This window comes from Setaria italica, chromosome II (assembly GCF_000263155.2).
Source record: "Setaria italica strain Yugu1 chromosome II, Setaria_italica_v2.0, whole genome shotgun sequence".
Taxonomy (NCBI): domain Eukaryota; kingdom Viridiplantae; phylum Streptophyta; class Magnoliopsida; order Poales; family Poaceae; genus Setaria; species Setaria italica.
Window position 1 is genome coordinate 21,670,668 of NC_028451.1, and position 72,089 is coordinate 21,742,756.

The following is a 72,089-nucleotide window of genomic DNA, read 5'->3' on the forward strand; positions in this document are numbered from 1 at the left end:
TTCGAGCCACAAGAAGGATGGTGGCCCTCGAGGATGAAGAGGCCTCGATCCTTGATGGAATTCCCATTGCCCAGGGATCCGGCAAGCGGAAGAGCCCGGATGCCACCCCAGCACCACCGCCTTCGGAAAGAGGCTCTGAGGTGGCTGATGGAGAAGCGTCGGAACCCCCTCCAGTGGGTGGGACTCTAAAGGATGAGGTGTTGTCCCTCCTCATTCCACAAGAGGACCACTCCATCCAAGAAGAAGACTCGCCTCACGAGTAGTGTGCCCAGCCCAGAGTTGCCCAAGGGAATGAAGCCGTCACGGTCCGCAGTTTAGAGTTGTACCCCTTTAGTTGTATTGTTGTACTTGGTCGTGTAGTTCGTGTTTTGGCCTTACCCCAGAAGTGTTGTACCCCCCCCCCCCCGTGGCAAAAGGAATAAAACCGTTTGTGCTTGTTGTTTGTTAGTCTATGTGCTTGTCGACAGGAGGTGGATTCTGTCTCTTCGAAAACACGAAATAATTACCTGAAAGATCACTAAAATCCAAATCCTACTCTCATAAAGTCTTGCTCAATCTATAGATGCTGCCCAAGCGTACCACCAGGACCTCCACGAGTCAGGCCCATGCCACCCCCAGTGCTGAGAGGCAGCCAGAAAGGCAAGAACCGCCTCCGGTAGTGCTTCCTGAGGAGTAGGAAGTAAGCCAGCCCGAAGGAAGGGGAGAAAGCCAAGTGGGAGCACAGCAACCACCGCCCCCATCGGTTATTGATTTGGTTCAAGTGATGAACAACCAGTCCCTTCTGCTGGAAGCTCTGGCCAACGCCATCACTCGCCAGAGGCCTCGCGAGCAGAGCATGAATGAGAAGTTGACAGACTTCCTCCGGACCAAGCCACCCACTTTTGGCGGGTCCATCAACCCTCTGGACACAGATGACTGGCTGTTAGTCATTCAGAGGAAGCTGGAGCCATTTGGTTGTGAGGGCAGGGATAAAGTCTTCTTGGCCACCCACCAGCTCACTGGGACTGCTCTAGCTTGGTGGCAAAACCACTGCTCTGCCGCCCAGGATGCCTCCACTATCACCTAGGATGAGTTCGTGATGGAGTTCCATCGCTATCACATCCCCGCAGCCACCATGAAGCACAAGGTGGATGAGTTTCGTGAACTCCGCCAAGGCAACAGGTCTGTTGAAGAGTACACCTTTCAGTTCATGGAGCTAGCCCGTTACGCTCCAGAGGAGGTGGACAAGGATGAGAAGAAGTAGGACATGTTCAAGAAGAGCTTGAATGCAGAATTGAGGACCCTGCTCACTCCTCAGATCTATCCCGACTTCAACACCCTGATGAATATGGCCATCCTGACTGAGAGGGCCAAGGCAGAAGAGCGGAGGGACAACAAGCGCTGGTTCCTGGAGAGCAAGACTCACCAGCAGGACCGATTCCATAAGTCGAGAAGCTTCGGTCACCCATTGCCCAGATCTCAAGCTCCCATGCAGTACCGGACCCAGTCCCAAGCACCCGGTTCCCATCAGATGGCTGCCCCATTCAGGAGCCAGAATCCTACCAAGGCCCCACAGAGCAACGCCAGCCATGTCACCGACAACAGCAGGGCATGCTTTAACTGCCGTGAGCCAGGGCATTTCATCGCCAACTGCCCATATGCCAACAAGCCAGCAGCATCGGCCTTCTCCAACTCAATAGCTGGACCAAGGGCAGCATTGTCGGGAGCCAACCGTGTGCCAGTCCGTAGCAACAACAACCCCAGCAACAACAACCAGTAGATGAGGCCGCCCCAGTAGTCATTTGGACGAGCCCGCGTTAACCACATCAGCGCACAAGAGGCTCGCGAAGCTCAGGGCATGGTACTCGGTGAGTTTCTAGTCAGCTCAGTCTTGGCAACAATACTTTTTGATTCTGGGGCATCACATTCTTTCATATCCTCAAGCTTTGTGGAAGAGCACAATATACCTACAGTACTACTAAAGTTACCCCTATTAACCCGAACTCCTGGAGCTGACATTCAGTGTCAACTAGGTTGTTCCCGGGTAAGGATCAATTTAAGTGAGGTAGAATTCTTAGCGGATCTAGTAGTACTTAAGTCTAAGGGGATAGATGTGATTCTCGGAATGGATTGGTTAAGCCTGCATGATGGTCATATAGGGCGTGCTATAAGGTAGTACACTTGACCAATCGGGACGGTGTGCAAGTGACCTGTCACACTTGAGGAAGTGGCCCAGACCCCATAATTTTTAGCATGGAAACCAATGCCATAGAAGAAGTCCCGGTAGTGAGTGAATACCCTGATGTCTTTCCTGAAGAACTACCTGGAATGCCCCTAGACAGGGATATAGAGTTCGTAATCGACCTTATTCCTGGAACCTCCCCTATAGCCAAGAGACCCTATAGAATGGCAGCATCGGAGTTGGAAGAACTAAAAAATAGTTGGGGCAATTGCAGCAGAGTGGTTTTATCAGGCCTAGCTCATCCTCGTAGGGAGCCCTAGTGCTCTTCGTTAAGAAGAAAGATGGGAGCATGAGGATGTGCGTGGATTATCGCGCACTGAATGAGGTGACTATCAAGAATAAATATCCTCTCCCTAGAATAGATGACCTGTTTGATCAGCTGAAGGGAGCCAAATATTTCTCCAAGATAGATTTGAGGTCAGGGTACCATCAGCTCAAGATTAAGGAAAGCGACATCCTGAAGACGGCCTTTGTCACCCGTTACGGTCAATTTGAGTTCACTGTGATGTCTTTTGGATTGACCAATGCACCTGCTTACTTCATGAATCTCATGAACAAGGTGTTTATGGACGAGTTGGATAAGTTTGTTGTAGTCTTCATTGACAACATACTTATTTACTCCAAAAGTGTTCAAGAGCATGAGCAGCATATACGGGTGGTGTTAGAGAAATTGAGAGCCCATCGACTATATGCTAAATTCAGCTGGAGAAAGTGGCATTCCTTGGTCATAACCTAACCACGGAAGGGGTAGCAGTTGATCCGGAGAAAGTTGAGGCTGTCTCCAACTGGCAGCAACCCACCAACGTTAGTGAGATCAGAAGCTTTCTTGGTTTAGCTGGGTACTACAGGAGATTTATGGAGGTATTCTCCAAGATAGATTGGCCCATGATGGAGCTGCTCAAGAAGGATAAGAAGTTCACCTGGACAGAGTCCTGTGAGAGAAGCTTTCAAGAGTTGAAGAAGAGGTTGACGACAGCCCCCGGTATTAACCTTGCTAGATATTCAGCGGGACTTCGTCATCTATTGTGATGCATCCCGACAAGGTTTAGGATGTGTCCTCATGCAAGATGGAAAGGTAGTGGCATATGTTTCCCGCCAACTCAAGCCTCATGAGCAGAACTACCCAACCCATGACTTAGAGTTTGCAGCCGTAGTGCATGCCCTCAAGATCTGGAGGCATTATCTAATTGGGAATAGGTGTGAGATTTACACCAATCATAAGAGCTTAAAGTATATCTTCACCCAACTCGATCTGAATTTAAGGCAAAGGAGGTGGTTAGAATTGGTTAATGATTACAACCTAGAAATCCACTACCACCCCGGCAAAGCTAATGTTATAGCTGATGCCCTAAGCAGGAAATCCTATGGACAGCCCGGACCTAAGTGTTGGGATATGAGGTAGGCTACACTAGCGCAAATCAAAAATTCTACCGCGTAAACCAGGAAAACTGCCGTATAAGGATCACGGGATTACCACTCGACGCACTACTGGTGCGGAAGATGTAGATTCGTGTCGATGCAGCAAAGTCGATCAACGTAGTCGTACGTAGTCGATCACGTCGACGTCCAGCAGCTCCTCAGCAGCTCGTCCACGTGCAGCAAGATCTCCCTCCTGCCGCGGCTCGTCGTCGGCTCGTCGTGGCTCATCGGCGGCTCGTCCAAGTGCTACAGGCGCAACACCTCCAAGGTATCCACATGTGTAGGGAGGAAGCGTCGCAAGCCGAACTACTAGATCCGTGAGTTGCAACAGGCGAGGGCGTGGGAGGCGCGGCAAATGAGTTTCTCCGAAAAGGTGTCAACCCTGGGGCGCCCCCACCCCTCTATTTATAGAGGTTCCTAACGGGCCTCTAGGTCTGAGGCCCATTAGTACTTCTAAACCTAATCCAACTTGGATCACATCCGAATTGGGCTTCTAGCCCCTTAAGTGTGTGACCCTCTGGGTTCGGATACATATAGACATGGCCCGAGTACTCATACTCGGCCCAATAGTTGGTAGCGGCCTCTAGCAAGACGTGCCAACTCCTATATGCACACGAAGATCATATCAGACGAACCATCACAACATTATATACATGCTATTCCCTTTGCCTCATGATATTTGGTATAGCTTCAAGCCGACTGCTCTTTCCCGATTTTGTGACTCGGTATCCCTTTGTAGGTTAACTCTTAACCGTACGTAGCATGGCCATGCATTTTCGGATCCGATCACTCGAGGAGCCCAGAGATATCACTCTCAATCGGAGAGGGGCAAATCCCATCTTGATTGACCATGTCTCACAGCATGCTTCTTGACAAACCCGAAAGCTACCTTTATAACTACCCTGTTACGGCGTAGCGTTTGATAGCCCCTAAGTAGGTTGATCCACATCTTGAATACATGCAACAATCTCAGGTCTAAGGACACAGCGTATATGTTGTTTAAAGAGAGAACTACTTCTCGTGTTGGGTCAGTCCTAGCACATGTCTCCACATGTGCCCACATTATTAGTTCAACATCTCCATGTCCATGACTTGCGAAACATAGTCATCAACTAATACATGTGCTAGTCTAATATTCATGTGTGTCCTCACATGAACTCCGACTAGGGACAACTTTAGAATAACCATACAAGTAAAGAGTTTCACACACAATTCACATAATTGCAAATCAATTCAAGTAGCCTTTAATGGATATTCAAGGAACACAATATAAATCATGGATACAAATGGAATATCATCATCTCTATGATTGCCTCTAGGGCTTACCTCCAACAGTCTCTCACTTGCACTAGAGTCAATCTAGAAGGTACCTAATACCCATAGCTCTTACATGCGCATCATGCTTAGCCTGCGGGAGTGGTTTTGTCAACGGATCAGAAATGTTCAGATCTGTGTGTATTTTGCATATCTTGATCTCACCTCAGTTAACGAAGTCTCGAATGAGATGAAATCGCCGCATTACGTGTTTGTTCTTCTGGTGGTTCCTTGGCTCCTTTGCTTGCGCAATTGCCCCATTGTTATCACAGTAGAGATTCAATGCGCTGGATGCATTTGGGAACACACCAAGCTCAATGAGGAAATTCCTTATCCAAACACCCTCCTTCGTGGCTTCGGAAGCCGCGATGTACTCGGCTTCTGTCGTAGAATCGGCCACCGTCTCCTGCTTGGAACTCTTCCAACTAACAGCACCACCATTTAGCGTGAATACAAATCCTGATTGTGACTTTGAATCATCTCTGTCGGTTTGGAAACTAGCATCGGTGTAACTTGTTACAACGAGATCCTCCTCACCTCCATAGACGAGGAACATATCTTTAGTCCTTCTCAAGTACTTAAGAATGTTTTTCACCGCTGTCCAGTGACTCTCACCTAGATCAGATTGGTGTCTGCTTGTCATACTTAGCGCATATGAAACATCTGGGCGAGTACTTATCATTGCATACATGATAGATCCAATAGCCGAGGCATATGGCACTCTACTCATGCGATCCCGCTCATCAGCAGTCGAAGGACACTGAGTCTTGCTGAGATGTATGCCATGTGACATAGGCAAGAACCCTTTCTTTGCCTCTTCCATGCTAAATCGCTTCAACACTTTGTCAATGTAAGTATCTTGGCTTAAACCTATAAGCCTTCTCGATCTACCTCTATAGATCTTAATGCCTAGAATATATGCCGCTTCCCCTAAGACCTTCATCGAAAAACTATTTTTCAGTGAAGTCTTTACGGACTCAAGCATAGGAATGTTATTTCCAATCAGTAATATGTCATCCACATATAAGATTAGAAATACTACAGAGCTCCCACTAACCTTCTTGTAAACACAAGACTCTTCTTCATTTTTGGTGAAGTCAAACCCTTTGACCACTTCATCAAAACGAATGTTCCAACTCCTAGATGCTTGCTTCAATCCATAATTGGATCTTTGAAGCTTACATACCTTTCCAGCATTTTTCGGATCGACAAAACCCTCAGGCTGTATCATATACACGTCCTCAACTAGGTTTCCATTCAGGAAAGCTGTCTTGACATCCATCTGCCATATCTCATAATCGAAATATGCAGCTATAGCTAGAATAATCCGAATGGACTTAAGCATCACTACGGGAGAGAAAGTCTCGTCGTAGTCAACTCCTTGAACTTGTCGAAAACCTTTTGCGACAAGTCGTGCTTTATAGATGTGAACATTTCCATCCATGTCCTTTTTCTTCTTATAGATCCACTTGCACTCTATGGCTTTAACACCATCAGGCGGGTCAACCAAGTTCCAAACTTGATTGTCTCCCATGGACTCTATTTCGGATTGCATGGCACTCTGCCATTTATCGGAGTCTGGGTCCATCATTGCTTCTGCATATGTCGCAGGCTCATCATTATCCAACAATAATATTTCCTGCATTTCGCGGAGCCTTGCCGACCTTCGTGGTTGTGGCGGTGATTCTCTTGCCATGTGTATCTCAACTTGTTCTGCTACGTTAGCATCACTTATTGATTCTTGCCCAATCGGCTCATCTTGAACTTCTTCAAGATGCATTGTCCACTCTTTTGTCCTTTGAGAAACTCTTTCTCTAGGAAAACCCCGTTCCGAGCGACAAACACTTTGCCCTCTGACCGGTTGTAGAAATAATATCCCAAAGTTTCCTTTGGATATCCCATGAAAATGCACTTATCCGACTTGGTTGTGATCTTGTCCGACTGAAGTCGCTTGACAAACGCTTCACATCCCCAAATCTTTCGAAAAGACAAACTGGGAACTTTTCCAGTCCACATCTTATATGGTGTCTTAACTACGGATTTAGATGGTACCCTATTAAGTGTGAAAGCTGTTGTTTCTAGAGCGTATCCCCAAAATGACAACCGTAGGTCCGACTGGCTCATCATTGATCGAACCATGTCTAACAAAGTTCAATTACGTCGCTCGGATACACCATTTCTCTGAGGTGTTCCAGGCGGCGTAAGTTGTGGAATAATTCCGCAACTCTTTAGATGATTGCTAAACTCGTGGCTTAAATACTCGCCTCCACGATCAGATCGTAAGGCCTTAATTTTCTTGCCACGCTGATTTTCAACTTCATTCTGAAATTCCTTGAACTTTTCAAAGGTTTCAGACTTGTGCCTCATCAAGTAGACATAGCCATATCTACTAAAATCATCAGTGAAAGTTATGAAGTATTGAAATCCTCCTCTAGCCGTCGTGCTCATTGGTCCGCATACATCGCTATGTACGAGTTCCAACAAGTTTACTGCTCTCTCAGGAAATCCTGTAAAAGGCGTTTTGGTCATCTTGCCTAGCAAGCAAGCCTCCCATGTCTCGTATAATTCAAAATCAAATGAAGTTAGAAGTCCATCAGAACGGAGCTTCTTCATGCGCTTTTCACTTATATGACCCAAACGACAATGCCACAAGTAGGTAGGACTCAAATCATTAGGCCGAGGCCTTTTAGCACTTACGTTACAGACAGGTGAACCATCAAGATTTAAAACAAATAATCCATTCACAATGGGTGCAAAAGCCATAAACATATCATTCTTAGAGATCACACAACCATTGTTTTCACTCGCAAATGAATAACAATCCTTCATCAAGCATGAAGGAGACAAAATGTTTCGACTTAAAATAGGAATGAAATAACAATTATTTAACTCCATAATAAATCCTGACGGGAGGTGGAGTTGCATCGTCCCGACGGTCAACGCAGCAACTCTTGCATTATTGCCCACGCGGAAATCAACTTCTCCTCTTTCCACGCTTCTACTTCTTATCATTCCCTGCATCAAATTGCAAATATGAGCAACCGATCCGGTATCAAATACCCAAGAATTAATAATTGTATCAGCGAGAAAAATGTTGTTTATAACATTAACAACAAGCGTACCTGAGGTAGAAGTACTCTTACTTCCGCCATTCTTCAACGAAGCTAGGTACTGCTTGCAGTTTCTCTTCCAGTGACCAGGTTCGTGACAATAAAAGCACTCTTTATCTGGAGCAGGTCCAGCTTTAGCCTTGGGCGCTGGGTTTGGCTTGGACACTCCAGCCTTACCCTTCTTCTTCCAAGAATTGCCCTTCTTCTTGAAGGTAGGCTTGTTCTGTACAGCCATCACATGGATGGTACTAGCGCTTTTCTTAATGTCTACCTCTGCTGTCTTGAGCATACCACATAGTTCATTCAAACCCTTCTCCGTCCCATGCATATGGTAGTTCGAGATGAAGTTCCCATAGCTAGGCGGAAGAGATGAAAGAATGAAGTCAGTGGCCAACTCTTTGCCCATTGGGAAGCCCAGCATCTCCAATCGCTGAGTGTAACCAACCATCTTTATTACATGTGGTCCTACTGCTGCGCCTTCTGCTAGCTTGCACTCCAGAAAGGCTTTGGACACATTGAACCTTTCAGTCCTATCCTGTGTTTGGAACATATCCTTGAGTGCCACGATCATATCGTGTGCCTCATGATTTGTTTTGAACTGCATCTGCAGCTCGGGTTCCATGCAAGCAAGCATAAGGCAGCTTACCTCAAGATTAGCATCAAATGCCTTCTTGTAAGCATCTTTAACGGCAACAGATGCATCATCAGCAGGTACCGGTGGTAGTGGGGTGTCTAGAACAATTCTCAGGTTACGGATCCAATCCGAGTAGTTTGTTCCATTCAACTTGTCCTTCTCAAGGACTGAACGCAAAGCAAACAGTGTAGTGTTGCTAGGTGCCATTTAATCTATAACAAAAGTAATGCAAAATACACTAAGACAAACGTATCCATGATAGAGAAAATCACATTAAACTATTTTAACAGAATCTACTCCCACTAAAATCAATATCCCTCTATTGATACTTAGTGATTCAGGATCCACAACAAACAAGTCTACTAGTGAGCTTTAGCATCACCGCTAGCAAGCAAGGTAGATCGGTAAGCAACTTTTGCTAATCATATCACATATGACTCCTGTTGTTGGGTGACATCTCCATGTCTCGGCACCCAACCTTTATGCCCCAAGGTCCTTAACTGTTAAGTTAACCTTGTTAAGCAAACCAACCCTTATGCGTGTAAGTGTCCGACACAAACCCGTCTAATCAAGGAAAACTAGTGGCACCCTAATTTCATAGACCCACCACTAATTGTACAAGACATGGGACGGTGCAAGTTTTAGTTGGGAGGGCATACTAACTTAAACTTTGTGAGGGATCATTCTACTTCTAACATCATAGCATGCAGAAAGTAAAACATAAACAGAATAGCATTCACACAGTTGTGACACAGTATGGCCCGTTTTCATATGGTGATCTCCATCTCCATAGAACCTGTTCACCATGGTGATCTCCATCTCCATGTTCCATGTGCGCCATCCTCCTAGTGATGAGTCCTCCAAGAACTAGAACATGCTATTACGCCTAATGGCTAGTAAAGAAGCTAGTAATGAAGATTACATAGTTGCTTGGATCATCACAGATTGGTACGTAGACCATTAAATACATTAAGGTGACAACACATATGGCTCCTGCCGTATTGCCGTACGCGCAACACGCAGGTCACAAATGAGTTACACACATGCATCACATACACAAAGGGGTCATACTGATCACAAGATACATACATCCTGCAAAACAGAGTTAAGCGTCCTAACATTCCAAACTTCGGAGGCCTAAAACTCCATCTTCCAAGCCAAATTTGGGAAATCTAATTTCACCAAAAATAGCAAAGCCATTGAATTTCATGTGTAACTTTTTCTGTAGATCAATTTTCATATAAAATTCGCCCCGACCCGAGATTGTACCGAAAAGTTACGGCTGATTTACCGAAGCATACGCACACGGCAAAATCCCGACCCCGGCAGTAGATCCCATCTACTATTGCACATCTCATGCGCCTGGTGTATGAACCTGGATTTCGATTTGACCAATCATATTGATCTTCGCTCACTGCAACTGGAATTACGTGTATCACTTAACTCCGATGGCGGAAACCCGACCGGTAGGAGTATGTCGTTACACTACCATTGCAGCAAGAACACGAAACCAGGACATAGATCAAATTGAAAACTCGCATATCTTCATATGCACACATCTCGAATCCAAAAACTAAACAGCTACGGCTCTGATACCACTGTTGGGATATGAGGTAGGTTACACTAGCGCAAATCAAAAATTCTACCGCGTAAACCAGGAAAACTGTCGTATAAGGATCACGGGATTACCACTCGATGCACTACTGGTGCGGAAGATGTAGATTCGCGTCAATGCAGCGAAGTCGATCAACGTAGTCGTATGTAGTCGATCACATCGGCGTCCAGCAGCTCCTCAGCAGCTCGTCCACGTGCAGCAAGATCTCCCTCGTGCCGTGGCTCGTCGTCGGCTCGTCGTGGCTCGTCGGCGGCTCGTTCAAGTGCTGCAGGCGCAACACCTCCAAGGTATCCACACGTGCACGGAGGAAGTGTTGCAAGCCGGACTGCTAGATCCGTGAGTTGCAACAGGCGAGGGCGTGGGAGGCGCGGCAGATGAGTTTCGCCAAAAAGGTGTCAACCCTGGGGCGCCCCCACCCCTCTATGTATAGAGGTTCCTAACGGGCCTCTGAGTCCGAGGACCATTAGTACTTCTAAACCTAATCCAACTCGGATCACATCCGAATTAAGCTTCCAACCCCTTAAGTGTGTGAACCTATGGGTTCGGATACATATAGACATGACCCGAGTACTCCTACTCGGCCCAATAGTCGGTAGCGGCCTTTAGCAAGACGTGCCAACTCCTATATGCACATGAAGATCATATCAGACGAACCATCACAACATTATATACATGCTATTTCGTTTGCCTCATGATATTTGGTCTAGCTTCAAGCCGACCGCTCTTTCCCGATCTTGTGATTCGGTATCCCTTTGTAGGTTAACTCTTAACCGTACGTAGCATGGCCATGCATTTTCGGATCCGATCACTCGAGGGGCCCAGAGATATCACTCTCAATCGGAGAGGGACAAATCCCATCTTGATTGACCATGTCTCACAGCATGCTTCTTGACAAACCCGAAAGCTACCTTTATAACTACCCTGTTACGGCGTAGCGTTTGATAGCCCCTAAGTAGGTCGATCCACATCTTGAATACATGCGACAATCTCAGGTCTAAGGACATAGCGTATATGTTGTTTAAAGAGAGAACTACTTCTCGTGTTGGGTCAGTCCTAGCACATGTCTCCACATGTGCCCACATTATTAGTTCAACATCTCCATGTCCATGACTTGCGAAACATAGTCATCAACTAATACATGTGCTAGTCTAATATTCATGTGTGTCCTCACATGAACTCCGACTAGGGACAACTTTAGAATAACCATACAAGTAAAGAGTTTCACACACAATTCACATAATTGCAAATCAATTCAAGTAGCCTTTAATGGATATTCAAGGAACACAATATAAATCATGGATATAAATAGAATATCATCATCTCTATGATTGCCTCTAGGGCATACCTACAACACTGAGAATGCCCGTCTACAGGAGGAAATGGCTCGGTTAAATGTACACATTGTTCCCTAGAATACCAGTCGCAAGCTAAGTGTCCAGCCCACCTTGGAGGATAAAATTCGAGAGAAGCTGAAGGCCGCACAGTCCAGACAGAAAAGCTACTCGGACAAGAGGAGACGGGAATTGAGTTTCAATGAGGGAGATTTTGTCTACCTCAAGGTTTCCCCGATTCGGGGTACTCGGAGGTTTCAAGTGCAAGGAAAACTAGCCCCTCGGTATATTGGATCGTACCAGGTGTTATAGAGAGTTGGAGCTGTAGCACATCGTATCCAACTACTGAAGAAATATCGGATATACACCCAGTATTTCACGTCTCTCAGCTAAGAAAGTGCTTAAGAGTACCAGAGGAGCAAGTACCGGTGGAAACAATAGATTTACAAAAGGACCTTCGGTATCAAGAAGTGTCTATCAAGATTCTGGACACCGTCACCAGGAGGACAAGGAATTCAGTAGTCCGGATCTGCAAAGTCCAATGGAGTAGACACGGCGAAGAAGAATCTACTTGGGAACGCGAGGACGCGTTAAGGAAGGAATTTCCCCATCTCTTCAGGATTCAGCCGAATCTCGAGGACGAGATTCAATTTAAGTGGGGTAAGTTTGTAACACCCGCAAAAATCACCCACTTAAATCACCCGTTAAAAATCTCTTTCAAAATCTTTTTACCATTGAGCTCTCGAAAACCCAAAATCTTCCCGGCGATTTCGCCGTCCCGGCACCCAAGCCGACAGCCATCATTTTATCCTCTCTCGTAATTTTTGCTGCGCGCCGGTCGATAGACCGCCGCGCGTGCTCCGACCGCGTGCCGCAACCGCCGCCGGCTTCCCCTTTCTTTTTCTTTTTTCCTCCTATTCATTTTCCCCTTTTTTTTCCTCTTTCTTTCTCTCTCTCTTTTTCCTTCCTTCTTCTTCCTTCTTCTTCCTCCTTCCTTCTTCTCTTTCCTCCTCCTTTCTTCTTCCTAGCTCCTAGCGCCATAACTCCCTGGTGCCTGCCCCGGCCATCCCGTCCCCCCTTGAAGCGCCTGTACCCTCTGGGGCCCGGCTGCCCCGGCCCCCGCCGGCCGGCCCCCACATGTCGTTGGCCGTCGCGCCCCCCCCCCCAGCCTATAAAAGGGAGGGTGACACCTCGGCCACCACTGCCAAATCCCACCCACTCAACCGAGCAGCCGCTCTCGTCCCTGCGCCCAACCACCGTCGCCAATAGCGCCGCCCCTCCCGTGCGCCGCCACCACAAGCCACCACCGGCCGCCCCCCATCCCATCCCCGGATCCCCAAGGTAAGGGGCAAAACGGAGCCCCCACGGCCTCCTCTACCCTCTCCCGCCACCTCCCCTTGCCGCCAGCGAGCCTAGGCCGCCACCCCTAGGCCAGCCGCCCCCCCTCTCTCTGTGTGCCGTGAGGAACAGAGGAAGAAGAAGCCCCAAATTCTGATCTAACCCCCACTTTTCCCTATTTCGCGAAATAACCCTTCCACCTCTCTCAAATTGTTTCACAGATAAAACCTTCCACTCCCAAAAATATTTATAGAAAGGTCCCTGGTTTCTCGCGGATTAGTCCTAAACCCTCTTTTAAGCCCCTAATACATGTTTAACTCGTTATTTCATGCACCAAACTTCCTCCAATTCACCCCAAATTCGACCACGTCATCCTCCAGTATAGTTCCGCCGATCCATATCCAAATTTCCCGAAAGTACTCATTCTACCTATTTTCCGTTCGCGTTCTCTGTTCGGAGCTCAACGGGTAAAATCTTATTTTCTTTTTATTTATTGTGTGCCCATTTGTGTGTGTCGTAGATCGCGGAGTACCCGAGGAGGAGTTTGACCGCGAGCCCGAGCCCGAGGACCAGCAGCATGAGCCAAAACTCCCGAAAGGCTTTGAGGATGGCAAGTCCAATCTCACCCTTTGATGCATATTTATTCCTAGTTTTTCAAACACAACCTATTGGCCTATTTTTATAAAAATGCATATTGTTTTATTGCAAGACATGGTTGGATAGCCACCCCTTGATTGTTATGATTATTCCTTGTTGTCCTATAATTATCTCTAAATATGACTTGCTCTGTTTAGATGATAGTTACTACTAGAATGCTTAGGACCTCGTTACTCAAATTCAATCATGACTATAATGGTTTATTTAGAGAATAAATGTGTGAGTGTTTTCAATGAGAAAATGGGTTTTCGGGTGTAAAGGCAAGGAATGCTTAGATGAGATGGATGGGTGTTTCTTGTGTGAAATGCCAGAATGTTGGGCTCGTACCTTACTGGTTGAGCAAAGTTGGGAGATATCCATCTTGTCATGGATAAGGACCGAGTTGATGTGTCATCTTGCCTAATTCAACCATCGTGCAACCACTCGACCGTTGTATGGGCAATGGCTTAGCATAAATCCCACTAGCTAAACTGTTAGTCTTCAGGTGTGCTGGTGAGCAACGGGAGCCCACGGAAAAGGAGTAAGATCTTTGTGACTTAGGTTCCGGTTACGGCCTCGTGGATAGGTCGTTAACCCCTTGGGTGCTCCCGTGTTGGCTAGTCAATCTTAGCTAAGGTGGGTAATGACTTTGTTAGCATCCGCACCGCCACTAAGGTGATCGTGCTGCGGTACCCTACTTGTGGGAAAAGTGTACAACCTCTGCAGAGTTAAAACCTATCCGGGTAGCCGTGTCTACGGTATTGGATGAGTTACGGCTTGGTCACATAACTAGCACTTGGAGATGGATGGTTTTTATGGCGTGTGTTTGATTTTGGAAGTGTCCGGCAGTTGTGCCATGAGCTATGGCGGACGGGGAGTCCGATAGCATTAAAATTTGGATCCTTTGTGAAGGATCAACCCCACTCAATGTTTCGGTTACTAAAGGAAAAGCTTTACAAAAACTCTTTTGAAAATAAACCCGTGCATGTGATGAAAATCTAGCTTTATTGCAAATGAACCTTAGCCTATCCTTGTTATATCATGTGCATATACTTGATTGTATCCCCCTCCGTGGATGGGGTTGGACTTGTTGAGTACTTTTGTACTCACCCTTGCTTCGTTGCTACAGAGGAAGACCCGGACTTCGTCGCCGAGGACTTTGAGTAGGAGGTTGTGTCCGCACCCAACGCTGCCTGTGGTGTTGGCCTTCACGAGATGCTTCTGCTGCCGTGTAGTCCCGAGTGCTGTCTTTTGGCAGTCGCTTGGTTAGCCACTGTTATTTATTTGCTTCTTATCGCGGCGTGGCTTTCATGCTCACTCCCTCGGGAGTTGTATGATAACTGAACTATCTGTTGAATAAATGTGCTATTAGCCTCCTGGGACTGATATTTGCATCACATTTAGTCTCCGCTGATGTGGGGACGCTTCAAGGATGAGTTGGACTTGCAGGATGCCGGTGCAGGAGCCTAGGCGGGAAGCTAGTGTACCAGTTCACAGCCGGTTGCAACTTCTTCAACCTCCGTTTAGGCTGGCAGTGCAAGTAGCCCAGTAGTAGAGCCTAAGTGGCCCGAGCGAACGTCTCCATCGCGCTAGGATGTTGCCGCGGGCAGCACTTCCGCTGAGCACGGGTTTGCAGATGCTGACATTGACATGCACGAAGAAGATGATCCTTCCACCCTTGACTTTTTCAGGACGAGCCAGGCGCAAGATGTTGCGGCCGACAAGCAGGATCCTACCAACTTAAAGCAGGCTTCGTCCAAGGTCGCGGAGGTGTTATACGTAAATTAGCCAACCTGGTTTGGTGTTGAGATTTTTTTACCAGCTTCTACCTTTGAGGTGTTGAGCTGTTGCCTTGGCAAAATCTCACCGAGCGTGCGCACAAGAGGGTGGACAAGATTCTTCATGCCGAGGAATACCGCCTCAAGGCCAAGCACCTGGAGGCTGAGCTGTGAAAGGCCAAGAAGGATGCCGAGGTGCAGCTTAGACAAAAAGATCAGGATATCATAGAGCAGAAGCAGGAGGTCCAGGGTGTCCTTGATGCCATTGTAAAAGGTATCAGATTCGCCGCTTGTGGGAAATCCGGCTTGGACATGATGTTGAGGATCCTTATCTGTATATCCTATTGCTTTGCAGATGCCCAAGCGAAAAAGGAGTGCCTCAAGAGAGACCTCAAGGAGTGTGAGCCTACCAACGCCCGACTGCAGCAAGAACATGACATTGCCATGCACCGTGAGTATGCCATGTCACAGAAACTCGCCTATGAGGCCGGCTTGCGCAAGGATATGGACCGGTGCTTGGTCGCGGCAATGCATAGCCTTTAGCATGATTAGGTGGTGATTGCAGGGTTAGAGGTGGAGCTGGAGGGCCTGTGGTCGGCTGCCAGCTATGTGATGGACATGATCAACCCGATGCCCACCTGACGAGGCCAACACCGTTGCTAGATCCTCTGAAGAGCGCTCCTGGTTGGCTGAAGGCCCTGATGAAGGAAATAGCTATCGAGTGCGCCAAGAACATCTTGGTGCTCCTGAAGATGCACTTTCCGCGGCTGGCCGTGGAGCGCGTCGGGGTGGGAGTTGCCGTAGACTTCAATCCTAGCAACCTGCCAGAGTTGGTCGAGCAGTATCACCAGGTGGCGGAGGATGTCATCAATGAACTAGACCTGTAATGAAAACTATAATGTGTATCAATCTGTGTCGTGAGACGAGAACATTAGTTGGTTAACTTTTGTGAAAAAGAGACGCTGTGTCCCTCCTTTGGTGTATACGACAGGACATCGTGTGACTTAAGCCTGTAGCCACTAAGCACCTAGCCTTGCCTGGCCAACACTATGCTAAGAGCAGATCTCGACCTTATAGAGGGGTGAATGCAAGGTTGTCTGGGTTTCGCATCCTAGGACGACGTTAACATGAGTTGGTCGTATAACCTTGAGTGAGGGTAGGAGAAAAGATGGGATCCGATGTCGGTGTTTAGACCTGGCAACCTACAGAGGGGGTGCCTGAGGTAGTGTTTTATGCGTGGAGCTCGCCGAGATCAAGAACTCAAAGTTGAACCCGAACACATGATTTAGACAGGTCCGGGCCACTTAGATCGAGTAATACCCTACGTCTTGTGTGTTGGTTGTATTGTATTGGATTGAACTTGTTTGGAGGGGGTCCCTGCCTCGCCTTATAGTGCTGAGGGCAAGGTTACAGGTTGATGGTTTACAAGAATACAAGTCGGATTTGACTAGTGAGACCTACTCTATCTGCTACGAGTAGTTTCCTAATCCTCAACTAGTTCTTGTCCTCCACGTAGACCACGCCGTCCTGCACCGTAGCCTCCATGTTTGACACGTCTCGATGTACAACCCTGTATCTAGGACTGTCCAAACCTTCTGGTGGGTCCATAGATGTATGTACGACAAGCCCCCGAGTACTTTTTAGTCAAATGTAGCAGTCCCAAGTACCTTTGCAGGCTTCTCCGACTAGTTTTTGGTGCTCTTCGAGTAATCCATCAGATTGGGTCTTCGAACATACTCGAGTACCGCCATGCAGCTAGAATGTGCCCAAGCCTCATTTAACTTGGTCTTGAATCTTCAATCTTGAATTGTATATTGAAGTGCGATGAAAATCACACTCCATATGGAGTAGCCCCCAAGCCTTAGGTTGAATCGAAGAATCAGGCTGTGGGTCACTTTGTAATTTTACATCTCTTTTTCCTTAAAACCCAAAGAAAATTTTTTTTAGCCGATGGGCACGTGGCACACAACCCCGGAGCCGTTACATGACTAGTTTGGGTATAAGGTTCAACCACTAGTCAACATGACCGTTCGCCAACAGTAACCTTATCTCTTTTAAAAAAAATTGGAAACTATCAAGCGATAACTTCGGGCGTTTAAAAATGGAATATTCCTATTAATCTCGCCACTGTGTTAGCTATGCTGCGGTTATAAATAATGGAGGAAATCATTCCTTTCGTTTCATTCGAGCCATCTACTCTTTCATCTTCCACACTGTAGCCCTAACACTGCCGCTACACATTCTTTGAGCTTGAGCGCCACCGTCCCCCTACCGCTTAGCCCCTGAGCGCATGCGCAAGAAGACCCTCGTGGCAGCACGAATGGGAAGAACGCAACGTCTAGCAAGGCAGTGGAGAGTAAGAAGAGGAAGGCAGAAAAGAAGAAGGAGATCCAACTGTCGGCTCCCAAGTATGGCAAGACTGAGTAGTTGGCTCCGCCAACTCCCGCATGCACCTGGAAGAAATCCGTGCTGAAGGAGGCGGACATCCAGGAATTGGTAGGTGTCAATCTTCTCCAAGACCAAGACTTCATCAACTGGAGGGCAGCCTGCAACAATCCCTAGCCAATGGAGAACTATACCCATGAAATGGTAATCTTCACGCACTTTATTGACCGTGGTTTGGCTTTGCCCATATTGGACTCCTTCCGCGGGTTGTTGGAGTACTACAAGTTGGAATTAGTCCACCTCAATCCCAGCTCGATTTTGCATATAGCGATTTTCGTGCATCTTTGCGAAGCTTTTCTTGGAATCCAACCGCACTTCCAACTCTTCCGGAAGATCTTCAGAGTCAAACCCCAGCCCAAGATGGAGCATACCAAAAGTAGTTGGTGGGGTAGGAATTCAAATGCGGGAAAAAGTCAAAGGCTTGTATTTGGATTATGAGCTAATTGACTCCTATTCTGGCTGGAAGGAGTGGTGGTGCTATATTGGCAACCACGAGCCCAGACTACCCAAGGTGACAGGCCACCGCCCGGTTTGGATCAACCGGTGGTTGGACGAGCCTACCCATGGAGATAGCCTACAACTACCCGAGCTCCTAGAGAAGGTTGCCGTACTCAAGCAGCAAGGGCTAATAGGAGTCGGGGTGGCATTTAGTTTTGTGAAGAGGCAAGTCCAACCCCTGAAGCTGCGGTGCACTTGGGGATACGACTACTCCGGCCCCAATGATCCATCCCGGATGACATCAGATGACATCTCTTTGGACGACATCATGGCGTGTTTGAGGCACTTGTTCAAGCACGTGAGCGCAATCCTGACTATTGTGCGGGAGTTCTGCGCCGCGAACCCGCTAAGTAGTGTAAGTACCTATGGCCTCAACCCTAGAGTACTAATTTGTGTACTTGTTGATTTCCTGACTTGTCTTCTAAAGTTCACTTATTTTGCTTCGCTCCTCCTCCACCAGGATCGGATGGCTCTGACACCGTTCCTTGTGTACATACAACTGCTGATGTACAAAGAGTAGTGGAGGAGGAGGAGTTGGAAGGGTTCTCTTCCTTCAGTAGCTCTGACTCAGAAGTCGCTGAACATTTGGTCATCAAGGCTCGGCTGTCAGACAAGGCTGGATCTTGCCTAGGACATCCAAGCACAGAGTTGAAGATGACTTGGAAGCCAGTCTTGTGCCACTGCTGAAGAAGAGGCTCACTGTCACTGCTAAGCGCGTGGCGAAGAAGCCGCTCACCACCGAGGATGTCCCTCCTCCGGTAATCACATTTGAAGAAGGACAAGATCCTAAGGATCAGGTACTTGTAAATAATTTCCTTACCGCCATGTCTGCTCAATACGACATTGGTGGATTGCAGGTAGTCGGGGAGGAGACAGAGGCAGAAAAAATAACTACAGAAATCATGCAGTAGGAGCTGCCAGCAATCGAGGAGGTCATTGAGATTGAAGATGATGAAGAGCCTCCCATCGCTAGGGCCAACCCTGTCGGCACGCAAACAAGTCAAGAAGTGGAGACAACAACCAAGGCTAGCGAGGATCTGACCACAATCCAAAAGGCTATGCCGAAGAAGCCGTCACCCACATTCCATCCCATGTACTAGAATGTCATTTGAGTACTGATTGTGATGTGATTTTGCCTTGTAATATGCCTTCTAACACTTTTCTTTTTCAGAAGATCCGTTAGTGTGGAAATAGGAGGCCCAAGCCTGAAGTCTGCAACTGATGGCAGTAGCCACTCGGTCCAAAACCTTGCCCTAGTGCCTACCAGTCCATCGCCAAAGGAGTAGCCTGCGCCAAAAATAACTCCAGGTGTTGTATCCCTTATTGCCACACTAATGCCTGATGTCATTACATCACTAAATGATTCTATAGTGCCAGCCCCTAAGCTGCCACTAGCCGAGCCCATTGCAACGACTACGTCCAATGTCGTGGCTACTTTGGTAGCCCCTGAGCTAGAGGAAGTCACCGCAGCTGCGGTGGCGACTACTTTTGGAGCCGTCGCTACCCTTGTAGCCTTCGAGCCAGAAGTAGAAGTTGAGGCTGCTAGGGCCCTTCAAGTATTGGCGTCTGTCCTGCCTTCTAAGGTAGGTCCGTCTACTAGCTGTGCCATGGCTTCCATCCCGTCTTCTAAAGCGGGCCCATCAACCAACTGTGCTTTGGTTCCTCTCGGTGCATCTGTTGCCGAAGAGCATGAGGAACCATGGATACCCTCGAAGGCTGTTCTTGAAGAAATTTAGCAACTCGACGATCTGCTTCTCGACGTAGAGATGGAAGCCATGATAATGGAGATGTACCGTCACATAGGCAAATATGCAGCGGTAAGCCTTCTTCTGCTTCGTCCACAACTACAAATTAGTACCCGTATCTTTGACACGAGTACCTACTCTGTGGTGCAGGATGTAATCAAACGCTCCCACCGAAAGTCGGAGATGCTCCAAGGCTATGGAGATACTGCGATGCGAGCTCAAGCACTTGAGCGAGAGCTTTCCAAGGAGCTGGAGTACTCTTCCTGGCTGCTCATGAAGTACGACGGCCAAGCCGCCGAGTACTGCAACCTTGTTCAACAAGCCCTAGCGGAAGGCGTGGAGCCCCGCACTCTAGTGGAAGTACTTAAGGAGGTGCCTGTGAAGATAACCGACTACATCCAAAAGATGGAAGAGTCGGTCTCAAAGCAGTTATTGGCAATGGTGAAGTGCTTCTACCCGCAAGCGGACCTGGCTCTAGTTGCGGAGGGGATTGCACAAGACTACTCTAATGAGCAGTTTCAATAATACCTGCAACAGATGGCTCATGTCACCAAGGAGGTAGCCAGTCCAATAGACCTTGAGTAGTTGTATGTAAATAAGTAGATATCAGATCAATGTAATATAAACATGATATGAATGAAAATGTGAATTATCTGAAGTCTTGTTGCAAATTTCATTACTGTCGACTTGTGTGTATGTTTGTTTAGTGCATCTCCCGAAATACCCTAATAACTGCTCGTTTAGTAGTCATGAGTGTTAGCGCACAAGGCTACTCTTGTGAGCCTCTTTAGATACATGGTGTAGAGTACGTTTATGATGCAACGTCTTTCTGCGAGTGCAAGTATTCAGAGTATCTAGGTAGTCGTACTTCATAGACAAGTAGACTCTTCAGGATTTCTTTGACTGGAGCCTATCTTTGCAACTTCTCTAAGTTGTATGGATGCTATGCTCTTGAAAACCTATAAATACAGACTTGTTATTACAATTTGTGACTTAGACACACTTGTCTAGGAAAAAACTCGGGTAGTCTGAATAACTCCCTGATTGTTGACGACTTCTTTTCTGAAGCATGTCGAGGGGATAGATTTGTCCAGGGAGCTGACTAGCTCACAATTTTGCAGTCTTGTCTTTACAAGTCATTGCTGGACAATTTTCATCCAACGAGTTGAATAACTCGAAGAATGTGTGCACAAACTTGTTATTACAAGCCGCATGTGGATAATTTTGTCCAAGGAGTTGATTGACTTGAAAATATCTTTCCGCAGGCTTGTGACTATAAGCCGCAAGTCGTGTCATAGTACTCAAGGAGCTGAATAGCTCTGTGAACTTCCTTTTGCAAGTTGCGATCAGGCAGAACTAGGTAGTTGTTTTACGACAAAAATAAATCTGCTTTATTAAATTGTAACTTGTACAACTGAGGCCGACGGCCAATTTACATGAATATGTAAACTAAGGGTAGAATCGACAAAGGTGCTGGATGTTCCACGAGTTGTCAATGTCTTTGCTAGAGAGAGTTTGTAGCCAATACGACCCAGATCCAGTGACCTTGGAGATGATGAAAGGACCCTACCATGGCAAATTCAGCTTGTGCAGTCCCTTGGTGTTTTGGATACGCTTGAGGACCATATCACCTATGTTGAACGAATGTTCTTTGACGTTGTGATCATGATAGCGGTGAATTCCTTCAAGGTACCTTGCTGACTGAACGAGTGTTGCACAGCAAGCTTCTTTGAGGCTGTCTAAGTCTAGATGCTTTGTTTCTTCTGATGCGCCCTCCTCGTACTGCTCAACTGCTGGAGATTTCCTCATGACGTTGGCAGGGAGGACGGCTTCCAATCCATAGACTAGAAAGTAGGGTGAGTATCCTATAGGCTTGCAAGGCTGGGTGTGAAGCCCCCAGTGGACACTGGGTAGCTCGTTGAGCCACTTGCCCCCTTTGGTGTTTCTAATGGTGTGTAATCTTTTCTTGAGAGCCTTGAGTAACATCCCTTAGGCGCGCTCAACCTGGCCATTGGCTCGTGGATGAGTGACAGAGAAGTACCGAATGTTGATCCCGCTATTCTCACAGTACTCCCGGAACTTGTGATTGTTGAAATTGGAGCTCAGGTCTGTGATGATGCGATTGGGGAAGCCGTAGCGATGGACAATTTCGTCAAGGAAATCAAGTACCTTGTCTGCCTTGGGGCAGGTTACTGGCTTCACCTCAATCCACTCAGTTGAAACCTCTAGGCATTGTAGGCAGTGGGCTAATCATGTCTAGCCCCCAGCATGCGAAGGGCCAAGAGAGTGGTACGGTGATCAACTTGTAGGTAGGGACGTGTTGTTGGTTGGCGAAGAATTGACACCCTTGACATCGGCGGACTAATTTGTCAGTGTCAGTGAGAGCTGTAGGCTAATAGAACCTTGCTTTGAAAGCCTTACCCACGATCGTCCTTGAGGATGCGTGGTTGCCGTAGATGTTTTTGTGGATTTCCTCAAGTATGTCCTTGTCATCTTGCCATGAGACACACTTCATGAGTACTCCTGATGATGCACTCTTCCTGTAGAGCTTGTCTTCGACTAGAACATAGTTCTTACCATGCCATGAGACTTGCGCTGCTTCTATCTTGTCTGGAGGAAACTTGTGCTCCTTTATTTAGTCGATGAAGGAAGTTCTCCAATTTACATCGATCATCATAACCTCCCTGTTTGGTACATTATGACCCCTATAGGTGGTTTTTTATGGCGCCGGCTCCGCTATGGATGGCTTGTGTAGTTCATGGATGATGAGGACATCACCATCAATGATACATCCACGCCACACACAGATACCAGTTTCTACGCCGACACAAGTACCAGTTTCTGGTGCTATTACTCACGCCTGTACTCGTCAACTTAACCATCAAGTAAGTTCACTCTTGAGTTCCTATCCATCATATTTAGACCATGGAAATGTATGCACTCTTGTTTTGGTTAGTAACCAGGGAGAAGACCGAAGGGGAAAAGGATTCACGCAGGCTGGATTTGGACTGCAGGACAGCACCAACTTGTGATGGTCACCACGATCACGTATGGACTCCGATTGGGGCGTTCAAGTACTTCATGGAATCCTTATCAAGTCTATTTTCCTGTGGATCCAGACTCAAGTCTATATCTATTCTGAGGCAGCTTCAATTATTGAATTACTACCAAGAAGTTTTCTGTCCAAAGGTGCTGCGTCGCCTTATTTTGGCCCAATGAGCCGTGTATCAAGTTGAGTCCATTAGGGATGCGTCCTAGGGTTGGAAGAAGACCCCAACACACTAGTGGTCATCCTCCCACCTTCATATACCCCTTAGCTACCACCAAGAACAGTTGGGTTTTGTTTAGATCAAGTTTAGCTCTTGCTACTTGCTTGTAAGCGCGCGTGCTGGATCAGCCACCCATCTTCTTGTCTTCGGAACCCCATCATTATTGAGATTGAGTTTGCAACCTTCACCTTCATCTAGTAAATTTAGTACTTGTTATACTTGTTCTTGCTAGTTCTTCGATTGCTTGCAGGACGAGTGCCCTAGTGGTTGGGTGATGCGCTCCACAAGATCGTGGCAGCCATTGGAGGTGGTGTATCGGTTGCTAAGGCGCAGCTTGGAAGGCTGTAGTTGGGCCGTGAACGTCGTCTCCATCCACCAATCGAGTTACCCCACGCCCTCTCATTGAAAGATCTGGAACCAACCCTAGCGGGTTCCTATCAGTTGGTAATCAAAGCAAGGTTTATCAGTGAGAGACTTCCAATCCTTCACTGTTTTAATTTTTCCTATAGTCCAGAAAAGCCAAAAAAATAGTAGATTAGTTTACCCGCAATCCTATAAACCCTTTGAGCCTTTACTAGCACTGCTTAGTTAGGGCTTGTTGAATTTTTGGTTGCATCGGTTGTGTTAAGTTGCTAGTCTTAGTTTTAGCCCTTTAGAGTTTTGAGTTCTTGTCACATTCTAGTCACAGCCGTGTGCTACCATATAAACCTTCTATTGGCTGAATCCGAATACATCCTTTTGTTCAAGTCCGAGTAGGAATCTTAGTTTGTTTGAGACCGAATCCCACGTGGTGTTGAGTTCGAGTTGGAATCGGTTTTGAGTCTGAATTGACAACTGCCTTGTTAGTGTTTTGGGTCCAAATTTGAGTACATCTTTGTGCAACAGTAGTCTTACCTATACTCAAACTCTCCACGTCCTGCATATACATTTGGCCTCGGTTTACTCCAGAGAGAGAGAGAGTGACTCGGCTTACATCTTTTTTTACCAAAATACCCCTATCCTTTGGGAAAAGTTCATGTGGTGTGTGACTCTTGTGAAGTCTTTTTGTTCATATAATCCGTTTTGAGGATCCCCTAAAAAAGAAAAAAAAGAAGAAAAGAAAGACAAAAATAGGAAGAAAAGGGGTTGTTCCTTGTGCTTCTCTATTGTTTTTGGTGGTGTGTTGTGGCTTCCTTTCTGTCCAAGCTCGCGTCTCTAGCATGGTCTAGGCTAGGACCAGCACAGTACCACCATTGATTATTCAGCTTGATTTTGTGACTAGAGTCGTGCTAGTACTTCCTTACTTCAGCACACCTACAACTCCACATATTTAGACTACAGCTTGACAGGTGTTGTTGTTGCGGCACCGATACACTTCATTCCACAGTTGTAGACTTGTTGGTTGCCATCCCCTTGTAACAAATCTGCCTTATTTAGGTGTAATTAAACTTAAGCAAGTCATTAGTCACTAAGTAAAAGAGGTGAAATATCCAAATTACCCCTAAAAAGCTCTTTTTGGAGTTAAATATAAAATATGAGTTTTTGTATACAAACTTAACATTTTGCCCAAATAAGAGTTGTAAAACTTTTAATTTCAAACAACTTTTATTAATAACACTTTGGCTGATTCGGAGTGGGAGAAGGTCAAAAACAAGAATCAAATCAGGAGTTTTTTAAAACCCTACAAAGGACCTAAGTCCTAGAATTCATGTTTGTCCCCAACTTTGGAACATGTTATCTCACAATTATATATCTAACTTTAAGTCAGACCTTTAATAGAAGTTGTAGTCCTTTGAGTGTGTTCCACCTTCGTTACACTAACCCATGTCAAAATCGCAACCAAACCTACTCAAAAACTTGGTCAAAGTCGTGTAAAACAGTCAACTCAGCCTTTTTGGCGTTCCAGCGCTAAGTCTGGAAAACGCCCAGAGCATGCACCTTGGTGAGCTTATTTCTCCAAAAATCTGAACTAAACTCAAGAAAAGTCCTTAATAGAAGTTGGATTCCTAAGACCGAAGAACAATTCCTTCAATAGCACCTTGGTCTAATTCAACTCAGAAGCTATCCAAAATTCACGTCAAAGACAGCCAAATTCCTAAAATTCCATCAAATCGGTTGAAACATTTTAAGTCCGGAAATTCTAGTTTTTGGCAAACTTTGACTCGAGTTATCTCCAAATTCATTCATAATCTGGGCAAACACCTTTAGTAAAGTTTGAACCTGGACCATAGGACTACAAGTTTGATAAAGGGATATTCGAACGTTTAGTTTGAAAATTTTGAATAAATGACCCCCAAAGTCGATCGTGTTCCTGCCCTGCATCGCCTCGACACCAGAGTGCCCCGGCATGTTCGCCCCGAGCACTGCCTGCCCCGTGGTGAACCATCACCGGCAGCCCGCTGGCGCCCTATCCCTGGCGGGGAAGCGACAGAACAGCAAGCCCGACGCCCAACCGGTGCCGCGATAAGACCCGACAGAGCTTCCCGTTGCCCTATCGCCTACCGAGCCCATCTTTTTGTTGGGATACGAGGTAGGCTACACTAGCGCAATTCAAAAAATCTACCGCGTATAACCAGGAAGAACTGTCGTATAAGGATCACGGGATTACCACTCGACGCACTACTGGTGCGGAAGATGTAGATATGCGTCGATGCAGTGAAGACGATCACGTAGTCGTACGTAGTCGATCAACGTAGTCGTACGTAGTCGATCACGTCCAGCAGCTCCTCAGCAGCTCGTCCACGTGCAGCAAGATTGCCTCCGGTGCCGCGGCTCGTCGTCAGCTCGTCGTGGCTCGTCGGCGGCTCGTCCAAGTGCTGCAGGCGCAACACCTCCAAGGTATCCACACATGCAGGGAGGAAGCGTCGCAAGCTGGATTGCTAGATCCGCGAGTTGCAACAGGCGAGGGCGTGGGAGGCGCGGCAGGTGTGTTTCGCCAAAAAAGGTGTAAACCCTAGGGCGCCCCCACCCCTCTATTTATAGAGGTTCCTGACGGGCCTCTGGGTCCGAGGCCCATTAGTACTTCTAAACCTAATCCAACTCGGATCAGATCCGAATTGGGCTTCCAGCCCCTTAAGTGTGTGACCCTATGGGTTCAGATACGTATAGACATGGCCCGAGTACTCCTACTCGGCCCAATAGTCGGTAGCGGCCTCTAGCAAGACGTGCCAACTCCTATACGCACACGAAGATCATATCAGACGAACCATCACAACATAATATACATGCTATTCCCTTCGCCTCATGATATTTGGTCTAGCTTCAAGCCGACCGCTCTTTCTCGATCCTGTGATTCGGAATCCCTTTGTAGGTTAACTCTTAATTGTACGTAGCATGGCCATGCATTTTCGGATCCGCTCACTCGAGGGGCCCAGAGATATCACTCTCAATCAGAGAGGGGTAAATCCCATCTTGATTGACCATGTCTCATAGCATGCTTCTTGACAAACCCGAAAGCTACCTTTATAACTACCCTGTTACGGCGTAGCGTTTGATAGCCCCTAAGTAGGTCGATCCACATCTAGAATACATGCGACAATCTCAGGTCTAAGGACAAAGCGTATATGTTGTTTAAAGAGAGAACTACTTCTCGTGTTGGGTCAGTCCTAGCACATGTCTCCACATGTGTCCACATTATTAGTTCAACATCTCCATGTCTATGACTTGTGAAACATAGTCATCAACTAATACATGTGCTAGTCTAATATTCATGTGTGTCCTCACATGAACTCCGACTAGGGACAACTTTAGAATAACCATACAAGTAAAGAGTTTCACATACAATTCACATAATTGCAAATCAATTCAAGTAGCCTTTAATGGATATTCAATGAACACAATATACAAATCATGGATACAAATGGAATATCATCATCTCTATGATTGCCTCTAGGGCATACCTCCAACACTTTTGACCCGGTCACGCATCAACGCCCACCAACCGATGCCCTGCTCGCTCGCCGAAAAAGTCGCCACGCCGCCGTCATCCCACGCCTCCGCCCGATCACCCAACCAGTGCCTTGGCACTCCGCCTTTGCTAGCCCAACAAACCAGTTGCTCACGCCAACAATCGCCCGTGGCCAACCATGGCGAGATACGCCCCGGAGCTCCGCTCCCAGGGCCAATGGCGCTGCAGCCAATGGCCTCCCGGCCCGCAGCCCCACCAGCCTCCTCCGATCTTATCCGCCGCACTCGAAGCTCCGTCTCGACCCTCTGCTCCTGCCCCGACCCTATAAAAGGGACCAGCTCCCCCGCCGGCCGCACCCCTCCACCATTTTCTCCCCGCCGCCTCTGTTTCGCACGCCGCCACCCACCTCGCCGTGGAGAGCTCACCTCCGCCGGCCAAACCCCCTCGCCACTGCCCATTCGCACGCCGCCACTTGCCCCCGAAGCTCTAGCCGCCGTCAGACGACCGCCCGAGGCCACCTCGCCGCCGAAACACCTCAAGCCGCCGCGGCCGTGCCCGAGCCCGTCGCCACCGCCGCGTTCCACCTCCGCCGGCCATCTCCGTCACCCCCAACCTCGCCAAATCGAGCTCAGGTGAGCCCATACGCACCCCAGCCAGTTGTCGTCCGACCCCCGCTGGCGAATCGCCGGAATCGGCCGCCGCCCGCCACCGTGCACCGCCGAGGGCACGGGTGTAATCGCGAAAGATGATTTAGGGTTGGAATGTTGAAATTGAGAGTATGTTTGTGATTTCTGAAAAGTTTAGGAGGGCCTCGATGTAAATCTGTTTCGGTTTTATTGTTTTAAATCGGCGAAAAATGGGTTAAACTTTGTAAATGCACTATAAATCGTAGAAAAATCAGAAAAAAGCCAAACCACTTTTGCTGAACTCAGTGAACTGTCTAGTTTCATACAAAAATAAGTTTGCCCATGTTACTATTGTAAATTATATCCTATAGTTCTATTTCTTACTTAGACCTTTTAAATCATAGTAAATGGAAGAAAAATGCTAAAAGGGTAAATCCAACTCTGAGGTGTATGTTTCAGTGAGTAGAAGCTCATAAAAATACTTAGGGCCCTGGAGTAGAACTTTAAGTCACTGTTTTAACCTTATACTTGAAATCTAGGGTTAAATCTTCCTTTTTGCATAAGTTTTAATCCAGAGCTAAGAAAAATGTAAAACCACTTGGAGTAGCTTGGTTTAAAAGTGTAGTTTGTAGGAAAAATATTGTTTGTGGTCAGACTCAGAAAGAAACCCACCTTACATATAGAACATGATAAATAGGTGAAAAATATGAGAAATAGATGTCCTTCTCCAAAAATCATGAAAAATTCGCCAAAGTCTCTGTAACACACTTTCAACCTACTGTTAAAATTTCACCCTCAGAATCACTGTAGGTTTTGAGATAAAAATAGTTATGTGCATGCTACCCTTGGTGGTAAATTACTTTAAATTCTTTTTGTGGTAATCCAATGGATCCTAAATTTTTACAGTAACTTATTAATGATATAAGTAAGGTGCTGTAATTTTCTCAGTGCCATTTATTACTGTTTGCTTGTGGAACCAAATTTTGGCTAAGAAATCGGTTTAAAGGAATAAAAGAAATATAAGTCCTAATGCACTTAATGGGTAATTTTGGAAGAGATAAAAAACATTAAGAAGTGAATAACTCTCCAAATGCACTTGAACCACCCTAAACACGACCTCCACCTTCTTTATGCAACTCGAAGTTGTAAGAATCTTATATGTGCACAATCACCATCAAGTCAACCTCGAGTTTAAACCGCAACCCACCTTACTTTCTGAAGTTAATGAAAGTTAGAATCTTGTTTAGGTGAATGTGGCCTAAATACAACTTTCTTTCTAGCAATAAGTCATGCCTTACATCTTCCGTGTAAAAACATGGAGAAATATAAACTCTTGCATGCGCATGTCGTGTAGAAGCTAATATCGCCGACGGAACCTACGAGCTCCACCTTACGTTGGAAGAGGAATGCCGTCGTGGAGCTACATCACGCGAAAGTTGAGCCTGAGCTAGATCAAGACCTCGAGGAACCGCTAACTTTTCCTGAAGGCAAGCCCTGGTGCATGTTTCCCTATTTTAAATTATGCAATGTGTTGATGCTTATAATTGTGCACTTACGTCGTAGGAGTTGATTGAAACCGTAGATGCATGAACTTAGTACCTTGCCTTGATCACTAGTTGCTAAGGTCGAGTAGTTGCTGTGCTAAATAGGACTCGGTAAAAGTCGAGTGATTGCCTATCACTCGCGAGTTATAGGAGTTGTTTGTTTACTTATGCTACAACCATAAGGATGACGGACGGGACCGGGAATGGTTCCGATGTGGTGGTTTGCCCCGTTTGTCTAGTAATGAACTTGCTAAGGTCGAAACATGTCGGCGTTCATGATCAAGTGTTTGAAAGTACTAATGTCATACCTAGTACGGGATAGGGAAGCCTAGTACCTGATTGAACTGGGGCGTGTCATACCCCCCCCCCGTTGTCCTTGGAACGTCGTTCCCATGGTGCATCATGTGGGTGCAGGTGCGGTCACAGTACGGCAAGAGGCCGGGACTATGGAGCATTGCATGCCAAAGAAAGTTTGGACCTGACACGTGCCTAAGGGATCGATTGGGACGGCTGACAAGTGAAGCGACCCTTCGTGGTGCGCGAATGTCGTGAGATTAGGTTCGCCATGCATGGTTAATAAATTCGAATCGATCCGTCTGCCTCTCACAGTTTGGGACTGCTTGATCGCTATTCTGCATTGAGTAAAGATGGAACATGAGGTTATTAATCTTGATGTTTGTTCTCTAATTGTTTGGAAACAATGTTTGTTTAGTATAAGTTGCCAACTTAGAATGGTTAATGAACTTAGAACTTGAGCTAAAATATTGAAAGTAAGGACCAACATTAGGCATTTGGTAAAAATAAACCCATAGCCAAAAGCCTTGCATGTCTAGGAGTTGGTGGTGTAGTTATCACCTATCGGGTCAGTCTTGCTGAGTATTAGTTGCTTAGCCCTGTTTGTGGCTATGTTTTCAAGAAGTGCTGAGCATGAGGAAATGGTTGCCAGTTTGACTTGGCCGACCCAGCTTCCTTCAGGTTGGTCGGTTGAGTGGACACCCGCCTCAGACAGCGGGGATTGTTGAATGGATATCATGGTCGGCTTCGCCATGGTATTATGTATCGTCGTGTAGCTTTCGTTGTTTTTCCTATCTTCGTTGTTTACAATCTTGTAAACTTGTTTGAATTTTGAAAACTCTGTTGTAATAAATTGTTGAACTATGTTATGTGATAGGAATATTGTAACCTCTGTGCCACTCACCTTCGTGTGAGCAATGCTTCTCGATCCTGAGTAAGTGGTTTATCAGATGAAATCCGACAGACGACCAAGTTGACTTTCTTAAAGTGCATGATCGCGTGTCAGGCAACTTAAGTGCATTTTAGTCAGGTTAATTTGGACGGTTTCGCCACACCCCTCCTGTTGAGCAAGGTAAGAATTGGTAAGAGTTTGTGTAACGAGTTGAGAGTGAGCGCCTTGCAGTAGCTACATCCAAATAGTTGTAGGGTTTTTTATTTCTTCACCTATTTTCTTGTTGCCTTGTTCGTCTAACCATGACAGGATCATAGGATAGTCAGAATATGTTAAATAGAAGCTATGTAAATAGAATGTCATTACGATTTTCTTACAAAATCCAGATTTCTAGTTTCATAGGAACATGTCGTTTTGCCAATTTGCCTAAAAAAACACAATTCTCCCGAGGAAAATAACAAACCAGATTAGATTACAGCTATGTAGCTAACACCTGTTTGAAAACAAAAGAACAGGAGCAAGTAAAAGTAAGGAACCTTATGGTTTTGAGGTAAGTAGTCTATTTAGTGGATATTAGGTTGTTTAATGATATTAGCACATTATCATGTCTTCAATTAAAGACATGGATGGTTATTTAATGATATTATAATTATAAAAACTATAAAGCACCATCTTATTAGTTTATTTTTTATCGAAGTCAGTAGGGGAAACCCCTACCTATTTTTTATTCTAGATCTGTTTAATTTGCTTCCATGGGGAGTCGAACCCAAACCTGCTGGGTGCTACTCAGGTGCTCTAACCACTAGGCTATATGCCCTTTCACATCGTAGTATATTTTTGAAACAGCTAGCCTAGCCATGCGGTCGCTCGAGTTGATGGACCAGTAATCACAAATTTATCTTTGCATGAAAAATACTCAAGTTGTTTTGAAGCTACGTAAGCTGATTTGCACTGATATAACGTATGACAAGGATTTCGTATTATTATTTTCAAGATAGTCACAAAAGCAATGAGGGAATAAAATGGTATTTGAAATCTTTCCCATGCATAATTCATGATGTGATTTCGTAAACTCTAAATAGCGTTTAATTTCATAACTCATCAAGAATTGACTTATGGTGGTAGTTGACCCTACATGAAAGTGTCTTGTCCTGCATTCAATGGAATACTCCATGATGGAGGCTTGCGGTGCAGTAGTCGGCCGTGATTTTGAGTTATCGAGTGGCGTTGTGAGTGTGGTGTGTCTAACTGGTATGGCGCATGGTTGGTATTTGACCATGCAATTTGAGAAGAATGAGTTGCTTGATGTTGGGTTGTTTTTTTTTCATTGTTGTTTTGCCAATTCTGAATTTTCTTCTACGAACTTTGCTCTTTTCTGCAATATTTAGAATCACCCTCATTTTTCTATATCAAAATCTCTACCTAATATTAAAGAGAAGAACTGCCATATCAATTTATAAAAAAGTTCTTCTATTTTACTTGAGTAAACCTCAAGTCATGTTACCCATCTCTATTTTGCAAAAAATCCTCATTCATCCTTGAATTAGGTCATGATCCTATCGCTGGATAAAGTGACTAGGCACGTCGACCAACCCAGATTTCTGGTGTATTTTGTATTGGCTTCTGGATTGGATCGAGAGGGAAGCCTATACGTGCTTGACAAAGAGTTGCACGAGGTAGAGGAAGATGCGGTGGCATGATACACGTTGTCGAGCTGGATGCCGCCAACCCATTGGTTCAGTTGGCCTACGTTTAGGAAGCTAGAGTCCCAAGGTCGGTCTAGACAATGAACGACGGGGTGCATCTGCTAAAAAAAGGGCACTGTGAAGCACGTCATGAGGGAGGCGGGCAACGGTGGATTAATGCGGCGGGGCAGCATAATCTTGAGCTCAAGGGGCTCCAGGATTGCGCACAGCTAGGAGCGCAATATGCTCCAGGCGGACATAACAAGCAGGTTGCTAGCAATGACCAACAGTCCACGAGGGAAGGGGGAACGCGCAGCGCTGGTGATTGGGGATGACGACGCTTGCCTTTTGCGTTCGACAGCACCACATAATCGTAGTGGCCAGCGGTGCATCTTTCGTGGTAGTGGAATTAGCTGAGTTTTTGCTATGTACATTGGCTTACATTGGCTAATAGACGTGTAAGGAATTTTTTCTCCCGTTGCAACGTACAGGCACATTTGCTAGTAAATATAAATAAATGTAAAAATCAAATAAGTTTCTGTCGGAAGTACAGGGAGCTCAAATACCAAAAAGAGGAATTCTTAGTCTCTATTTGGAGACAGGGACTAAAGTATAGTCCTCGTCACATCAAATGTTTATATACTAATAAGAAGTATTAAATATAGGTTAATTATAAAACCAATTGCATAAATGAAGATTAATTCGCGAGACGAATCTATTAAGCCTAATTAGTTCATGATTTGACCATGTTGTGCTACAGTAAATATGTGCTAATTATGCATTAATTAGGCTTAATAGATTCGTCTCGCGAATTAGCCCAGGCTTATGCGATTAGTTTTATAATTAGTCTAATTGTTATCAAATTCAACGTCACCCGAGTTCATACCTCCAAACACCCTCTTTGTTTAGCCCAATAATTTTTTGAAAGTAGCCCAATATAGCCCAATATACTTTGATCCAACAACAAAACACAGGCAGCTGTTTTCAATGAGTGGACCCGACATTCCGACGGCGGCGCTCCGCCCCGGCCCACACTAACCCATTCTCCCGAGTCCCGTGCACCCCCGACCTGCGCCATCTTCTTCCATCCACTGCCTCCCCGTCCGTTTCGATCCCCATCCCCACGTCGCATTCCGCAACCCCGTAACACCTCCCCCTCCCTCTCCCTCTCCCTCCATCTGCGGCGACGCCCCTCCTTCGCCTCCCCCCTCTCCGACCGCCCCCGCCGGCGCATCCGCCGCCGCAGAAGCCCGATCCGACCCCCGCGAGGCAAGGTGAGATCCGCCGCTCCTCTCTCACCCGCGTCTACCGCTAGATCTGCTTCTCGCGTTCCACCACCCCACCGATCGCCGCGCCCAGGTCCTCGATCCAGGAGCTGGCGCCGCATATCGGGGGCTCGGGCGGCCTTCGCGCGGTTCCGGGTGGCTCCACAGCCAGATCTGTGTTGTTTTAGTTCTATTGCGCTGGTTTTGGAGAGATTGCGGGAGTTTCTGGTTCGCCCTGGTTTGGGTTCTCGTTGATTGGGAGATCTAGGCTTCTTGTGCGGAGGTGGATTTGGTTGCCGGGTAGGTGGGATGCGCGGTACGGTTGGTTATTTAGTTAGGTATCTTTATTTGGATCGATGCTCGTTGTGTGTTGTAGATGAGTAGATCGCCTTGTGGGTCTGTTATCCGTCTCATTATGGGTGCATCTGCTATCCATCTCGTATCAAAATTCTCTCGTTTGTTCAGAAATGTAAATACACAATTGTGTAGGTGAATAATGTGGTTACATAAATCCGATTTCAGAAACAACAGTCAACTTAAACTTTTGCCACATAGAATTTGTCTTTCATACTGCTTGAATGAGAAGAAAAAGGAACCATAGAAGTTGAAAGCCATAAAAACTTTGGGAGACATCATGACCAGATCTATTCATGCCAAATATTTATTTTTTCTGGAGCATTTGCCTGCCCCCGATTCAATTCATCAGAATGTTCAGATGGCAAAAGGATAATTTTTCTTTCACCTGAAATCATATTTAGTAGACAATAAATAGGTATCTTTGTATGACATTTGTAGCAGGTCAACAAAAATTGTTGTATAGCTGCTGACTGAAACATATACCATTTTTAATTAGGTAGTTGAGTCTCACTTTCCTTGCATGGTGTCATGAAATGTTTGATCCTTCAAATTAATTGTGCTGTTCTACTAGGGAACATGAATTGATTACTTATATCTGGACCAAGTCTATCACAGTAGCATTCTTATGTTGTTCATGCAAGTCGCTCCCAAGGATTTCCTTAATTGTAAATTTGTAAAATCTTTAATTATGTTATTAGAGATTTTGTTGATTATTCTTATTCAAACATGTCTTTCTAATTTGCTTTTATTTGTTTATTATGCAACCAAAGTTATGATAAATTTCTTTTTTATTTGTTAGTGATTTTAGAATCATAAAGTCTTAATGTTTCCTCATTTACAAATTTAGGAATCCTTGATAAACCTGATGGCGATGATTGATGAGCCTCTGTATCCAATTGCTGTACTGATTGACGAGCTTAAGAATGAGGATATTCAATTGCGTCTAAACTCCATCAGAAGACTTTCCACAATTGCACGGGCGCTTGGGGAAGAACGAACTAGAAAGGAACTGATCCCTTTTCTTAGTGAAAACAATGACGATGAAGATGAGGTGCTTCTTGCAATGGCTGAGGAATTGGGTGTGTTCATTCCTTATGTTGGGGGTGTAGAGCATGCTCATGTTTTGCTTCCACCATTGGAGACATTGTGTACGGTGGAGGAAACTTGTGTCCGCGATAAGGCAGTTGAATCTCTGTGCCGTATTGGTGCACAGATGAAGGAAAGTGACATTGTGGACTGGTTCATTCCAGTAGTAAAGGTAAGAGGTTCACAAGTAGCAGAAAGTTCTTTCTTTATTATCGTTCTATATAAATATGCTGCCATTGTTACTGCATTTATTTGTGGCCGTATTTGTTGGCTCAAACCATCAACATTATATTTCCTGCCACTATTTATTTAATTTTCCTTTATTTTCTTTACATGTCTAGCAAACTGCTCAAGTGTAGCTCTTGTGTTTCCCAGTTGCCATGCTTTAGTAATTTTAGTATGTGCTGTATTGGTAGGCTTCAACAATTTGTTAGACCTAAACTACAGAGGCTTGCATCACTTTTCTACATGCTGTCAGTGCTTCAGTTTCCAAACCATGTGCACTATCAACTGATAGTTTCTGATAGTGTAGTTTTGCAAGTTTGTTCTTCAAAGGTTGAATTATATATACAAAACATTGATTTTGAGGCATCATTGCTGAGCAGATGCTATGTAATCACATGTTGTGATACCGCTTCCATGATAGTTCTCTATGTGATCTCTTATTTATGCAGATTTTCACTCTAATATGATTTTAACATTTTTTGTGAACCTTTAGTGATCATTATTAGAAATAATCTGTGGATGCTAAATTTTGTTGTTGTTGTTGTTGTTATATCATGTTTGGCTAGTACCTATGTCCATGAATTAAAATTGTCCATGTTTTCCTCTGTTTAGAGGCTAGCAGCAGGTGAGTGGTTTACAGCTCGGGTATCATCCTGTGGTCTTTTCCACATAGCCTATCCAAGTGCGCCGGACCAATTGAAAACAGAATTGAGGACTATCTATGGTCAGTTATGTCAGGATGATATGCCTATGGTCAGAAGAGCAGCTGCATCAAATCTTGGAAAGTTTGCAGCCACAGTTGAACAAAGTCATTTGAAGACAGAAATAATGTCAATATTTGATGATTTAACCCAAGATGGTACTTTTTAATCCATGCTTTAACGAATTATTTGTGTTGCTTCATTCACTTCACCACTCAGTGGTTATGTCTTGTTAGTTCTCTACCTTGTTTGAAATAACTGTATGTGTTTACACATGTTTCTCTTCATAATGTTTGCTTATGCTTCTTTGACTGTCCTTGGGACCTGAAACATGCCTCTTTAAAAAATGAGTTAAAATCTCAAGCATTTTTTATGCTTGAATATGTTGAAGTCAGAATTTACTCCGAAATGTGCACTGCACCACATCTTATGTATACCAATATTTTAAAAGTTTATTCTGGGGTGAATCAATGAGTTAGTGGATGCGCTTGTCGTATGCATTTTGGACATCATTGGAACAATGTATAAACTTTATGGTCTTTATTTTTCAGATCAAGATTCAGTGCGTTTGTTGGCTGTTGAAGGCTGTGCTGCTCTTGGTAAATTGTTGGAACCGCAAGATTGTGTGGCACATATTCTCCCAGTCATTGTCAATTTCTCCCAGGTACATTGCTCCCATGTTGCACCCATACATCTTGCAAGCAATTGCAATATTGCAAGTAATTTGTGTACCTAGTCTGAATATGTTATTGGAAGACACATTTGTGATCCTCCAGTGGTTGATAATTTATCAGAATTGCCTCTTTAGATTGTTACTTGTTGCAGTTCAATGCATCACCACTGATATATATGCTACATGCGTAATGCTTATAGTTGCTTTGTTCCTTTGATAGGATAAATCCTGGCGTGTTCGTTATATGGTCGCCAATCAATTGTATGAGCTCTGTGAGGCTGTTGGCCCTGAGCCTACAAGGTATTATGTTTCTTCCTTGCAAGAAGCAAGATAGCTTAATTTAACATTCTATTGTAGTATAGTAAAATATATGTAGTAAATTCTTCCATATCATGTAAACCCATAACCTTTCAAGTGGATTGATTATATATTTTTTGGTAATAGAGCTGATTTGGTGCCTGCATATGTTCGTCTCCTTCGTGACAATGAGGCTGAAGTGCGGATAGCAGCTGCTGGAAAAGTTACTAAGTTCTGTCGCATATTAAGTCCACAGCTTGCCATCCAACATATTCTTCCATGTGTTAAGGTTGGGGCAAAGAAGTTATTGGACATCATTTTGTTACTTTTTTTTTCTTCTCAGCAAACTGACTCATGCCAACTGCATTTACAGGAATTGTCATCAGATTCGTCCCAGCATGTTCGTTCAGCTTTGGCTTCAGTCATTATGGGAATGGCTCCTGTATTGGGAAAGGTGGTGTCGGTGATGAAAACATATGTTTCTAGATTATGCTGTAGACAAACTGTTGGCAGTCCATAAAAAGCTGATCTTCATTTCTGGTTTTTGACAGGATGCTACCATCGAACAACTTCTTCCTATTTTTCTTTCTTTATTGAAGGATGAATTTCCTGATGTTCGACTCAACATAATCAGCAAACTTGATCAAGTTAACCAGGTCGGTGCCATTTTTTGTTAATGGATTTGGTTTGTCTTTTCCTTTCCACTTTGGAGCTTTAAACTAGCTGCTCTTTTACCAGCTACTAGTGTTCTTATTTCAAATGTTCTGATGATTATTGGAATCTATTTTGATCTTTCAGGTTATTGGAATTGACTTACTCTCTCAATCACTGCTACCGGCCATTGTAGAACTTGCAGAGGATAGGCACTGGAGAGTTCGGCTTGCAATAATTGAGTACATCCCATTGTTAGCAAGTCAGTTAGGTGTCGGGTTTTTTGATGACAAGCTGGGGGCACTCTGCATGCAATGGTTGGAAGATAAGGTTTGTATTATTATGGTTATTGATGTGGTTGGATATCAGAACAGTAATTCCATCGGGATTTGTTTCGAGCATCACTATCTTCTTATATCCTTGACACTTGAGTGCATATAGGACATAGTGATGTATTGACTGATGGTTGGGTCGGTATGATTAATGAACGAAATTTTGAATTTTAGGTCTTCTCAATCAGAGATGCTGCCGCTAACAACTTGAAGCGCCTTGCAGAGGAGTTCGGTCCAGAGTGGGCAATGCAGCATATAATTCCTCAGGTTATTTGTCTACTATCTTAACACCTGATATTTGCATGTTATAATTCCCACAACAACTATGCATAATTCTATGACTTGGGGTTTCCGTGTTTTGTTTGTTTCCTCATGAATGTTGATGCCAATTAGTTAATGTGCAAATGTTTTTCCTCGTGAATGTTTATGATGCCAATTAGTTAGTGTGCAAATGCTATAATCTTTGTAAATGTTAATTAAGCTTGATCATGGCTGTGTGCGAATGTTGTAGCCTTTGTAAATGTTAATTGAGTTTTATCATGCCAGACGAAGTAAATTCATTATATCTGAAAGAATTGTCCACCCTCCAAATTTTATACTGCTGCATGTTGGCATCAAACGATGCTAGCTAAACAATTCACTATATTGTGATGGGATGGAATTTCTGCCAGTCTTAAAAACTCACTTGTCTCATTCTCCAGGTGCTGGAGAAGATCAACAATCCGCACTATCTGTATCGCATGACAATTCTGCAAGCTATCTCATTGTTGGCCCCTGTCATGGGTGCAGAAATCACTTGTCAAAAGCTGCTTCCAGTCATCATTAATTCCTCAAAGGACAGGTAGAGTGGCAAGATCATTCAGACAGAAATCTTAACTTTTCAAGGTTTCACTAACACATTCTAAAATTTCAGGGTTCCTAACATCAAGTTCAATGTTGCAAAAGTACTGCAGTCACTTATACCGATCCTTGATCAATCTGTGAGTTCCTACAGTTTTTGCATGATCCTACATTTAAAGTTCTACATTTGAAGTTCCTGTTATTGGGGAATATCATCAATGCTTACTCTGCAGGTTGTGGAGAAGACCGTGAAACCATGCCTTGTTGAGCTCAGCGAGGACCCTGATGTGGATGTAAGATACTACGCAAACCAGGCCCTGCAGGCGTGCGATCAGATGATGGTGTCGAGCTAACTAGTCTGATATAGAGCTTGATTTTTTTTATTCCAATTTTGGAGTATCTGTAATTTGGCCTTTAGATTGAAAAGTTCCTTCTAGCCTCAGTAACAGATCAACACTGCCATGCTGGTAAATGGACGGTCTTGATCCCTTGTTCGTTGTGTTATTAATGTTGTAATTGAGCTAGACAACACGTCGTTATTATTGTGTGTTTACAAGGTAGATTGTAATTTGCTTTCTGATTAGTGGCTTGATGTGCCTAATGTGGTTTCGTTGAGACTTGCACTTTCCAGATTATCTCTTAGAGGGTGTTTGGTGAGGTTTTAAAATTCCCTGTCACATTATCAATGATCAATATTTAGAGAATTAAATATACATTAATTACAAAACCAATTGCGTAGATAGAGATTAATTTGTGAGACAAATTACAAAATCAATTGCATAGATAGAGACTAATTTGCGAGATAAATCTATAGTTTAATTAGTCTATGATTTGATAATATGATGCTACGTTAACTATTTGCTAATGATTGATTTAGTATGCTAATGATTGATTTAGATACTGCTAATGATTGATTTAGTATGCTAATGATTGATTTAGATACTAATTAGGAGTATTAAATATACACTAATTACAAAACCATATGCATAGATGGAGACTAATTTGCGAAACAAATTTATACAGTCTAATTAGTCCATGATTTGACAATGTGATGCTACATTAACTATTTGCTAATGATTGATTAATTAGGTTTAATAGATTCATCTCGTAAATTAGTTTCCATCTGTGTAATTAGTTTTATCATTAGCTCATGTTTAGTTTTCATAATTAGCATCCGAATATTTGATGTGACAAGAACTAGACTTTAGGCGATGTTTGGATACGAGGTGCTAAACTTTAGCAGGGTCACATTGGATGTTCGGATGCTAATTAGGACTAAACATGAGCTAATTACAAAATTAATTGCACAGATGGAAACTAATTTACGAGATGAATCTATTAAACCTAATTAATCAATCATTAGCAAATAGTTAATGTAGCATCACATTGTCAAATCATGGACTAATTAGACTGTATAAATTTGTTTCGCAAATTAGTCTCCATCTATGCATATGGTTTTGTAATTAGTGTATATTTAATACTCTTAGCACAGTGTTTCCAAACACCCCCTAGTCCATGGAACCGAACATCTTAGGCCATGTACAACTAAAGCTGATAAGCTGATAATGGTACCTATACTTAAAATTTATACATTACGTTTCAAAAAAAAAAATACATCTACCAGCATTTGAGATCTGTGCCGAAGGTATAAATGGCTGAGATTCACGCGCGCAACTGGACACGGGTGCACACAAGCATTAGCTCTGCAGGAGGATGCATGTGATTTACACGTGGCGGTTCGAACGAGAAATGAGCAGCGTTAGTTTAATTTTCAAAGATCAAAAACATTTATCTCTCAAACTGTGTATCCAATTTCAAAACCGTTTGAACTATGATGTTGTTTAGAACTAATACAACAAAATAAGATCCAACATGAATATATTTTAAAATTTTTAAAAAATTCAACATTTTTAGCAAACCATTTCAACATTTTGCATATATTGCTTCAACATTTACATGAAAATGTTGAAATGAGCTTTAAAAATGTTGAACTAGGCTTATAGAAATGTTGAATTTAATATTTCAAAATGTTTACTACTAATTACATACTATTCAACATTTTTACATAAATGTTGAACTATTTTCTTCGAATTGTTGCAGGGTTTTAAAAATTGTTGAATCCAATTACTCAAAATGTTGAAAGAACATTAAACCATCTCAACATTTTGCATATTGCTTCAACTTTTAGATGAAAATGTTGCAAAATGTTGAAATGGGCTTTAAAAAATGTTGAACCTTAAAGAAATGTTGAATCTAATACATTGAAATGTTGTCTACTAATTATATACTATTCAACATTTTTACATAAATGTTGAACTAGTTTTCCCAAATTGTTGAATAGAGTTTTAAAAATTGTTGAATCTAAATACTCAAAATATTGAAACAAAAAACAACATGTATTAATGAACCTGCGGATGTGCTGGTGATTTTAAACCACAAGCTCCTACAATAACTGGTTGTGCGCGCAAAAGGACAAAATGAATCACATTCATGTAGTAAAAATATATTTCCGCCGGCAGGAAGTTTGTGGGCTGCTTTATTAGATTGTGGTGGGTTGTGCGATGGTTAGTTTCGTGTCTTTCAGAAGCTCCCTAATGGTTCGGTGGCAAATTGGGTTTTTAGGTTTGGGCCTTCATCTGGTTGGCCCAGGTCTGGTGGAAAATTGGTTGAGTTTGGAGGATAGCTGAGATTGGTTTGGGTTAATTTGGTTTAGGTTTCATCAGTCCCTCAATACCTTGCGTCCTTGCCTCTCCGAGGCTCCCATCTTCCCACCTGGCGCTGCCGCCACCACCATGGGGCTTGCCGTTACCGGGCCCCCGTCTGGGTGCTCACGGATCTACTAGGGTCATACCCCACTCTCCACGGCTCACCGCTGCTCGACTTCAGTGCTTCGTCCGACCACCCTGACGTGCAACGGCAGCGACCTAGCAAGATGGTGAGCCCTCAGACCTTCGGCAAGGCAGCAATCTCACTTGAGTGCTACAACCCTCTGCACCTAGGCTCCCTCCGCGAACGACGTCATCCTTGGATAGACAGGTGCCATCTTATCTATAATCGCCCTTGGTGCTGAGGAGATCGACCCGAAACATGAGCAGATCAAAGGAGAATCAAGAGAGATCTCAGAGTAGTTTGGGAAGGAGGATATCCATTCCTTAATGTTTTTTGTTTACTGAATGATGAATCGATGTTGTGTTCAGCTTAAAGAGTTCTCATATAGTCACGCCCACACATTATTACACTAGGATGAAGGCCCCACTTGTCATACTATGATAACTCTACTTTGAAAGCGTACTATTACTTCCCACCTTCTCTCTTCTTCAGTCTATCGCCATTGCTTGCTTGACCCCAAGCAAGTGATTCTGGGAAAGACTTGCACAACACATTGTAGTCTTCCCAGGTGGTAGCATCATGTGGCAGATTACTCAACACTTGTGGAACAGCATCATTACCCTTTTTAACAACGCGTCGCTGCATAATCTCCAGTGGCTCCATTTTTTCTTTCTCCAGGTCGATGACCTTTGGCAACTCATTGTACAAAGGTGTGTAATTAGGCGTAAATGGTTTGAGTTGTGAAACATGGAACGCTGGATGTAGCTAAGATGTTTATGGGAGTTGAAGCTTGTAAGCTACGGGTCCAATCTTCTCCAGAATTGTATACAATCCAAAATATTTGAATGCCAGTTTTGGGAATGGACGATTGACCACTGAACTTTGAGCATATGGTTGAAGTTTGAGCAAAACCTGTTCCCCCACCTGAAATTGTCGGTTAGTTCTCTGGCAGTCGACTTGGTTCTTGATTCTGTTTTGAGCTGTAGCTAAATTGTGCTTGATAATGTGATTATGTGTTTCTCTTTCAGCCACCCATTTGGCTTCTAACTGGTGTGCAATATCTAATGGATAGGGCATCACTTTCATTGTGGGTTTGTAACCATACTACGCCTTGAATGGTGAGCAACCCAGCGAGGAGCGATGACTGTAATTGTAATTCCAAAATTCAGTCATTGCCAACCAAGATTTCCATTTCGGTGGAGCATTATATACTAAACATCTCAGATACATTTCAAAATATTGGCTGAATCTCTCCGATTGGCCATCTATCCAAGAATGGTAAGTGGTGCTGTGGATCAGTTTGGTATCAGCGGTAGTGAATAATTCCTTCCAAAATAAACTGAGGAATATTTTGTCTCTATCTGATACAACTGTTCTAGGCATGCCATGGAGTTTGTCCACGCTAGCAAATACTATTCCGGCCACTTGAGGTGCTGTGAATGGATGGTGTAGTGGTAGAAAGTGAGAATATTTGGTTAATCTATCGACAACCACCAATATGGAGTTGAACCCTTCAGATCTCGTCAGGACTTCAATGAAGTCCATGGTAAGGTCTTGCCAAGCATGAACTAGTATAGGCAGAGGTTGTAAGAGTCTAGCAGGTTTTATCACCTCATGTTTGGCTTGCTAACAGATAGAGCACTACTTGACAAAATTTGTTATATCTTGTTTTATGCCTTTCTACTTGAATGACTTCTGAACTCTTATAGAAGTCCTTTGAATGCCTGAGTGACCCCCCAAGAGCAGTGTCATGAAAAGAAGAGATTAATTTAGTCCTTAGTGCAGAATTCTCACCAACCCAAATCTGAGAGCCATTTCTTATCAGGTCCTGATGCAGAGAGAATCCTTGCTCATTAGAAGTGTCGATTGCTAGTTGTGAAAGAAGCTGCTGAGCAAATGGATCAGTGACATAAAAATTTATCACTTCTTGTATCCACATGGGCTTTGCTTTAGAAGTAACTTGTGTGACCATCAGATGTGCAACTCTTGATAATGCATCCGCAGCCACATTCTCTTTGCCTTGCTTGTATACAATTTTGAACTGGAGATCCATAAGCCTTGCCATTGCTTTCTTTTGAAACTCAAATCATAAATGTTGATCACCAAGATAAGAGAAGCTCTTGTGATCAGTTTTAATAATAAATTCATTTCTCTGCAAATATTATCTCCATTTATCCACAGCCGTCATTAATGCCAGAAACTCCTTTTCTTATATACATAGGTGTTGGTGTGTAACAGTCGGTGGTTTGCTAAAGAAGGCAACTGGTTTACTTTTTTGCTAAGGACAACACCCACTCCAGAATCACATGCATTAGTTTCCAAAATAAATGGTTCTAAGAAATATGGTAGAGATAGGACATGTGTACTGACCATTGCAGCTTTGAGCTTCTCAAAAGCTTGTTGGGCTTCAGCAATCCACTGGAATTGCTGTTTTCTCCACAGATTAGTGAGTGGTATTGCAATAATGCCGTAGTGCTTCACCAATTTCCTGTAATAACCAGTGAGTCCCAAAAATCGTCTTAATTAAGTGATATTTGTTGGTGTTGGCCAATTGCATATTGCTTCAGTTTTCTTTGGGTTGGTGCCCACTCCTTCTGGATATGATGTGACCCAAGTATTTGAGCTTTTGCTAGGAAAAATTACATTTGGAGCTCTTGAGGTAGAACTGATACTTTTTGAGTGTGGAGAGAACTTCTCTGGGATGCAACAAATGAGTCTCCAATGTTGGGTTGTAGACCAATATATCATCTAAGAATATCATCACAAATTTTCAGAGATAGGGCTGAAGAATGGAGTTGATGAGGTATTGGAATGTTGTTGGAGCATTGCAGAGTCCAAATGGCATCACTCTGAATTGGTAGTGGCCATGCTGTGTTTTGAAAGTCATTTTAAATTCGTCCTCAGGCTTCGAGCGTACTTGATGATAGCCGTCACTCATGTCTAAGGTGGTGAAGTATTTGGGGCCTGCCAATTCATCCAATATTTCATCTATTATGGGCATTGGGAACCTATCCTTCATTGTGATAGAATTTAACTTCCTGTAGTCCACACAAAAATACCAACTCCCATCCTTCTTTTGCACCAACAAAACTGGTGAAGCAAATGGGCTCATACCATGTTCAATTAGTCCAACCACTAGTAGTTCTTGAACTTGTTTCTCAATTTCATTCTTGTGAAAGGGAGAGTATCTGTATGGCCTTGATTTGATAGGGACTGCATTTGGGAACAAAGGAATGTGGTGATCATAAACTCTTTGTGGAGGAAGATGTTGAGGTTTTGAAACACATCTTTATACTCTTCTAATAGGCTTTGCATAGCTGGATCAGTGGCATTCGTGTTTTCTTCAGATTCCAGTTGGGTCACAATAACAAATGCCCATACTTCATTGCCTTTACACCACTTCACTAGCTGTTCTGCTGACAATTCCTGGATAGACAATTGTTGTTGTGGTCTCACACCTTGTAGCTTAATTGTTGTACCTTGTTCATCCCATTCCTTGATTTTATATTCCCACAGACAGTTCATGGGACTTCTTAGTTTGAGCCAATCACGGCCAAGTATTGCATCATATGCTCCCAAATCCAAGACTCTCATGTCTGTGTGGAATGTGTGTCTATGTATCCACCACTCCATTCTATGGACATATGATGAACAGGTCAATACAATACCATTGGCCACTTTTACTTTAGTTGGAGCTATTGGAATTGGCTGAATGCCTACTACTGCCAAAAAAGCTACATTGACAAAATAGTGTGAACTCCCAGATTCCACTAGTGTAAGCATCACTTTGTTGTGCACCAGTGCTCTAAGTTTGATGGTCTCATCATTAGCTATCCCAGCCACATCATTTAGAGAGATGACACAAAGTAGATGTATTTGTGTCTTCCAAATCCAAATTGAGCTAACATTTCTTCAGTTATTGTCATGTTGAGGTCTTCAGCAGTTAACTAGTACACTTGTGGCTTTGGCCTCTTTATACATTTTTCTATGTGAGCAAGCTCAAATTTCTCCCCCACAATAGATGGAAAGACCATTGTCTCTCCTGTGATTTTTCACTATGCTAGCCTTCCACATTTCATCAGCTAGTGCAGCTGTTGATTTGTCTTCTTGTTTCCTAGTTGATGTGTGGAATCTAGAAAAATTTGTTGCTCTGGGTCCCCTGAATTTTGATTTGTTAACCACATCTTGTTGCAAGGTGGTCAGAAATAGGGCTTGATCCACCAAATCAGGTGCTTTGAGAGTAAACAGTGTTTCTGATTTCTTCTTTAAGACCATTCACAAACTGAGCCACAAAAAACATTTCTCCCAGCTGAGTATTCTGCATCTCTAGTTTGTATCTAATTTGGTCAAATTCTTGATGATATTCTTGCACAGATGAGCTTTGTTTCAACTGCATCAGCTCTGTCATTGCTCTTTGATAGTCATAAGTGCCAAACTTAGCCTCCACTGCATCTACAAAATCCTCCCAATCTCCTAACCCTTTCTAAACTTTGTACACTTGTAGCCACTGAGAAGCAGGCTCATCAAAGTTCATTGTAGTAGAGGTTACCCACATTACTTCAGAAATGCAAAATAGTTTCAAGTAATCCAAGAATTTTTCTTTCCAAATCCATGGATTAGACCCATCAAATCTAGGAAACTGCATTTTTGGGATGTGCTAATTCATACCAGTGTCATTGTGGTGTCCTTTGTTGGTGAAGCCATTCATTGTATGATTGTTGGAAACTCCTTCTCACGCACTAAAACGATGCATGTGAGGGTCAGCTTCACGATTTGCCTGCTTATGCTGACGAAAAACAACATCTGCTGATGAAACTTGTGATCTTGGGCTCTCGGGATCATCATCAAACATTGGTTCCTTATCCTTCTCCATCCTCAATTCAGCGAGGACCCATCCTGTTTCAGCTATCTGCTTGGATATGATGATCTAGTAACACACTGACTGATCGATTACCTTGGAGTTGAGGTCTAGGTGCTCTCGCATCTGATGTTGGATTGTCTCCATGGTACTGACTTTGGCAAAGGGAAGGTCCAAGCTTTCTTGTATACTATCCCAGCGCTCATCGTTCCTACTATTGGCCATGGCAATCGCTTCAAGAACATGCTGCGTCTGCGCTGAGGGTTTGAAAGATGTCGTTTTGATCGATGTTGGGATGGATCCGCAACAAGGTGAATGGGATCCGATCTACTGCCACCTCACGCCTCCAATCACACATAGGGAGAGAGAAAACATCAACAAGGTCTACTGCCGCCAAGCGCCGCCAGAACAACTTTGCGGCCCCTCTAGAGCAGTGCCGCCTAACATCGAAAGCTAGATTAGGGATAGTTGAGTAAGCTCTACGAGATTATGTGCCGCAAACCAAGATAGCTGTGGAGAGGAATTATGGGAATTCAGTCCTCCTAGATTCTACGCTGGAAAGGATCAACCTGCCCTGTTTCTCTTTTCCCGGCCAATGGATTGTGCAAATCGACAAACCCTAGCTCGATAACCAGTCTCTGATACCACTATAATCACATAAAGAAAGTAGTGGGAAGGGTCTTACTGCCGATGGTGAGGTTGAAGCAGAGTGCTCCACGGGTGGGGGACACGTTGCCTTCGAAATCCTTGAGCATCATGTCCATCTTGGTCATATCTTCATCACTTTTGCCCAATTTTTGGAACATGGCATATGGCATGATATTGACTGCGGCGCCTCCATCCACCAGTAGCCTAGTAACAGGTCATCCGTTGACGTGTCCTTTGAGGAACAGAGCCTTGAGATGTTTTCGTTTTTCATCCTCTGGTTTCTCAAAAGTGGTTGTGTTGGCGCTAGAAATCGGCTGACCGAATCCCCAGCGTGTGACACACGACCTGGGAGAATCTGCTTAACTCCTGTTCGGGTGATCGCCCTGGTGCGGTTCGCGCGGCGTGCCAGCCAATCTGACCTGTTGATTGGCAAGGAAAAAGACGTGTCAGATCCCAGAGGTTGCGATCGGCTAAGGTTCCGATCTCGAGAAAGCTTATCAGCAAATTGGCCGATTTGCCGTAATAAAGAAATCGGCTATGAAGCAGCCGATTATCGGGCATCGTTAATAAAAACTGCTGGAGCAATCTATACAACGCTACAGTAGCAACACTAGGAATAGATCTAATCGGCTATGCGCAAAAATAAGTAAATTAAATGACGAAGTACGAGAAAAGCCGAAATTGCCGATTCCTAGCTGGATAATTGGTGATAAAACTAGAACAACAGGTAAAACCTAGAATTCTAGTAAATATCGATAACTGATGAATAAATCTAAACGAAACGACAGTGATGCGCCCAAAGTTAAAGCTTAGAATTTACTCGATAAGCGGAACTTACAAGATCGGACGGAGGTCAAGTTGATGCAGCCCCGCCAACCCGTACGAACTCGTGAGAAAAGAAGAAAAGTATTTGGCGAAGTCGCCTGCTTGAAAGTAAGTACGAGGAAATAGTAGTTTGTTGAATTGAGTTGATCATGATTACAGATCTACAAGGGTGGCTATTTATAGCCCCGTACAAACGACTTCTTATCCGACTAGAATTCTATCCCTAAATTTAAACAGAAAACGAATATTTACAAGTACGATTCGTACTAGGTCGATTATCACGCGCTTCATGGGCTGATTCCCTCTTCATCTTCATAATACTTTTTAGGCCCACATCGGCCCAACTATTCCAACCTCCTAATCGGCCGATCATCTCATCGGCAAGGGACAACCAATTAGGACCCACACGTCAGGGCTCAAACTACTCTGACCCTGGAAACTAAGGTCGGGCGAGGCAGAACTCCAAGGGTCAATCGGCTGATCCTCGACTGTAGCATTAATTGGCCGATCCTCAACTGTAGCACCAACCAACCGACCCTTGACTGTAGCACCAATCGGCCGATTTCCAATCGTCGCCTTTGCATCTCGCCGCATCTTCTAATTTCTTCCTCTCCTAACGCCGATTTTACTCGTGTCGAAATCTGGCGTCAACACATGCCCCCCAGTTTCGGAGTAAAACATAGTCTTTACTTCGAAATTCTTTTCAACTTCCCTTCCGAAACAAATGCAATGAAAATATCCTTCCGTTTCGTGGTCTCCAACCTGATGATTGCAATCTTTTTGAAACGGGCACCCACAACAACCACTACTCCCGAAAAACTCGAAACGCCGGCGCGGTAAAAATTCCACTTTTACCCCTTCTCAGACCTCCTTTAAATATCCGCACATCCTGTACTTCCCTTACGAGCTCACATCCTTCTTCCTCAACGCACAGGCTTTCTTCTCCCTCCAACACTTTCCTTAGTCCTCCAGCTCTCCGGCGCCTCCTTCCTTTCGCATTCCCTCCAACTTCTCCAATGGCGGCACCTTCAGGCACCTCACCAACGCGCGAAGCTCCAGAAATGGTACCTTCGGCGGAGGTTCCAGTAGCGACAGTGGCGCGTCCATCAACGGAAGAAGGAGCTCCATCAGCGAAAGTTGAAGCTTCATCCGAGATCCCATTGGCGGCTTCATCATCCGTAGCTGCACCGGCGATTCTGCCGATTACGAGGAGCTTCATCCTGGAGGTCATTACTGAAACTTTCCCTATCAGTAATGCATTTACTTTAGATCTATTTCTTACCCCCGCACCCCCTTTTCCTTTTTAGGCGGTTAGGCATCGCATCACCATTCGTCTTACAGAAAACCCTGGCCTTATCTGCCTGGGACCCATGGGAAACCCAGATCCAACCGACTTAATCAATTTGGAAACCCATAGGATCCCCTTCAAACAATCAACTATGGACCTAGATCACTGGTTGGGTACCTTTAGGTCTTGGCCGAATGAAACTCCCAGCTGGAGGGAATGGTACCAGCGGATAGCCGCCTCTAAGAAGGTCCAATGGGACGAGCTCAAAATCGGCCAATGCATCGATCTATCCTTGTCCCAAATGGAACGGAATGAGCCATTAGTGATGACAGCTTCTTACTTCTGGTCCGATGCTCTCAATGCATTCCTGTTTGGACACGGACCCATGGCCCCCACACTGGCTGATGTAGTCTTGCTGACCGGCCTGGACATTTCTTCCCCGGACACCCCTTTCCGCCTTATAGCCGCAACATCCCATCGGCTGGACACAAGGGGAATCGACAGGTGGAAAGGTTTCATCAAATGCAACAAAAGAGCCGGATCTGTCGAGAACAGAGAGCACACGACCTTCCTGATGATGTGGCTGGAGAAATACTTCTTCTGTGGGAGAGCAGCTGGTCCATCTACCAATACCCAAGCTCTGGCCGAAGCATTATCGATAGGGACTTCCGTTCCTCTTGGAAAGCACTTACTGGGAGCAGCCTACCACATGCTTCACCAAATCGACATCAAACTATCCCAAGGGGAGCTGATTGGAAACCCAGGTGGACCCTGGTGGTTTATTAACTTATGGCTTAACCTGTACATGAGCAAGATTTCTCAGCAGCGAGTGGAACACATGACGTTTCCTAGCATCGAATCAGCAGAGAATCCCACTGTCCGACGCCGGTGTACGTCTTTTGGCGAAGCGGCATCAGCCTTCTCCGGTTGCTTGTACTCTGCTACCAAGTTGGCCGAATACTTCCGGTGTTTTTATAACGGCTTTAATGAAGATGCAACCGTCTGGTTCCCTTATCGGAGAGATGACCCAATCTTTGAGCTCCCTTCTTGCTTCGACTCGACTACCGGCCGATTCGACGAAGACCTTACAGATGAACTAATTAAACCGGGAATCTTACCGGCCAACTTCTTCTCGGGGAAAGATGCTCCTACGTATGAGTTCTACAACCCCTCCGCTGCAGCACGGCAATTCGGCATGGGTCAACTGCCGATTTAGGCATACTTCACTGGCCGAGCAAAGTTCAGAGATGAGCTCACCAAGGATCTTGACTATAGTCGGTTGCGAGATCGGATCCTAGACTCCAGTACCATAGACCTGAATGACTGGATAGTAGCCCCCTTTGCTGTCCAACCATTCAAGCTATGGTGGGCCGAATGGAAACAGTACCTGTTCTGCACCTCCGCATCGGCATACTGCAATCTCCTGGATCCAGCCAACATCGATCCGAATGCCGAGGTATTTTTCCCTAGCCGATTTTCATTCCTTTATTAATGTGGTTAAATGCGTACACTAACATCTTGCTGTTGTTTCAGTCTGAAAACCGTGTTCCCCCAACACACAGCCGGAGTGGCCGGCCGATAGAGGACCATCATCCATACACCACCTTTCCCCTTATCGGCTACAATGCCCCTTCCGTGGATGTGATCGCTGGCCGATCGAAGCAAGCGTAGAAGAAGGTTACCAAGAAGACCAGTCGCCGAGTACGAGCTCGTATAGAATTGCCTGATCCTCCTATGATCATATCGGCAGAAACTTTGGCCGCACCGCCCCTTCCAGCCGCTGGAGAAGTAGATACTCAAGTCGTTACGCAAGCTGGGGCAGCCGCTGCATCATTACTGGTGGAGGCCATGCAGGTAAACTTGTTGTCCAATCCTACCGATTGCCATCCCTATACTGACTCATCTTATTTTAGACTGCACAAATCACCTCTGTGGACCCACAACAATCGGCAGCAACCCAATCGGTCATCGACACACCAACGCTTCCATCTGCCGAGGTATACTACCCTTCAACCGATTCTCCTAGTATTTGAATGATGTTCTTATTCAATCTTTTGTCACAGGTTACCGGCACACTAAGCGCCCCACCTAATCAACCACTAGTTATCTTTCGGGAAGCTGGCCTGAGCAAAGCACCAATTATTGTGGAGTCTTCTTCGTCTGACGAACCAATGGTACCAGCCCCTGAATCGAGGGTAACGGCCTCTCAAACGCAGTTTGAAGAAATCTGTTTCAAGGAGGTAAGAGATTTCTCACCCTTACTCGGCCGATTTGCTATCACCATCGGCTGATTTGTTTTTCTTCTTGACTCATTATTTTCCAGGAACAGGACACCCCCAACAACAGTCTTTTCTCATTTGCGGTCGCACTCTCCGATGATGAGGAAGTCGCCTCTCGTCAGGTCACTTTGAGCTCCATCCCTGATGACGTTCGTGCCAAACTTGCAAGCATCCGATCCCTTCTTCAAGAGGACATCGGCCGATTGGTAGAAGATGCCTCGCCGATTCGGCAACTTTTTGGTGACGTCAGCGGGCGAGTACCAGAAGAAGCGGAAGAGGCCTTGGCGCCGGCCGCGTATATTGAGTCAATGAGGATTCCGGTCTTTAGGGCCCTGCACCACATGGCCGATCGCGCCAAGTTGACCAAGACTCGTGAAGAAAAAGACACGTACAAGCGTCAAGCTCAAGAGGTGCATCAACGGATTCACTTTCTGGAAGACTCTCGCCCGGGGATCGTCGGCACGATAGATCGCCTTAAGCGTCGAAGAGCAGAGCTTGCCAAGGAGATGGAGCAGGTGACCAAAGCAATAGACGCTGAAGAGAAGAGGCTTCAGGAACTCCCTTCCGTCATCGCCGATCTGAAACAGGAGAGGCAGCACCTGGCTCACGAAGCCCTCAAACTACACCGCCATATGTCAGAAGTCCCCGGATCGGCAGAGGATGACCAACAGGTCCTGGACTCTGCCGATCAGATCCGGCACCGAGCGATCGCAGCTATCAACGCCCTTCTGGGTAACCTGTAAAAGTACTGGCAGTTCTTGTACGAAATTAATAACCCCTTTGACCGTCCTTCGCGGTGCCCCCTTATTTATTACCTTTTTCACTTCCGATGGGACGCGCCTTACCAAACATCCACGCCTTCTTTTCTTATAAACGCCAGCCTAGGTCCCCGTTCTGAGAGTACCTATCTAGCTCGGCTTCATCTTCCCCGACTTGTTCTCGTCGGTGCGCTTTTCAGTCATGTCTTCTTCATCCTCTACCTTTTCCTCTGTTAATCAGGTAAAATATTTGCCTTCATTCTCTTCCTCAGTTTAACTCCTCCGAAGGGAACCACATTTTCGGCGGCTATATGTATATTGTTGCTTTTCGCAGCCGCGGCGCCTTAGCCCTGAGCTCGAACAAGCCATCGGACTCGTGCACTCTGACAAACCGTTGTCGCAAGAAGACAAGGATTTAATCAGGGCTCATCGCGACGAACTCCAAGAGCACGTCCCTGCTGACATCCGACGGATCTGGGACTTTCTTGACGGCAACGACCACCAGCGCCCTCAAGCCGACAGAAGTCACGCGCTTCCTCATCAAATCGTCCTTGAAGATGCAGCAGCAGGAACATCACGCCCGGTAATGGACCGGAGTCATCCTCTCCCCCGTCAAGTCGAAGCGGAGGCTACGATGAAAGAGATAGAAGAACAGTACATCCGTCTTCTGATAGAACTAGGTCGGGCTGAGAGAGGGCTTAAGAAAAGGCGTGGTTAATTATTTTTTGTTCTAAGGGCGACTTGTACCGTGTCGGCCGTGTAACCCATCGTCCGTACCGAATAAAATATATCGGCCGATTTGGACGATTACGTCCTTTCTCTAGACGATTCCTTTCGTATCGGCTGTGTGCTTGTTCATCGTGGTTGACCCTTATGCTCCGACCCATATACTAGGGTAGTACCTTTTCAAGTATCTTCCGTTCAGAGCCCTAGTAAACTCTTCTCCTTCGATCGTTTCCAGAATATAAGCGTTTCCTGGAGCACATCTGCCGATTTTATACGGCCCTTCCCACGTAGGGGACCACTTACCGAATTTAGGATCTTTCGACCCGATCGGCAACACTAACTTCCATACCAGGTCCCCGGAGAGAATTGTTTGAATTTGACCTTCTTATCATACCACCTGGCCACTTTCTTCTTATTTTCTTCGATGCTTATCAAAGCTCTCAATCGTTGGCCAGCCAAGTCATGAAGTTCCCTTTTCATGAGTGAGGAGTAGTCGTCGGCCACCAACTGGTCCTGGAGCGAAGTGCGTCTCGACCCTGCCCTCAATTCCCATGGTAGTACCGCCTCGTGACCGTACACCAACTGATAAGGGGACATCTTGGTGGCCCCATGGCAAGCCATCCTGTATGCCCATAGGGCTTCAGTCAGACATAAATGCCATTTTTCGGCTGTTCCTCTATCTTCCTCTTGATTAACTTAATTATCCCTTTGTTGGAAGCTTCGGCCTGGCCATTAGCTTGAGCATAATACGGAGAGGAGTTTAACAATTTGATTCCCATGTCGGCCGTGAACTCCTCGAATTCTCCTGATGTAAACATCGTCCCTTGATCGGTCGTGATAGTCTGGGGGATACCGAAACGGTAGACGATATGGTCCCTTACAAAGTCAACCATAGCAGCCGATGTTACGACCTTTAACGAAATTGCCTCCACCCATTTGGTGAAATAATCAGTAGCCACCAGAATGAACTTGTGCCCTTTGCTTGACAGAGGATAAATTTGGCCGATGAGGTCTATCCCCCAACCTCTGAACGGCCATGGTTTGATAATGGGATTCATGGTCGATGCGGGCGCACGTTGGACATTCCCGTATTTCTGACAATCCTGGCATCCTTTATAATATTTGAAGCAATCTTCGAGGATCATCGGCCAGTAATACCCATTATTCCTAATCATCCATTTCATCTTGTGTGCCGACTGGTGGGCTCCACACACTCCTTCGTTTATCTCTCCCATCAGAGTCTTGGCCTCCTCCGTTCCTAGACACTTGAGTAGGACGCCATCGATTGTTCGGTAGAACAAGTCGTCTTCCAGTAACACATATTTGGTAGCATGGAAACGTACCCGCCGATCCACTTTCTTAGATGGATCTTTCATGTAATCGGCAATCTCCTTTCGCCAGTCATTGGCCGCGAGCTCTAGAGCCATAGCGCCTTGAATCGGCCGATACCCAGATGCGTGCTGGGCGAGCTTGTTGGCATCCTCGTTGTGATTCCTTGGGATGTGCTCAATAACTGCAGACTTGAATTTTTTCAGAAGCTGCAAGCAATCTTCGTAATAAATTCTCAACACATCGTCCTTGCACTCGGACCTCCCTGTTAATTGATCCACGATAAGCATGGAATCTCCAAAAATTTTGACAGAATTAGCCTTGACCTCCCTTAATAATTGTAACCCTTTCAGTACAGCTCGGTACTCTGCTTGATTGTTAGTGGCGGACGCTTCTATTGGCAGAGAGAAATCATAGCTTGCCCCCCGAGGCGATATGAGGACGATGCCGATTCCTGATCCAGCCCCACATGACGATCCATCAAAGTATAAGGTCCAAGGTACTGGTTCCACGAAGGTAGTCTCTGGTCCGCAGTGTTGGGCAACGAAATCGGCCATGACCTGACCCTTAATGGCCTTTGCCGATTCATATCGAAGGTCAAACTCCGACAAAGCCAAGATCCATTTTCCGATTCGTCCCTTCAAAATCGGCAATGACAGCACGTATTTTACCATGTCATCCTTGCATACGACCACACATTCCGCTGATAGCAAATAGTGTCTGAGTTTGGTGCATGAGAAGTAAAGGCATAGGCACAACCGCTCTACTGGAGGATACCTTGTTTCGGCGTCCAGAAGTCTTCTACTGACATAATAAATTACCTGTTCCTTTCCCTCGAACTCCTGGACCAGAGCCGACCCGATAGCTCGTTCATCGGCTGATAAGTATAGTTTAAACGGCTTACCAGTTTGAGGTGGGACCAATACCGGTGGTGAAACCAAGTACTGCTTGATATCTTCCAATGCCTTGCATTGCTCTTCCCCCCATATGAACTCTTGGTCGGGCTTCAACTTTAATAATGGTGTGAAGGCTTGGATTCGCCCAGACAGATTAGATATGAATCTTCTGATAAAATTTACCTTGCCGATTAGAGATTGCAACTCAGTTTTATTCTGCGGGGCCACGACTTTGTTGATGGCCGCTATGGTCTTCTAATTGATTTCTATTCCTCGCTCATGCACCATGAATCCTAAGAATTGTCCGGTGGATATGCCGAAGGCACACTTATTCGGGTTCATCTTCAGCCCATGTTTCTTAGTGCATTCCAATACCTGTCGTAAATCGGCCAGATGCTCCTGGTGTCCTTTTGATTTGACTACGACGTCGTCGATGTAGATTTCTACTAGTATGCCGATGAGTTTGTGAAATATGTAATTCATGGCTCTCTGATACGTAGCGCCGGCGTTTTTCAAGCCGAAAGTCATTACCACCCACTCGAATAAACCAAGGTGACCCGGGCATCTGAAGGCCGTTTTGGATATGTCCTCTTCGGCCATTAATATCTGATTGTACCCAGCGTTTCCGTCCATGAAACTAATAACCTTGTGTCCTGCGGCGGTGTCTATAAGTACATCGGCCATCGGCATGGGGTATCCATCCATTGGTGTGGCCTGATTGAGATTCCTGAAATCGACGCATACGCGTAGCTTTCCGTTCTTCTTGTATACTGGTACAATGTTGGAGATCCATTCGGCGTAACGGCATTGCCGAATAAATTTTGCTTCGATTAGCCGCGTTATTTCAGCCTTTATGTACGGTAGGATTTTAGGATTACATCGCCGTGCAGGCTGTTGATACGGCCGATACCCCGGCTTTATGGGTAACCGATGCTCAACAATAGATCGGTCTAATCCGGGCATTTCATGGTATTCCCAAGCAAAGCAATCTTTAAATTCTCTTAACAAACTTGTCAATTTACACTTGTATTCCGGATCCAAATTTGCACTAATATATGTTGGCCTTGGTTTGGTGCCATCGCCTAAGTCTATCATTTCTAATGAATCGGCCGACGTGAACCCGTGTCCCAGCTTCCCATCTTCTCGGGCGAACTGATCCATTTAATCTGAGTCTTCGGAGCCGACTGCTCGGATCGGCTGTAGGCCAAAATCGGACACCTTCAGGAAGTCAGTGTCCCATATTCTCCCGGATATGCACTTGATGGTTTTGCAGCTCCACTGCTGCGTGTCGGCTGCCGTGACACTGTATGCGGAATCGACAGTGACCACCTCGATGTTGTTGCCGACCCATTGTACGAGGCATTGATGCATTGTGGACGGGATGCAGCAATTTGCATGTATCCAGTCTTGGCCGAGTAGCATGTTGTAGGACCCCTTGCCATTAATGATAAAGAAAGTAGTAGGAAGGGTCTTACTGCCGATGGTGAGGTCGACACAGAGAGCGCCGCGGGCGGGGGATACGTTGCCTTCGAAGTCCTTGAGCATCATTTCCGTCCTGGTCAGATCGTCATCGCTCTTCCCTAGCTTCCGGAACATGGCGTACGGCATGATGTTAACCGCAGCTCCTTCGTCTACTAGCAATCTGGTGATGGGCCGGCCGTTGACGTGCCCTTTAAGGAACAACGCCTTCAGGTGTAGTCGTTTGGCGTCTTCGGGCTTCTCGAATGTGGCTGTCATTGGCTCCAAAGCCAATTGTGCCATCTGCTCTTCTATTGCCGACATGTTCTGTCGGTCGGTAGGAGTCATGAATTCCATCGGCAGTATGAAAACCATGCCGATATCGGCTGCCGATTCGTCGCCTCCTCTGTCGTTTCTTTTGAGGTGCCATACCTGAGACCTGTCTTTCTCCTGCTGTTCCCATTGGCGGAGACGTTGGATTCTTCGTTTTTGAGACTTGGTCAATCCATCGGGGCACCACCTGGGGTTCACTGGTTTGGTTCGTGGCCTGGCGCGTTCCCATTCTGGTTCGCGTCCTAAAGGGTTCTCGTCTGACACCCGAGCATCGGCCATCTCTTCGAGTCGGTCGTGAATGCCAACCTTGTCTTCTGGCCGGTCATGTCGATCAAATCTGCCCCCCGGCCTATCATTTCGCTCGCGCCTGCCTTCCGACCGGTCATATCGGTCACTTCTGCCCCCAGCCGATCACGTACTGGAGGGCGCCGGTCTTCTTGGTTGCGCCAGTTCTTGCTGATCGGCTCTGATTTCCCATCTCTGGAGCGAGACCTTCTGAACGGCCGATTGTGACGATACGGACCGTTGCACTCAGGGCAATTATCAACCGATGGCAACCTGAGGTTGCTTTCCCAACAGTGGATGAAGAACGAGCATCGCCAATGTTCTTCATGTCGCCGCATCGCCTCTTCCCAGGACCTTGAATGTTCATGTTGCCGTTGATATTTGTTGAGCAGGAATTGGGAAGTAATGGGTCTGCGTGGTTCTCCTGATCCGTCATCATCGTCCTCCATCCGCCGTTTCCCCTTGACGTCTTCAGGCACCGCTTGATTTCTGGGGTCTATGGCGCCGCTCTTTTTAGCCGATTCGGATGTCAGCACCTTGGTTTGGAGCGAATTCTTTCCCGTGTCAACCATGTTAGTGGAGAAGGGGTGCTGGTCGATCTTCATCGGCTTGGCTGGTTTTGTTGGCACTTCAAATTTGAGTCTGCCCTGCTCAATGGCCGACTGTATCTGCTGCCGGAAGATTTTGCAGTCATTCGTATCATGGGAGGTAGCATTATGCCACTTGCAATATTTCATCTTCTTTAGCTGTTCGGCAGAAGGAATCGTATGGTATGGCGAGAGCTTGATCTGTCCTTCCTGGAGGAGGAGATCGAAGATTTTATCAGCCTTTGATGTGTCAAATCCGAACGTTTCCGGCTCCTTCTTTCCGAACGGACATGATATCGGCTTCTTCCCTTTAACCCATTCCGCAAGGCCGATTTTTGTGTCCTCTTCGGTTTCAACCTCTTCTAAGTATGCCACCTTCTTCTGGAAGTTCCTCCGTGGATCGAAAGAACGTACTTCTTGACCAGACAATCGGTGGACGATTTGGCTCAAGCTCTCAAACTCCTATGAGGCGTATTTTTCTTTGATGTGAGGTAGGAGACCTTGGAAGGCTATATCGGCCAACTGTGCATCAGTCAAGGCCAGGGAGTAACACTTATTTCTGATTTCCCTAAACCTCTGTACATATGAGGATATCGGCTCGTCGCTTCTCTACCTGAGGCTGGTCAGATCGGACAGCTTCATCTCATGTACCCCGGCGTAAAAATACTTGTGAAACTGCCTTTCCAGGTCAGCCCACGTAATTATCGAGTTGGGCGGCAATGTAGTGAACCACCGAAAGGCTGACTCAGACAGGGATGATGAGAAAAGGCGCACCCGTAGAGCATCTTGCGCCGCTGCTTCCCCGCATTGGATGATGAATCTATTCACGTGTTCCACGGTTGAGGTGTCATCCAATCCCGAAAACTTGGTGAAATCAGGAACTTGATACCGATGGGGAAACGGCAGTGAGTCGTATGTAGGCGGGTACGGTGTCCTGTATGTGTAGGTCTGCACCTTCGGCTTTAAGCTGAATTGCTCTTGAATCACCTCTACTATGCGTGCCAACCAGTTCGGCTGTTGCTGGTGTACCGTTAGCTGGGGAACTGGTACGTGCTGGTATATTGGCGGCGGGATGACTTGATGATGAGTGAAAGCGTGCGGCGTCTGATGTGTCATAGCCGGCTGCGTAGTCAGGATCGGCTGTTTGAATGAACCCCCCGCTTCGTCATATAGTATGAGTGGCGCAACACCCCGAAGTACTTCCGTTGATTCTGCCGCCCTGCTCATCTCCAGTGCGACAGGCTGATACTGCGGCATGAGTGGTCTAGTGGCCGCCTGGAAAGATGCCTGGAGTTGAGGACTTCCATGGTTGGCCGGTTGATCCGGGGCGGCCGTCACTGATGGTGCCCCCCAAGGCGCTGGATTTAACGGAGGAAACTGCGCGGAGGACAACTGAATGGGACGTGGCTGGAGGTATTGTGTGCCATTAAACCCCATAGGGATCGATGATGAGGAAGCGCTAGAACCCCCAACTGGAATTTGGATCGGCTGAGAAGTCGAATAAGGTGTATTTGGATAACTCTTGTTCGGAGCAGTAATTGGCGGAGCATATGCCGGCCCCTGGTACCCTTGAGATACACCGCTAGCTAAGGAGTTGATGACGACATTGTATACCATATTAGAAATCACCGGGGATTGATCGATGAAGGCTTGATAAACTGATTGTTGAACCATCTCGGACATCTTGTCCGAGTCCTCGGTGATTGTGATCTGGCGGGGAGTTGGAAACGGAGTCTTTTTGACAGTTTCCCCGCTCCTGGTGCGACTGAAAGACTGCAGACATGTCTTCCGGTAGTATGCCGTCTGCTTCTCTAATTCTTCCTCTGGTCGTCCCTGAGGTCTGCTTCCGTCACTTCAATGACGTTATCTTCGGAGACTTCAGCAGTTTTCAACATAGTGGCGGTTGTATTGGTCCCACCAGGCGTGCCAAAAGTGTGTTGGCACTAGAAATCGGCTGACCGAATCCCCAGCGTCTGACACACGACCCGGGAGAATCTGCTTAACTCCTGTTCAGGTGATCGCCCTGGTGCGGTTCGTGCGGCGTGCCAGCCAATCTGACCTGTTGATTGGCAAGGAAAAAGATGTGTCAGATCCCAGAGGTTGCGATCGGCTAAGGTTCCGATCTCAAGAAAGCTTATCAGCAAATCGGCCGATTTGCCGTAATAAAGAAATCGGCTATGAAGCAGCCGATTACCGGGCAGCGTTAATAAAAACTGCTGGAGCAATCTATACAATGCTACAGTAGCAACACTAGGAATAGATCTAATCGGCTATGCGCAAAAATAAGTAAATTAAATGACGAAGTATGAGAAAAGTCGAAATTGCCGATTCCTAGGTGGATAACTGGTGATAAAACTAGAACAACAGGTAAAACCTAGAATTCTAGTAAATATCGATAACTGATGAATAAATCTAAATGAAACGACAGCGATGCGCCCGAAGTTAAAGCTTAGAATTTACTCGATAAGCGGAACTTACAAGATCGGACGGAGGTCAAGTTGATGCAGCCCCGCCAACCCGTACGAACTCGTGAGAAAAGAAGAAAAGTATTTGGCGAAGTCGCCTGCTTGAAAGTAAGTACGAGGAAATAGTAGTTTGTTGAATTGAGTTGATCATGATTACAGATCTACAAGGGTGGCTATTTATAGCCCCGTACAAACGACTTCTTATCCGACTAGAATTCTATCCCTAAATTTAAACAGAAAACGAATATTTACAAGTACGATTCGTACTAGGTCGTTTATCACGCGCTTCATGGGCTGATTCCCTCTTCATCTTCATAATCCTTTTTAGGCCCACATCGGCCCAACTATTCCAACCTCCTAATCGGCCGATCATCTCATCGGCAAGGGACAACCGATTAGGACCCACACGTCAGGGCTCAAACTACTCCGACCCTGGAAACTAAGGTCGGGCGAGGCAGAACTCCAAGGGTCAATCGGCCGATCCTCGACTGTAGCATTAATCGGCCGATCCTCAACTGTAGCACCAACCAACCGACCCTTGACTGTAGCACCAATCGGCCGATTTCCAATCGTCGCCTTTGCATCTCGCCGCATCTTCTAATTTCTTCCTCTCCTAACGCCGATTTTACTCGTGTCGAAATCTGGCGTCAAGAGGTTGTCATTGGCTCCAAAGCCAATTGCGCCATCTGCTCTTCCATCCTCGTCGTGTCGTCCCGATCGGCGGGAGCCATGAACTCCATCGGCAAGATGAACACCATGCTGACGTCGGCTGCTGATTCCTGATTGTCGCCTTCCTCATTGTTGTTTCTTTTGGGGCGTCAGACTCGAGACCTATCATCTTTCTTATCCACCATCTGCCTCTGCTCTTCTTCTTGTTGTTCCCATTGGCGCAGATGTTGGATCCTTTATTTTTGGGATTTGGTCAATCCATCAGGGCACCACCTGGGGTTCATTGGTTTGGCCGGCGGTTTGACCTGCTCCAGTCTGGTTCTCGCCCTAGGGGGTTTTCATCTAACACCCTAGCATCGGCCATCTCTTCTAGCCGATCGTGTGCGCTGGCTCTACCCCCAGCCGCTTGTGATGGTCAATCCTACCCCCCGGCCGATTATACTGTTCAGCTCTGCCCCTTGGCCGATCATATCGGTCAACTCTGCCCCCCATCTGATCACGCACTGAAAGGCGCCGATCCTCTTGTTCACGCCAGTTCTTGCTGATCGGCTCCAATCCTCTATCTCTAGAACGTGACCTCTTGAATGGGCGATTATCGCGATATGGACTGCTGCACTCAAGGCAATTATCGACTGAAGGTAGCCTGAGGTTATTCTCCCAACAGTGGATGAAGAACGGGCATCGCCAGTGATCCTCGTGTCGGCGCATCATCTCTTCACGGTGTCTCGAACTTTCTTGTTGCCGTTGATATTTGTTGAGTAAGAATTGGGAAGTGATAGGTCTGCATGATCTTTCCGACCCTTCGCCCTCGTCTTTGACCCGTCTTGTCCCTTTGACATCATCAACCGTAGCCTGATTTCTGGGGTCCATGGCGCCGCTTCTCTTAGTCGATTCCGACATCAGCACCTTGGTTTGCAGTGTATTTCTCCCTGTATCAACCATATTAGTAGGGAAAGGATGCTGATCAATCTTCATTGGCTTTGCTGGCTTTGTCGGGACTTCGAACTTGAGTCTGCCTTGCTCGATGGCCAATTGTATTTGCTGTCGGAAGATCTTGCACTCATTTGTGTCGTGGGACGTGGCATTGTGCCACTTGCAATACTTCATCTTTTTGAGCTGCTCAGCCGATGGAATAGTGTGGTAGGGTGAGAGCTTGATCTGCCCCTCTTGGAGAAGTAAATCAAAGATTTTGTCGGCCTTTGACGTGTCAAAACCGAACGCTTCTGGCTCTTTCTTCCCGAACGGGCATGATATTGGCTTTTTTCCTTTTACCCATTCCGCCAGGCCGATTTCTGTCTCCTCCTCTGATTCAGATCCTTCTAAGTATGCCACCTTTTTCTGAAAATTCCTTCATTGATCGAAAGGGCGTACTTCCTAACCGGCCAATCGGTGGACGATTTGACTTAAACTTTCAAACTCCTGGGAGGCGTACTTTTCTTTGATGTGTGGCAGGAGACCTTGGAAGGCGATATCGGCCAGCTGAGCGTCAGTCAGGACCAGGGTGTAGCATTTGTTTCTGACCTCTCTGAACCTCTGCACGTAATTGGTTACTGGTTTGTTGCTCCTCTGCCGGAGGCTGGTTAGATCTGAAAGCTTCATCTCGTGGACTCCCGTGTAGAAGTACTTGTGGAATTGCTTCTCTAGATCAGCCCATGTGATGATGGAATTGGGCGGCAGGGTAGTGAACCACTGGAAGGCCGATCCAGATAGGGATGATGAGAATAAACATACACGCAGAGCATCTTGTGTGGCGGCCTCCCCGCACTGGATGATGAATCTATTTACGTGCTCCACAGTTGAGGTGTCATCTAGCCCCGAAAACTTGGTGAAGTCAGGAACTTTGTACCGATGGGGAAACGGCAGCAGATCGTAGGCAAGTGGGTATGGCGTCTTGTATGTATAGGTCTGTACCTTCGGCTTCAACCCGAATTGATCTTGAATCAGCTTCGCTATCCTTGCTGTCCAATCCACTTGCTGCTGATGAACGACTGGTTGAGGGATCGGCACATGCTGATGGATCGGCGGTGGGATGGCCGGGTGATGGATCAAAGCGTGTGGCGGATTTTGCGGCAGCGTGACCAGCTGAGCAGTTGACAGTTGGTGGCGTAGTAAATCTGTCGTCCCATCGTACAGCATCATCGGCGCTGCGCTTCTGAGTGTTTCCGCAGTGTCTGCCCCCCTGTCAATTTCTGATGAGACCGGTTGATATTGTGGGACTGTCGGCTGGATAGCTGATTGGAATGGTGCTTGGATCGAAGAGCTTTCATAATCGGTTGATTGGTCCAAACCAGCCGCCGTCGCTGGTGCCCCCCAAGGCACTGAGTTTGAGGGCAGTGATTGCGCGGAGGAAATCTGGACAGGCTGAGGCGGCGCTTGTGGAGGAATTGAAGTGTTGTATCCTCCATGTTGCGTAGGTGTCGGCTGTTGCCCAAGTCCTCAGCGACGGTGATCTGGCGGGGAGTTGGAAGAGGAGCTTTCTTGACGGTCTCCCCGCTTCTGGTACAACTGAAAGGTTGCAAGCATGTCTTCCTGTATTCTTCTAGGTGTCTTTCTAATTCTTCTTTCTGGTCATTCTTGAGATTTGCTTTTGTCACCTTGATGATGTTGTCTTCGGAGATTTTAGCAGCTTTTGACATGTTGGATGTTGAAGTGGTCCCACTGGGCGTGCCAAAAGTGTGTTTGCGCTAAAAATCGGCTGATGACCTTCAGCGTCGGACACACGACCCGAGAGAATCTGCTTAACTCCTGTTCGGGTGATCGTCCTGGTGCAGTTCGTGCGGCGTGCCAGTCAATCTAACCTGTTGATTGACAAGGAAAGAGATGTATTAAATTCCAGGGGTTTCGATCGGCTAAAGTTCCGATCTATCTCGAAAAGCGTGTCAGCGAATCGGCCGATTTGCTATAAAGATGACCGGCTATAGAACAATCAATAATCACACAGCGATTGTAAAGAAACTACCAGAGTAGACTAAACAACGCTGCAAAACAACACTTGAAATAGATCTAATCGGCTGTATAATGATAAATAAGAATAATAGTAATAAAGCCGACGGTTCAAATCTCAAGCTGGATAACTAGTGATAAAACTAGAACAATAGATCAATCCTATATTCTAGTAAATATCGATAACTTGGGAATAAATCTAAATGAAATGACAGCGATGTGCCTGAAGTTAAAGCTTAGATATTACTCGATAAACGGAACTTACAGAATTGGCCGGAGATCGTGTTGATGCAGCCCCGCCAACCTGTACGAACTCGTGAAAGAAAAGATGTATTGGCGAAGTCACCGACTGGAAAGTAAAGTACGATGCAAAAGTAAGTTGTTTGTATTGATTGATGTGTTCTTTTACAAATCTCTAAAGATGGCTATTTATAGCCTGTTACAACTGATTTCCTAACCGACTAGGATCTATCTCTAATTTTAAATGAAAACGAATATTTACAAACACAACTTGTATCGGAGTTGGTTATCATACTCCCACGGGCCAATCTTTCTCTATCTTCTTTTTCTAGCCCACCTTAAGCCCATATTGGCCCAATCGCTCCAACCTTCCAATCGGCCGACCCCCACCAACTCCGTCTGCAATCGCTCAAAACACTGAAGCGCCAATCGACCGATTCCCAACTGTAGCGCCAATCGACCGATTCCCAATCGCAACCTTTAAATCTACCGCATCAGCCAATCCTTTCCTCTCTTTGACGCCGATCCAAAACATGTCAAAATCTGGCGTCAACATTATCATATATGGTGGATTAGATGAATGCATGGAAGATGTTATGAGCAGGTTCATGAGAGGGCTCAATTCTGAAATTCGAACTTTGTTAATTAGCAAATCATGCATACATATTGCTCAATTGTATTGTCTTGCTCTCAATGCTTAAATGGAGATTCTATTATCTGTGAGTACTTGTAATAATGATGTGACCTATAATAACCAAAATTTGTCAACTCGGCATGCCAATGATGAGCAACAAAAATTGGAACCCGTTGCTGATTTTCCTTTGTCACAAAATGATTTACTTGCTATTCCTTGCAATAAAGTTGACTTGTGTGCTGTTGATTCTTTAAATCCTATGCCACAAGTAGTGAATAAGGGTGATACTTTTGGTATGGAACAATGCAAATGTGCTCAAGATAAGCCTTTTCATCCTATTACTTGTGCACAAGATGAACTGAATTTGCTGTCCTCCTTAAATACTTTGGGTTATATTGAATTTGATATTCTGTATAATCTAGATTGTCTAAAAGAGAAACTTAAATTTGATTATGGTTTTCCAAGTTTTAATTCATGCAATTGGCAAATATGACAGCAGAGGAGAATATTTGGTGCATAAATTTATATTTGCTCTACTCTGAAATATCCTTTTGGGCAACAATACCATGATCATATAGAGGGCTACACTAATACTAATAATGTCTTGCAAGTTTTTGTAGTTGTTCCCATATGCAACAGGGTAAGACCAAAGAACGGGAGCATTACCGGTTGTGGCCATGCAGCATGGCCATCGCTCCGTCCTCCAACATCAAAGTAAGCACCTTAGAATGCCATTCGAGCAAGTCGAGGACGACCTACAGCCAAGAAGGGGAGAATGATGAGGACATAACCTGCTTGGATACAACCACATTAGTAACTTTTGATTCATAGGTGAAACAAATCTTTACCATGATTGTATTTGATACATTTGATGAATTGATGTTGCACCATAATGTGTGTTCGTTGTCAATTTCAGAAATACATACGTGGATCAAAATAGTGTTAAACACACATGGAAGGTATGGAGGACCAAAGAACTAGATTGGGGGCCAAGTCCAAGTATTCCCAACGTCCTCCACAAGGCCACCACATCACTTTTGGCCCAAGGAAAGAAAGAGATCCAATCCAACATGTTTTGGTGCTGGATTCGGACTGCAGCTCTACCCCAACTTGCAACGGCCGCCACGACCTCATCCGGACTCCGTTGTGCGTTTAAGTACTTATTGGAATCCTTATGAAGTCTATTTTCATATGGATCAGGACTTATATCCATATCTATTTTGAGGAGGCCGCAATCACCGAAATACTACCGAGAGGTTCTCTGTCCAGAGGTGCTGCGTCGCCATATTTTGGCCCAATAGGCCGTGTATCAAGTTGGGTCCATTAGGGACATGTCCTAGGGTTGGAGAACGACCCCAACACCGCCTGGTCATCCTCCTAGGTATTACTAAGGATTAGAGCCACCACAGAAAGATTGGGTTTTGTTTACATCAAGTTTAGCTCTCGCTACTTGCTTGTAAGCGCGCGTGCTGGATCAGCCGCCCGTCTTCCTGTCTTCGGAACCTCACCTTATTGAGATTGAGTTGGAAACCTTCATCTTCATCTAGTAAATTCAGTACTTGTTATAATTGTTCTTACTGTTGGGTTACGAGGTAGGCTACGCTAGCGCAAATCAAAAATTTCTACCGCGTATAACCAGGAAGAACTGCCGTATAAGGATCACGGGATTACCACTCGACGCACTACTGGTGCGGAAGATGTAGATATGCGTCGGTGCAGTGAAGACGATCACGTAGTCGTACGTAGTCGATCACGTCCAGCAGCTCCTCAGCAGCTCGTCCACGTGCAGCAAGATCGCCTCCGGTGCCGCGGCTCGTCGTCGGCTCGTCGTGGCTCGTCGGCGGCTCGTCGATGGCTCGTCCAAGTGCTGCAGGCGCAACACCTCCAAGGTATCCACACGTGCAGGGAGGAAGTGTCGCAAGCTGGATTGCTAGATCCGCGAGTTGCAACAGGCGAGGGCGTGGGAGGCACGGCAAGTGTGTTTCGCCAAAAAGGTGTAAACCCTAGGGCGCCCCCACCCCTCTATTTATAGGGGTTCCTGACGGGCCTCTGGCTCCGAGGCCCATTAGTACTCCTAAACCTAATCCAACTCGGATCAGATTCGAATTGGGCTTCCAGCCCCTTAAGTGTGTGACCCTATGGGTTCGGATACGTATAGACATGGCCCGAGTACTCCTACTCGGCCCAATAGTCGGTAGCGGCCTCTAGCAAGACGTGCCAACTCCTATACGCACACGAAGATCATATCAGACGAACCATCACAACATAATATACATGCTATTCCCTTTGCCTCACGATATTTGGTCTAGCTTCAAGCCGACCGCTCTTTCTCGATCCTGTGATTCGGAATCCCTTTGTAGGTTAACTCTTAACTGTACGTAGCATGGCCATGCATTTTCGGATCCGATCACTCGAGGGGCCCAGAGATATCACTCTCAATCAGAGAGGGGCAAATCCCATCTTGATTGACCATGTCTCATAGCATGCTTCTTGACAAACCCGAAAACTACCTTTATAACTACCCTGTTACGGCGTAGCGTTTGATAGCCCCTAAGTAGGTCGATCCACATCTAGAATACATGCGACAATCTCAGGTCTAAGGACAAAGCGTATATGTTGTTTAAAGAGAGAACTACTTCTCATGTTGGGTCAGTCCTAACACATGTCTCCACATGTGTCCACATTATTAGTTCAACATCTCCATGTCCATGACTTGTGAAACATAGTCATCAACTAATACATGTGCTAGTCTAATATTCATGTGTGTCCTCACATGAACTCTGACTAGGGACAACTTTAGAATAACCATACAAGTAAAGAGTTTCACATACAATTCACATAATTGCAAATCAATTCAAGTAGCCTTTAATGGATATTCAATGAACACAATATACAAATCATGGATACAAATGGAATATCATCATCTCTATGATTGCCTCTAGGGCATACCTCCAACAGTCTCCCACTTGCACTAGAGTCAATCTAGAAGGTACCTAATACCCATAGCTCTTACATGCGCATCATGCTTAGCCTGCGGGAGTGGTTTTGTCAACGGATCAGAAATGTTCAGATCCGTGTGTATTTTGCATATCTTGATCTCACCCCGGTTAACGAAGTCTCGAATGAGATGAAATCGCCGCATTACGTGTTTGTTCTTCTGGTGGTTCCTTGGCTCCTTTGCTTGCGCAATAGCCCCATTGTTATCACAGTAGAGATTCAATGGGCTGGACGCATTCGGGAACACACCAAGCTCAATGAGGAAATTCCTTATCCAAACACCTTCCTTCGTGGCTTCCGAAGCCGCGATGTACTCGGCTTCTGTCGTAGAATCGGCCACCGTCTCCTGCTTGGAACTCTTCCAACTAACAGCACCACCATTTAGCGTGAACACAAATCCTGATTGTGACTTTGAATCATCTCTGTCGGTTTGGAAACTAGCATCGGTGTAACCTGTTACAACGAGCTCCTCCTGACCTCCATAGACGAGGAACATATCTTTAGTCCTTCTCAAGTACTTAAGAATGTTTTTCACCGCTGTCCAGTGACTCTCACCTGGATCAGATTGGTGTCTGCTTGTCATACTTAGCGCATATGAAACATCTGGGCGAGTACTTATCATTGCATACATGATAGATCCAATAGCCGAGGCATATGGCACTCTACTCATGCGATCCCGCTCATCAGTAGTCGAAGGACACTGAGTCTTGCTGAGATGTATGCCATGTGACATAGGCAAGAACCCTTTCTTTGCCTCTTCCATGCTGAACCGCTTCAACACTTTGTCAATGTAAGTATCTTGGCATAAACCTATAAGCCTTCTCGACCTATCTCTATAGATCTTAATGCCCAGAATATATGCCGCTTCCCCTAAGTCCTTCATCAAAAAACTATTTTTCAGTGAAGTCTTTACGGACTCAAGCATAGGAATGTTATTTCCAATCAGTAATATGTCATCCACATATAAGATTAGAAATACTACAGAGCTCCCACTAACCTTCTTGTAAACACAAGACTCTTCTTCGTTCTTGGTGAAGTCAAACCCTTTGACCACTTCATCAAAACGAATGTTCCAACTCCTAGATGCTTGCTTCAATCCATAAATGGATCTCTGAAGCTTGCATACCTTTCCAGCATTTTTCGGATCGACAAAACCCTCAGGCTGTATCATATACACGTCCTCAGCTAGGTTTCCATTCAGGAAAGCTGTCTTGACATCCATCTGCCATATCTCATAATCGAAATATGCAACTATAGCTAGAATAATCCGAATGGACTTAAGCATCACTACGGGCGAGAAGGTCTCGTCGTAGTCAACTCCTTGAACTTGTCGAAAACCTTTTGCGACAAGTCGTGCTTTATAGATGTGAACATTTCCATCCATGTCCTTTTTCTTCTTATAGATCCACTTGCACTCTATGGCTTTAACACCATCAGGCGGGTCAACCAAGTTCCAAACTTGATTGTCTCCCATGGACTCTATTTCGGATTGCATGGCACTCTGCCATTTTTCGGAGTCTGGGTCCATCATTGCTTCTGCATATGTCGCAGGCTCATCATTGTCCAACAATAATATTTCCCGCATTTCGCGGAGCCTTGCCGACCTTCGTGGTTGTGGCGGTGCTTCTCTTGCCATGGGTATCTCAACTTGTTCTGCTACGTTAGCATTACTCATTGATTCATGCCCGATTGGCTCATCTTGAACTTCTTCAAGATGCACTGTCTTTCCACTCTTTTCTCCTTTGAGAAACTCTTTCTCTAAGAAAACCCCGTTCCGAGCGACAAACACTTTGCCTTCTGATCGGTTGTAGAAATAATATCCCAAAGTTTCCTTTGGATATCCCACGAAAATGCACTTATCCGACTTGGGTGTGATCTTGTCCGACTGAAGTCGCTTGACAAACACTTCACATCCCCAAATCTTTAGAAAAGACAAACTAGGAACCTTTCCAGTCCATATCTCATATGGTGTCTTAACTACGGATTTAGATGGTACCCTATTAAGTGTGAAAGCTGCTGTTTCTAGAGCGTATCCCCAAAATGACAACGGTAGGTCCGACTGGCTCATCATTGATCGAACCATGTCTAACAAAGTTCGATTACGTCGCTCGGACACACCGTTTCTCTGAGGTGTTCCAGGCGGCGTAAGTTGTGGAACAATTCCGCAACTCTTTAGATGATTGCTAAACTCGTGGCTCAAATACTCGCCTCCACGATCAGATCGTAAGGCTTTAATTTTCTTGCCACGCTGATTTTCAACTTCATTCTGAAATTCCTTGAACTTTTCAAAGGTTTCAGACTTGTGCCTCATCAAGTAGACATAGCCATATCTACTAAAATCATCAGTGAAAGTTATGAAGTATTGGAATCCTCCTCTAGCCGTCGTGCTCATTGGTCCGCATACATCACTATGTACGAGTTCCAACAAGTCTACTGCTCTCTCAGGAAATCCTGTGAAAGGCGTCTTGGTCATCTTGCCTAGCAAACAAGCCTCACATGTCTCGTATGATTCAAAATCAAACGAAGTTAGAAGTCCATCAGAATGGAGCTTCTTCATGCGCTTTTCACTTATATGACCCAAACGACAATGCCACAAGTAGGTAGGACTCAAATCATTAGGCCGAGGCCTTTTAGCACTTACATTACACACAGGTGAACCATCAAGATTTAAAACAAATAATCCATTCACAATGGGTGCAAAAGCTATAAACATATTATTCTTAGAGATCACACAACCATTGTTTTCACTCGCAAATGAATAACCATCCTTCATCAAACATGAAGGAGATAAAATGTTTCGACTTAAACTAGGAACAAAATAACAATTATTCAACTCCATAATAAATCCTGACGGGAGGTGGAGTTGCATCGTCCCGACGGTCAAAGCAGCAACTCTTGCATTATTGCCCACGCGGAAATCAACTTCTCCTCTTTCCACGCTTCTACTTCTTATCATTCCCTGCATCGAATTGCAAATATGAGCAACCGATCCGGTATCAAATACCCAAGAATTAATAATTGTATCAGCGAGAAATATGTTGTCTATAACATTAACAACAAGCGTACCTGAGGTAGAAGTACTCTTACTTCCGCCATTCTTCAAGGAAGCTAGGTACTGCTTGCAGTTTCTCTTCCAGTGACCAAGTTCATGACAGTAAAAGCACTCTTTGTCTGGAGCAGGTCCAGGTCCAGCTTTAACCTTGGGCGGTGGGTTTGGCTTGGACGTTCCAGCCTTGCCCTTCTTCTTCCAAGAATTGCCCTTCTTCTTAAAGCTGGGCTTGTTCTGTATCGCCATCACATGGCTGGTACTAGCGCTTTTCTTGATGTCAGCCTCTGCTGTTTTAAGCATGCCACACAGCTCATTCAGACCCTTCTCCGTCCCATGCATATGGTAGTTCGAGATGAAGTTCCCATAGCTAGGCGGAAGAGACGAAAGAATGAAATCAGTGGCCAACTCTTGGCCCAGTGGGAAGCCTAGCTTCTCCAACCGTTGAGTGTAACCAACCATCTTGATTACGTGTGGTCCTACTGCTGCGCCTTCTGCTAGCTTGCTCTCAACAAAGGCCTTAGACACATTGAACCTTTCAGTCCTGGCCTGTGTTTGGAACATGTCTCTAAGCGCCACGATCATATCGTGCGCCTCATGGTTTGTTTCGAACTGCATCTGCAGCTCGGGTTCCATGCAAGCAAGCATAAGGCAGCTTACTTCAAGGTTAGCATCACATGCTTTCTTGTAAGCATTCTTAGCAGCAGCGGGTGCATCATCAGCAGGTTCTTCTGGTAGTGGGTTGTCTAGAACATCTTCCTTTTTCTCAGCCCTGAGAACAATTCTCAGGTTACGGATCCAATCCGAGTAGTTTGTTCCATTCAACTTGTCCTTCTCAAGGACCGAACGCAAAGCAAACGGTGTAGTGCTGCTAGGTGCCATTTAATCTACAACAAAGTAATGCAAAATACACTAAGACAAACGTATCCATGATAGAGCAAATTACATTAAACTATTTTAACAGAATCTACTCCCACTAAAATCAATATCTCTCTATTGAAACTTAGTGATTCAGGATCCGCAACTAACAAGTCTACTAGTGAGCTTTAGCATCACCTCTAGCAAACGAGGTAGATCGGTAAGCAACTTTTGCTAATCATATCACATATGACTCCTGTTGTTGGGTGACATCTCTATGTCTCGGCGCCCAACCTTTATGCCCCAAGGTCCTCAACCGTTAAGATGACCTTGTTAAGCAAACCAACCCTTATGCGTGTAAGTGTCCGACACAAACCCGTCTAGTCAAGGAAAACTAGTGGCACCCTAATTTCATAGACCCACCACTAATT

The 72,089-nt window shown here is 45.4% G+C and overlaps 1 protein-coding gene across 2 annotated transcripts; it reads left to right on the forward strand.

Annotated features, from left to right (window-relative positions):
* Nucleotides 1–33,366: 33,366 nt before the first annotated feature.
* On the forward strand, nt 33,367–39,335 carry LOC101773428 (serine/threonine-protein phosphatase 2A 65 kDa regulatory subunit A beta isoform). Of its 2 annotated transcripts, none has more exons than XM_004956332.4 (13): nt 33,367–33,554; nt 34,750–35,160; nt 35,826–36,072; nt 36,466–36,578; nt 36,808–36,887; nt 37,032–37,173; nt 37,258–37,338; nt 37,436–37,540; nt 37,683–37,865; nt 38,042–38,134; nt 38,569–38,708; nt 38,781–38,847; nt 38,941–39,335. In XM_004956332.4, the coding sequence occupies exons 2-13, from the start codon at nt 34,768–34,770 to the stop codon at nt 39,058–39,060; spliced, it is 1,764 nt and encodes a 587-aa protein (XP_004956389.1). In that variant the 5' UTR covers nt 33,367–33,554; nt 34,750–34,767; the 3' UTR covers nt 39,061–39,335. The 2 variants fall into 2 exon arrangements, with proteins under 2 accessions (XP_004956389.1, XP_004956390.1); XM_004956333.4 differs by having other exon boundaries at nt 38,953–39,335.
* The last annotated feature ends 32,754 nt before the right edge of the window (nt 39,336–72,089 follow it).

What these genes read in the sequence shown, in the direction of transcription:
- LOC101773428 (XM_004956332.4), top strand. Translation starts at nt 34,768, where the DNA reads ATGGCGATGATTGATGAGCCTCTGTATCCAATTGCTGTACTGATTGAC. An exon ending in ATATTCTTCCATGTGTTAAG is followed by an intron (nt 37,174 to 37,257) that starts GTTGGGGCAAAG and finishes CTGCATTTACAG; the next exon opens with GAATTGTCATCAGATTCGTC. An exon ending in TACCGATCCTTGATCAATCT is followed by an intron (nt 38,848 to 38,940) that starts GTGAGTTCCTAC and finishes CTTACTCTGCAG; the next exon opens with GTTGTGGAGAAGACCGTGAA.